This window comes from Hydra vulgaris, chromosome 02 (assembly GCF_038396675.1).
Source record: "Hydra vulgaris chromosome 02, alternate assembly HydraT2T_AEP".
Lineage (NCBI taxonomy): Eukaryota > Metazoa > Cnidaria > Hydrozoa > Anthoathecata > Hydridae > Hydra > Hydra vulgaris.
In genome coordinates, this window is record NC_088921.1 from 17,868,497 (window position 1) to 17,940,585 (window position 72,089).

Sequence of the window (72,089 nt, forward strand, 5' to 3'; positions counted from 1 at the left end):
TTAGTAGTACATTTATTATTGTGAAAAAAAAAGAAAAAAGAAAATATATATACAAAATTATTACGTATCAGATTGAAAAAAATAGAGAAGATGATAGAAAACATAATACTCCAATCAGAAACGAAAATTGTTTGTCAGAAGAAAAGAAAACCCTAAAACAAACCAAAGAACAAGAGAAACTTATCACAAAAGAATAAAAAAAGGGGAGAATTTAAAAATTACTTGCTTACGATTAAAAAACAATGTCAAGTAAAAGCAGCACAACTTGACTTTGACAAATGATGATAATAAAAAAAGATGATCTTGGAAACTTTTGTTTAAATAAAAGTCTTGTATGAATCTTATATATACGAGGTGTGTTCAAAAAATATTTTCGTTTTTTGAAAAAATATTTATTTATTCGTCTGCATTAATGTTGGCTTCTTTAAAGTAGCCCCTATTTGATACTATGCACTTGTGCCAGCGCTTCCGCCAATCCTTGAAACACTTATCAAACTCAATATTTGGGATAGCCTTTAATTCCTTTAGCAATGCGCTTTTAATGTCATATAGGTTTGTGAAAAGTCAGCCTTTTATAGTTTTCTTCATTTTTGGGAATAAGAAAAAGTCACACGGAGCCAAATCTAGTGAATATGGAGGTTGGTGAATGACTACGGTGTTGTTTTTTGGCCAAGAAATTACGATCAAGTAACGACGAGTGAGCAGGTGCATTATCGTTGTGCAAAAGCCATAAATTGTTTTGCCATAAATATGGGCGTTTTTTTCGGATTGCTTCACGAAAACGTCGCATAACTTCAAGGTAATACTCCTTATTAACCGTATGACCTTGTAATAAGAACTCATGATGAATTACGCCATTATAATTGAAGAAAACAGTAAGCAAAACCTTTAACATTTGATCAAACTTGACGTGGTTTCGGTCTTGGTGATTCAGGGTGCTTCCATTGCAACAATTAAGCTTTGGTTTCGACGTCATAACCGTACACCTATGTTTCATCACCAGTTATGAACCTTTTAGGCAAACTTGGATCGTCGTTGACGTCATTTAGCAGCTCCTTAGCGATGTTCATGCAATTGTTTTTTTGGTCGAAGTTCAACAGTTTTGGAATGAATTTCGCTACCACTCGTTTTATGCCCAAAACATTTGAAAAAATGTTATGAAATGAGCCAATTGATATGCCAACTTCATCAGCAACTTATTGTAACTCGGAAACGCTTATACCACTCGCAAACACGTGTTTTTTTCATAGCAGACTCACCATTGGTTTTTTGTAACATTTCCCACACTTTGTTACCCTTTATTTCATTTTTTACACAAAATTTAATACAAATTCTTTGACTCTTCAATTCTTCCATTTTTTAAAATCGTCGAGTTCATAAAAACTGTCCTACCTACTAACTTCAAGTTTTGTAAAATTATACACATATTTACGTTAATAGTATGTAACAGGCTTATTTTCATAGATAGAATTTTGGTCATTCTTCTAATGAAAATTTATCCTAAAAGAAACTTTATACACTGGTGTGTATTAGGTTGTAATGGTATACTTTTTTTATAATTTTACTTTTTTTTAGATGTATTATATAATATACACTAATACTTTTCAGCAAAGCATTTGTAGCCTTTAGGTATAGCAGCATTAAACATGTAAATAATGTTACTCATGTAAGATCATAGCGCATCAAGTCGGGGATCATAGTACCCCATTGAATGGGGTGCATTGATCTATTGCAAGGATTGTTGTAATGTTGAAATATATCATGTTCATCAATTTTTTTATTAAAACATTTGTTTTTACTTAAGGACAGATTGTTCCAGTTAAGTTTAGTAGTTAATAAGTTTTCATATCTACATCGGGTTGTTTGCAGTTTACAAAATACTGCTACGGCTATCGATGCGCCCGCATCTCTCCAACATTAAAATAATATTGACACATTAATATAATATTGATATAAACTTTAATACATATTTTGGCATAATAACTTTTATATATATTTACTTTTCCAAACTATAATACCTAAAAAAAAAAAAAAATCAAACAAGATTTAGCATTTTCGGGTATAAAACTGCAAAAAAAATCTTTTCGCAGATTCCCTAAATAGCGCCATTAGGCGTATATCTATCTCTGTATAAAAATTTAATTTAAATAAGTTTATTTAAAAAATTTTGCGATTAACTTTGCAATGAAATTTTTCTACTATTATTATTATTTTTTTATTATTATCTTTTTTTTTCTTTTTAATTTATTGCAATCATTTTTACAAACCAAGAATATACAGCTTTGCTTGTCGTTTAAACGGCAATATTCCATTTAAATGAAATATCGTGTAATGGAATAAAAAATAAAAAATTAAGTCTTAAATTTAAGTCTTTTAATTTTTGATTTTTCATGTTTTCCAATGTTTTGGGGCCTTGCGACAGAATTGAAAATTTAGAATACTACAGTATTGTGAAAAAGTTAAGAACCACAAAAAAAAAACAAATCATAATTTATTTTTATTTTTAAATTTTTTTTTAACCGAATATATTTTTCTGGTAAAAAGAATAATAATAAATTTTAGAAAATAGACAAGCAAAATAAAAAATAATAATAGTGATAAAAACTTTTAAACAAATATAAAAAATGTATTTAAAGTTTTATAGGTAATTTTTATTTTAAAAAAATTGTGAAAAAGTTAAGAACCACAGAATAAAAAATGATAATTTTTACCACCTAATACCGCGTAATTCTACCATGAATTTTTAAGCACTCATTTATACGATTTGGCATTGAGTCTATTAAATTCTCAAAAATATGTTTGGGAACATTTCCAAGTATTGCTGGTAAAATATTGCGCAACTCCTCAAGGCTCCTTGGTGCTTTCTTGGCAATCTCTTTATCAAGCCAACTCCAAAGATTTTCAATGCAATTTAGATCTGGGCTATTTGGTGGCCAAGTTAGACGCTCAATATTTTTACTTTCGAACCATTCAGAAACAATTTTAGCCCTGCGACATGGTGCATTGTCTTGCTGAAAAATGAACGGAATGCTTTGCTCAAGTGCATTAATTGACGGTAACAAGTTGTTATTTAAAATATCGACATAATAAGTAGAGTTAAGTCGACCATCAAATAATTTAAACATACCGAGACCATAATATGTCATGCAGCACCATATTCCAACCGACCCGCTACCTTGTTTTGTTCTTTGAACGATACAATCGTGATTATATTTTTCTGAAGGCTGCCTGCGAATCATAATTTGGTTTTTTCGGTTATCAACCTCGATATTCATTTCGTCACTGAACATTACTGTCCTCCATTTTTGTTTAGACCATTCTTTGACGCTTTGGCAAAATTCTTTTCGCTTTTTTATATGTCGTTTGGTAAGTCGCGGTTTTAGAACAGCTTTTTTCCATAACATATTGTTAGCTAATAGTTTCCTACGCACAAGTGATGCCGAGGCTTGACGTCCATTTGAAAGCTTCCATTCCCTTCTTAATTCATGCGACGACATGGTTCGATTTTTCTTTGCCAACCTGATTAAAAGGCGATCATCATTGGGTGTCGTCAAACGCGGTCTTCCAGAACGATAGCGATCAACGTAAGATTTCGTCTCTTTGAATCTTTTGATGATTGTTAGCACCGAACTATGTGATCGCTTTACTATTCTTCCAATTTCGCGAGCGGATTTACCTTCCTGGTGAAAATGCACCACTTTTACACGATCTTCATAGGTAATAGCTTTTCTGCTCATTTTTTCAAAAGAAAACAATTTTTTTTTGTTTGAAATTAAATACTTTTTTTAAAAGTATTTTTAAAAATTAATTTTTTTCAAATGTTTTTATTGGTTCTTTGGTAATATCTCAGGTCATTAAAAGAATATTTAAAAAAAAAGGGAAAAATAAATTTAAAAAGACGTTTCCGCCGCATTTAGCACAAAAAATTCTTTGTGGTTCTTAACTTTTTCACAAAAAAAATATAAAAAAAAATTAACACATAATATTTAATCCTTATTTTTTATAACTAACTTTCAAAAAAAAAAAATTTTTTCTTTTTTCTCATGCTATATTTAATATGTTTGAAAAAAAAAGACTATTTTATTATCTATAGAATAAAAATTAATTAAATTTATTTGAAAAAATTTTTTTTTTTTATTTTGTGGTTCTTAACTTTTTCACAATACTGTAGATTTTTAATTTTTTTAAATATAGTTGTTATGGAAACTATTTAATCGCAAATTTTGAATCGCAAATTGGAAACTATTTAATCGCAAAACTTTAACACAGTGATGACAAAAAAATGTCTGAAAAAAATTCGGTAGAATATTATTTTTATACTTGAACATAAAATATGAATTAAGTTTTTCCAAGTTAATGACTTTTATATTTGTCATCGCATTAAAAGGATTTTCAATTTTACTTAAATAATGAATTGCTCTACAAGTATGGTTTTGCAAGCCTTGTTGTTTGATTAATTATGTTTTATGTGAATTAGCCGACTCTATATTAGCATATGTAAGACGAATGTGAATTAGAATAAAGTAAAGTTTTTTCTTCAGAAGAAATCAAGAAATGGGCAAGATTTATATAAAACACCTTTGCGGATGATATTTTTGACTCAATGTGCCCAATATGATTTCTCCATTATAAATTAAAATAAAATGTTGTCGAAGGGTTGAAGTAATAGCCTTATCATCTTTAAGTTTCTTATTGTTGATAATGTTTATTTTATATTATTTAAAACAAAAAACATAGGCTTTTATTCTTTCAATATTTTTGTATAAAGAGCTTTGCTAAAATTTATTTTATTATATTATCAGGAAAAAAAACTTCTGAGGGTTGGAAAAAGTAAAAAAATTATTTAAAAATTAAATTATTAAATCCGTAAAAATGTTTTTAAATTTAAAGGAACAGGAAATAACTTCTTAAGATAAGTTTCAGGCTTTTTCTCTTTCTTTCTGGAAAAGTCGCTGTAGTATTTATTATATGAGCTACGAGTTTTCGTCTTGATGGCTACAGAATGCAGGATCTTTCACAATATAAACAACTTTTCTTCCTATCATGACTACTTATTTAGAACACAGAGCAAGATCAAATGGGACATAATGATTTACTATTTGTTCAGAGGCTCATTAAGCTTCTGAAGACTACTGTTAGCTTTAGTCTATTTATTTTATTTAATTTCATCACACTAATAAACGTACAGTTAGGTATGACATACATTAAAACATCTAAGCATATAGTATATGTATATACGTGTATGTATAGGCAGTGTTAGTAATGCTTAAGTACTTGGCGCAAAAATTGATCCGATAGCTAATTTTTTCATTAGTTATTTTCATTCGACACATCGGAAAAATACTTGTTGCTATGAAGCCGGAATGCACATTGTCGCAGAAGGAAGCTTTGCTCAATAAGCTGTTTGAGCAACACAGGAAAGCTAGATTTTGTGAGATCTTTGAAACCGTTTTGAATAAAATGTTAGTTTAGGATGCCACGCTATTTATTTTTCACTGCCCTGAATACGCCTACATCAAGCGGCTGTAGCACGCGAGATGCATGAGCCAATTGCTTAGAAATAATAATACTCTTTTTCTTAGTGAGTTAGTTTCAGTTTGCATGGCCGTCTAGAAAAAGGACTTTATTAACTTATTAAAATGATTGTAATGTAAATAGGAAAATAATATTAAAAACTCTAATAAAGTTTTTTTACTATGTATCAACATACATACACTATGTTAGGCAGTTCAACATTTTTTTTTTAAATGTAAAATGAAAACAAAACAAAATCCATAGACTAGAGCTAAACATTAACAGTTAAAAAATAACAAACTTATCGTTATATTACTATTAGTCGAAAACTTATGCAACTTTTAAATCACAAAATTTAAGATTTTTTTCTGTATGACTTTTGAGGTTTTTAGCGATATAATGTTTTTAAGAATCGCATTAACGTTTCCGTTCTTTTACAAAAGTAACAATAAACAAGACTGTTATTATTCGAAACTAAGAATATAATACCCATAAAAACTATAGATAATGGAATTTTAATGATTAGGAAACAACCCACCTTTGACATAATAAAACTGTGACCGTTTTTTTTTTTTAATTTTATTTATTGGTAATACAAAAAGGGCTTTCCAGAACAACAAACCAATTTTAAAAATTAAATTTCAGTCTTGAAAATTGACGAGTTGAGTCTTGAAAATTGACAAGTGCTAAAAAAATTTTTTTTAAGTTAACTTTTTGGTGGGAGGCATATTTTTTGTGTGATCAACGCTAATTATTTAAAAATATGCACACTATTAGGGTAATATAATGGTATAATTGGTTTTGTTATTAATTCAAAATAACGTTACTTTCAAAACATTTAGGATATAAAATGACCTTAATTTTTGAATCAAGTTATCTCTAAAAATAAAAATCTCAAAAAAATATTTATGGTACTGTTGTTAAGCTGTGGTTCTAATTTTTGCAACAAACAAATAAAAAGTTATTGTATTTTAAGTCGTCGATTGAACGATGGAAGAACATACACCTTAAACTATTTTGTCGGCACAAAATCTCAGATCTTTTTTCTTTAGCCGTGTTTTATCGATAATCGATATTGCTCAGATATTGAAGTGCCAAACTATGTATCATTTTTTTAAAAAATTTATTAAGGTGCCCCAAGAAGTCCTTACGGTCTTATTACAGAGCACCTGTGATGAGCATTTAATTAGAAGCTCACTCCTCCTTTCAAATCAAAGTCGTGAAACTTGCCCGGAGGTGGGCTTTGAACCATGGATCCATTGTTTCCGAAGCAAGTGCGCTACGCCTGAGCCACCGCTGCTCTCAACATACAAAATCTTTAAACCATTTCTATAGAAATAGTTAACCCAACCGGCGCAACTCCGAAACTCTGGCTTCTGTTGCCTATTAATAATCTTTTAAAACAAAAAGAATGACACGTGCAAAGAATGGTTTTAAATCCTTGAAGTTAACTTTTACTATTTATCATAAACACCAATTAAAGTTACAAATTAAGTCTCTACGTTACGGAAACGTAGTAATATATTAAATTTCCGTGAGGAATGTGGAAAAAAACACGTGTTAAACTTAAGTAAAATTGCCCGTAACATACACGTGTTTTTGATCTAAACGGTTGTGTCAAGATCACTGATCTCTATAATAACAGGAAAGCGTATCTCCTAATAAAACTCCTAATTTTTTGAAGCCATGCGAAGTCATATTGGGAAGCCCCAGAATTTAAATTTTTGTAAGCTTCAGTTTTACGACTATGTTTGCGCTTTAAATTATCACGTTGTTTCAGATTTCACATATAAGTGCAATTCCACTGTTACTTAGGGGGCATTTTGATTTTTCTAATGTCACATTTTTAGATCTATATTTTTTATTTTAACATATTAGATTTTTATATATTAATGAATCATCCCAAAATCATTTATTTGTTTTCCTGTTTATTGAAATTTCGCTCAATTAAAAAAACATTGCATTAAACCTGCTGTCTTCAGTCGAATATTTCAAGCCAAATATTTAACCTACAAAAATTGGCTTCTTAAATTAAATTAAGTAGTTATTATTCTGCATAAAATTATTCAAAAAATTGTTTTAGCTATTTATTTATATATCTTAAATCAAATTACTTATCGTTACTTACGGGGACAATTTTACGCTTTTATCAAAATGTGGTTTAGCTACCATATGCACAGAAAGTATGACGCATGACATTAATTTGAAATTTAAAACAAAAAAACAAAAACACAAATAACATTATTGATCAAATTTTAAATTTTGAAATATATGGCAATCCAATATTTACTTTGAATTTCTTTATTCATTTTATGGAAATAGCTCGCTTGAGCGTGGAATTGCCCATAAAGACAAAAATATGAGTGGAATAAAAAAAGATCTTCGAGTTTCAGAATTTTCTATATATGTATATATATATATATATATATATATATATATATATATATATATATATATATATATATATATATATATATATATATATATATATATATATATATATATATATATATATATATATATATATATATATATATATATATATATATTGTCATAATTTAAAACGTTTTTTTTAGATTTTGAACATTTTACACATTGTATTTTAATGGCCTCACGAACCTTTCTTGTGTAATTGTTTGAAATAAAAGAAAGGGTTTTAGGGTTCTCTCAGTTTATTTTACCATTACAATGTTGTGAATGTTCTACTATTCCATATGTTTCCCAGTTGGCTTTTGTAACATTATTTTCATGTTCTTGATTTCGTGTGGAAATCTTTTTTTCTTATTTCACCAATATAACATGCAACACATGTGCAATTAAGTTGGTACACTCCTAAATGACTATTCAGAGGTAGTTTAGACTTGTTTTGGCAAAATATATTGATCAAGGGATTACCAAAGCGGAAGACTGTTTTAACACCAACTTTACGAAACTCTCTTCTAAGAACAAGTGGGACCCGTGGTAAAATAACAAGGTTTTTGGTATCAATTTTTCGAGAACAAGACGGATTTATGGAGTATTTATAATTTTTAGCAATACCTGAATACTGTTTATAGTAATGTCCATTTTCAGTAAAAATCTTAATAAGAAAATTAATTTTATCATTCATCTTCCCATAAAAAATAACACTTACTAATACAGAGATCAATTAGTTTATGAAAGTCTACTAAAGATAAATTAGTTCGCTGTATTAGATCATCACTATCATTGTTTAGCATATCAATAATTGACACAAGTTTTAATAGCTATTACAAAAAAGTTATTATTCCACATGGAATATCTTTACCTGAAACTAAATAAGTCTTTATAGGTTGAATGTTAGGTATTATTGCCCCTTTCTAAACGTTTTTAGTTTTTTTTTTGTGTTTCCAATTTAGTTTATAAAGGTTATTCCTTTTGAAAAAAAAGATTTTTTAATCCTGCCCACCTCAAGCATTTGCTTAAGGTATAATTTTGAGCTTTTGCGCATAATTACACGTGGACTATGATGTTATTGTGGTTTATCCTCCGCCAGCTAATCGCTTGTGGAGACCACATTATCAAGGCCCGCAAAGACAAGTTCTGCTCCCGAAAGAGCGTCATTACCTGCTCTACGGACCAAGTGTAAAGTGAGTTTTAGGAAGAACAAAGGTATATTAGAGTGAAAGATAGAAGAAGTTGTGATAGAAAGATAGCATAGAGAAAGCGGAAAGGAATTGAACACGATGTCAGAAGGTGCAATAGTACTTTTATTTGAACCAACAAAGACTTAAAGAATTCATGATATGAACTTTTCCTCAACTTCCTTTGTCATCCTACAAGCGGACTTTGATGGTATTGTGGTTTATCCTCCGCCAGCTAATTGCTCAAAGGAGCGTCATTACCTGCTCTAAGAACCAGTAGTAAAGTGAGTTTGGGAAGAACGAAGGTAAGTTAGAATGAAATATAGAAGAAGTCGTGTTAGAAAGATAGCATAGAGAAAGCGGACAGGAATTGCACACGATGTTAGAAGGTGCAACAGTACTGTTAGACGAACCGACAAAGACATGAAGAGTTCACTTGATATTAGGGTGGTTCTAAAAACAATTTTTTTGAAAAAAATCTGCTCCCACCCTTTAAATGTGTTCTATATAATACAAAAACACTAGGTTTAAAATTTTGTTGAATAAAAAATATTTTTAGAGGTCCCCCAAAACCCTTTAACATTTAACGGGTCCCTAATATTTAAAAAAACAAAGTTTCTCGAAAATAGGTCAACCTGGTACTCAAATGAAGCGAAATTATATAAAAATTTCAAAAATAACATTCATTTTGAAATAATATAGTTATTTTAGGTTTTACTACGTAAAAATCTTGTTTTTTAGCAAAAAATGAAATAAGTGAATTTTTCATGATAATTGTGATAAATAAGTTTAAACTTCAAATTTATTTTTCAAAATGAATGTTATTTTTGAAATTTTTATATAATTTCGCTTCATTTGAGTACCAGGTTGACCTATTTTCGAGAAACTTTTTTTTTTTAAATATTAGGGACCCGTTAAATATTAAAGGGTTTTGGGGGACCTCTAAAAATATTTTTTATTCAAAAAAATTTTAAACCTAGTGTTTTTGTATTATATAGAACACATTTAAAGGGTGGGAGCAGATTTTTTTCAAAAAAATTGTTTTTAGAACCACCCTACTTGATATGAACTCTTCATCAAGTAACTTTGTCGTCCTACATGTGGAATTTGATCGATATCTGAGTGATCGTTTCTTTCGGAAACCTTTTATAAATACATCTTTTCATTTTTAAAATCAGCTAAGATTGCTGAAATATTCACTGAAAAACTAAAAAAGAAAATATAGCAAAAACATTTGCTAAAAAATATAATCTTTTTTTTTACTAAAAAGTAGAAAATAAACTTTTTAATTTAATAGTTCAGTAAACTAAAGATTGACAGGTATATTTCTATATAAACCTTGTGCAGACCTGTCAATCTTTAGTTTACTGAACTATTAAAGTTAAACAAAAAACTTTATTTTCTACTTTTTAGTACAAAAAAGATTATATTAATTTAGCAAATGTTTTTGCTATATTTTGTTTTTTACTTTTTATTTGGTACCTCAAGTAAAAAAAAACTTTCCTTTTATCCTTTGTATAAGAAAGCTCATTTTAATTGTTTATTGAAATTAGAAAAAGATATAGTTACTAAATTTATAAATGTGTTTTATTAAAAATTTCGTATTTAAGTACATATTTCGGTAAACAGTTATTTAATTGAAAATTCAACTTTCGAACAAAATAACTTCAAAGAAACATTCGAATTTTTTTATTACGTTGACAACAAAAATCTTTTAAAGAAACAAATGGCGGAAATTTTAAAATCTAAAAATAGTTTTCATTAACATAAATTTAGATTGTGTAAATCAAAAACGAAAGTTTTAATTTTTCATTACAAATTTATATATCTACAAAATTACATAAAAATAAATACATAAAACATTAAACAAAAAATTTTCAATATAACTTTACAAACATTTTTTTAAGTTTTAAAACCTTAGAAAAATATTTAAAATAATTAAATAAATAAAATATAACAAAAATTAATCTAGTTTTTATTTATATTAATTATAATTATATATTTCACGATCAATGTAATAAACATTATAATTAATATTAATTAAACAATAAACTTAAGAAAAAACTCAAACACCCATTTTGAAAAAATATAATATCAACGTTATTATTATTAATATTATTAAATAAAAACTATAAATATTTATAATATAAAATTATGACTAACAACGATAAAAATAATAATAATAATAATAATAAAAATAGTAATAGTAAATATATTATAATTATAATTGTTTATTATTAATATATTTTAAGACAAATTAATTATTTCATCCTTTAATAATAAAAATTTATTAAACGTTTAAATATTATTAAAATTAATTCGTATATTTCAAAACATATTTAATAATAAAATAATATATTAAATATTTCATTAATTAATTTATAATTATTGTTTATATTTTATTTAAGATATTAATCATTTTTTTCGTGTTATAAAGTTTTTTAATTCATCAAGGTTTTTAAAATATTTTCCACGGTACCCGATCCCAAACACCTTGACATTCGAACAACAAATCCATTCACAAATCTCTTCAATGAAATCGATGTCGTCGTAAAGGAAAAGAAATAATTCTTCACAAAGATTAATCCACGGAAGAAAATTTTCTTCAAAATCTTTTTTCGTTATAAAATAATTTGAGATCCACAACCTTTCAATCTTATCTTTCGGTTTACATCCTTCGAATTTAATTGGACGCCAAAAGCCGATTTCACGAACATTTGTTGAACATTGAATTATAAGATTTTTTTCTTCATCACTTAAAATATTTTTTTTAACACATAACTTCGATAACTTTCTTCCAGATTTAATGTAATGATTTACGAAATAATTTTCACAAGAAGTTTTGTAAGAAGTTTTTCCATCGTCAATCAAAATCCTCCACCACTCTCGTTTATCGACGATTAATTTTATTTCATCAGTAAACGATGATTGACTTTCATAAAAACATTCAATGAATAAATTAACGTAATAAGTTTCAAGTTTATATTTATATGGATCGTTTTCATTTTTACTTTGACGAATTAATTTAAGTAGATGATCTAAAGAAAAAATAAATATTATATATAAATAAACCAATAAATAATAATCGAAATTATAAAACATAAAATACATTAAAATAATCTAGATATTAATACATATATTTATATTAAATTATAATTAACTAAAAAATTATATACAATATATTATTATTAAATACATTACATAATAAAATTATATACATTAATATAAACATTAGAATCATAAATAAAAAAAATTAAACTAAACACATTAATATTTCATTTTACATTAATATTAAATTAGGATCATATATAAAAAAAATTTAAATGATGAAACTTTCAATATAATAATTCTTTATTAAAAATTATAAAAAAACTTTCATTTGTTTGAACATAATTTTTTATCACATTTTTATAACAAAATAATTCCATTTTATCATAAATCTAACATACTAAAAAAAATATAAAACAAAATCATATTTTTATTATTAATGAAAATAAATTTAAAAATTAATGTTCAATCACATAATGTAATAAGACACCAAGAAAACAAATGTTATTTAAACACAGATTTGGAGAAAAATGAATGTTTTTATAAATCGAATTTGTAATTTTAAATTTAGAACTTCGAAAATCTCCTTCGTCAATCATTTAAATTAAGTTGTGTGAATAAATTATACAAAACTCAAAGAGTGAGAGTTTAAATATTTGTTTATTCGAATTCGACGTTGATTGGAAACTTTAAAAAAAAAGCGCTTTAAGAACAGTATATACTTTGTAATTATTGATAAATTTTATAACAAAAACATTTGATATAATATTCATACAATCGCAATAATAAACAATAATTTTATCGTTAAAGCATAGCTACAAAGCTATGGTTACCAAGTATCCGATTTTTACGGATAAGAGCAAAGTGCCAAAGCAAAGTGCCGATATTTACGTAGAAGTGCCAAACTATTTTTATTTTGTTCCTAAAAGCGCTCCAAGAAGCCTATACAGACCGTATAGGTCTTAGCACTATTAAAATCAAGATTTTCACGATGCTACCCTACGTACAAACATTTATATGTTTTATAGTTGCTATAAAACGTAAATGATTTTAGAAATAAAAAAGCAACAAACTTAGATAAGATAAAAATCGATAACATAATCAATCAAATTTAAAATTTCTTTCGTAAAAATATTTTTAAAACAAATATTATAAATATAAGTTTTATCACTGAAAAAAAAAAGTTATTTCACGACACTTACCATTTTATAAATATATTTATAAAATGGTATTTTTATGAACTTTAAATATTTAATATTAATTTGTATTCTTAAGCCACATCTGTTGTAAGCAAAAAAAATTTAATGAACTTTCTGGAATAATGATTGAATTTTGATGAAATTGTACCAACTGTTAAATTAACAGTTGGTACATGTTCATTTAAATGGACAGTTCATACCAATAAAAAATTAATAATATAAAAGAAAAAAGAAAGTCAATCAAAGATGAAAAGAAAATCAGTGAAAAATACAGTCTGTTGAAAATACAATTAACACCCGAGTTATGTTGAAAATTATGTTTTATTTCGATCTATATATATTATATTTATAATCGATATAAAATATAAACTTTATAATAATTAATTTTAATTTTTTTTAATTAATGAATTTCCAAGAAAAGTGAAAAATTTCAGCTTATTCTTTTTAATATATTAAGAATAAGCTGAAGTTGTTTACTTTTTTTTGCACTTTTCTCTTGTTATTTTATAAAAAAAAAAAATTTACTTTATATAAAATTTATTTTTGTTTAAATTTAGTTTCAAAACAAAACTTTTTAAAATAAAAACAAATAATTAAATATATAATGAAATATACTCACGAAGTTTAAGAAGTTTTGTAACCAATGTCAATTAATAAACAATGATAACAAAATGACATTTTAAAACTCGATCATCGAACTTTAAAAATCTTTTGACAAATTCGAACAAAACAAAGGAAATTCGTATTGCTAATAGATATTGAAGTATATTGTAACTACCGCAACCGGTAAAAAAACATTTGTGATATTTCAGGATCAAATTTTTTGATCACATTTTATAAAATGACTGTAAATCACGTTTGAAGTTTGAAAATATGTAGATTAATAATTTAGACATTTTAATTGGAGAACATAAACTAATAATTTTAAAGATTTTCTATGAAATAAAATAATATAAAAACGATAAGAATTAAAAAAAAACTTTCTTTGACAACATTATCGTCATTTTAAAGTCACTAAGAGATAAGTGAAATAAACATTATTTTAAAAGAAAATAAATTCGCACGACTTTTTTACATTGATCAGATCCAAGATTAAAGTGTGTGTTTTTATATTGCCATTTTAACAAAATTAAATGCAATTCGCACATGACCTGTGTGAGATTTTCCAAAACAGGAATTGCCAATTACTAGGTTAAAAAAATAGGGAAAACACACGGAAAAAAGGTTTTATAGAAAATACTTTGTATATGTGACTGCTTAAGACTGGTTTTTTTAGGACACATTATAATTGGTTAAAGCAAATTTTAAATTTAAGAATAATTTAAATTTATTGTTTTATGTTTGCTTAAAGTAAATATTTAAAACAACTTTGGGCGATACTAATTCGTTGATTGAACTTTTTTCGGACGCAGTTTGTCGTTTATTATAATGAAATTCCCAAAATAAGAAAAATAAAAAATGTTAATACTAGCCGTTTATACTTTTAAAAATAATTATTAAACCTCAAATGTTTTAAAATTTTAAAAAATTTTAAAACATTTCATTCTAATACATTTTACCTTTTTTTGTTCATGTTAATTTAAGCTGAGAAGCTTAAATTAACATGTTTTTTTGTGATATTGGGTCAAGTCATTATATATCAACCAATTTGATGAAAACTTTGTGAGTCACCATCTCTGATTTTTCTGATCCTTACATATTGTTATGTGCATTATGTAGATACGTTATATTTGAAACTTGAGACTTCCATGTAAAACGGTTCAGAAATTAAAGATTTAGAAACATGACATGGTGGCACCCCTCGATTTAAAAATAGTCAAAACAGACTACTTTAGAGCTGTATAACTTTTTTCTCACTTTCAACAAGTGTCTTATTTTTTCTAGAACTATTTTCTGGATAGTTCTCTTTCTAAAAAAGTGGTTTTTATTAACCTGTATTTAATTAGTAAAAAAATTATGACCTCCTCAACTTTGGAAAAATTCTTAAATATGTTAAAATATGCCAAAATAAAACTAACTGTAGCATTTTATTATTCATCCACAAGTCTTTACAGATAAGTTTTCTGATTAGGTACTACTGTCTGCAATAAGTGGGCAAAATATAGGTAGCTTGTAGCACTTTAGAATTCAAATATATCTAAAAGCAAAACATCCATTTGCCAAAAAAGTCAAATTTTCTAACACTTTGTTTTAATCGAAGATTAACAGCAAATAAGACCATTAGACCCAACTATCTGAAAATGCAAACATTATAAACTTGTCAAATTCACACTAAAAATGCATTTTTAAATAACTCTTTTTTTCATTTATCAGCGGTTGAATGCGTTACTAGAGACCAGAGCCCCTCTAATCTGCCTGCTGGCCTATTTGAAGAGTGCAACTAATATTAAGCCATTTCTTAATAAAAAGAAAGATATGGTTGGCTGCCCTCTCATTGATCTGGTCTTTGTAGAAGATAGATAGGGGCACAAATAAAGGGGGCAGTAACTTTTTAGAGACCTTCATTATGGTTCAAATGAAAGTCTCTAAATTAATTTAGATATTTAGATACTTAATATCTGAATATCTAAATTAATTTTAAATTGAAATTGTTATTTCTTTAAATTCTATTTTATTATAGGTAATCAGTAGTCTGTATGCGGTATGGACCACATACAGACAACTTTTTAAAAAACTATTTTGTTGTAAAAAACTTAGGCATATATTTATTATTTTAATTAAGTTAATTAAATGTCATTAATGTTATAACATAACGATTGTGGTTTCTCCTTTAATAACTTTATAACTTTGTTTTGTTGAGAAGAAGACAAATCAACCAAATAATTTTTTTAAATTTTTTACAGATAAACATTGTTTTACTTGGTTTCTTTATTTTACTTTTTCTGAATCTAAATTTGAATTTGAAATAAATCTGAATTTAAACTTATTTTGTAATTGACGATGATTGAAGTTTTCATAATGGTTTGTCATTATTATAAAAAAAAACCCATCTGCCTCATATACTTTAAAAGATATTAATTCTAATTTTGCCCACTTAATGCAGACAATAGTAGCTAATCAGAAAATTTATCTGTAAAGTCTTGTGGATGAATAGTAAAATGCTATAGTAAGGGGGCCACTATGTCATGTTTCTAAGGCTATATTTTCTGAACCATTGTACTTGGAAGTCTAAAATTTCGAATTTAAACTAACTACATAATGCACATAACAATATGTAAAAATCAGGAAAATCAAAGATGGTGACTCATAGGACATTGGTTGAAATATAATGATTTGACCCTATCATTTATCATCTATGACTAAAAATTATTCGATGAGTAAAAAAAAACATGTCTTTCTAACCCCACCAACTATTTATTTATTTATCAAACTATTTTTAAAAGTAATAATTATACATAACTCATAAATAAAACTAAAACAGTAGAGAATTAACAAAAAAATTTCACTGCTTTAAAAATATGAAAATCATCCTTTATGAATAAATTATTTACACTTTAAGTATTAAAATGTTGTAAACTGTCTAAATAAAAACAAAATAAGCAATGAATCCAACAACAACACAAGAAAACATATAACAAAAGAATTCTATCGCAATGTCCTTAAAAATCAAAGATAGATAAAATATATTTCTTGAACACGTCACGCTATAAATGTGAATAAAATTTTGTATAGATAATCTCTCTCTCTCTATATATTAATATATATATTTATAGATTATCTATAATAATCTATAATAGATTAGTATAATAGTATAATCATCTATGTATGTATAATCTAAATATATATATTTTTAACATATATATATATATATATATATATATATATATATATATATATATATATACTTAAAAAAAAAAATTTATATGTATACTGATAACATATTATATATTGTCATAACAAGTATTAATCTATATATTTACTGTATAAATTACTTTATTCAGTTTATGTTTGCTTTTTAGCAGATATTTTTGCAGATATTCGGTTACAAAAGAACTTGTATGGTTACTAATTTGCAGGGGAGGATCCAACATTTTTTGGTCTTTGAGATTGCAATGATTGGAGCTTGGGAAAAAAAAAATCAAAATTTTTGCCACACACCCCTGCCGCAAACGTGAGAGCTCACAGGCAAAATCATCGCAGTTTTTTTGCAAAGCATCCTTATTCGACATAAGTATAAACATGTAAATGTTTGGAGTTTGCTCTATGTTTGGAAGTTAGCTATCTTAAAGACCAAAAAATGCTGGATCCGCCCCTGCCAACAAGTTGGCAGGGGTGGATCCAGCATTTTTTGGAAGAAGAAGATTAGCAAAGAAGAAGCTTGGAAACTTAAAAAAATATTGTTTCAGTCATGCAATAAGATAAAACATGATAATATTATTCTTGTTTACACCAAAACAGGGAAAACCAAAAAAACTTAAACAACAAATGAAAAAAGTAGAAAAATTGCTACACAATACTACATCAACCAATACCATTTAAAAATTTGTGTTTGCAAGAAATTTTTCTGACAAATATTTCCTATTTAGGGAAAATGATTTAATGGTGTGTTACCTCACCAATATTTACCAGGTGAATTAGCTAAGAAAACTTGTGATGGAAACAGACGAGAAACAAAAAACTATGTTAAACGAAGCCATAAGAAGTTTTATTTCAAGTCTTTGAGCTACAGAAAGTCATTAGGGTCGCAAGAAATGTGTAAAACTTTATCTTCAAACATGTTCAAAATGTATTAACAAGTTGTACAATATCTTCAAAAAGTCACTTTTGATTGATCTTTCTATTTCTTATAAGAAACATTTTCTATTTTTTATAAGAAACATTTTTTGTTTCTTATGAGAAACATTTTGTATACAAAATCTTTTACAGAGTATTTGTTGGTGAATTTAATTCATTTCTTTTCATTTGAACCGCCTGCTTCTGATACTTGCACATTTGACAATGATTAAAAATTGCATTTGTATAGGAAAGGCTGATTATTTAATTAAGAAAATTCACAAGAGTTACGATACATGAAACACTTTACTCAAGGCAACTTAGCTTCTATAATTTTGGCCTGTACGATTTGAATAGCAAATTAAACTCTTGCACCTGGTTAGAATTCCAATCAAGTAGAGGATCAAATGATGTTGCCAGTGCAGTGTATCATTTTCTAACAATACTTATGCCAAAATATATTTCCAATCAAAACAGGATAAAAAAAAATTGACAAACAAAACCAGATAGAACGTTTTTTAATTTTTCGATTAAAATAAAATAAAAAATAGCATGATTTTTAAATTTTTGTCTGAAACATTCCTTCTACTATATCTTCTGATTTTTATCAGTTTAACCAATTGAAAAACTTTTTTACCAATATATCGGAATTGAAAAGAAGTGAATTATCAGGTTTTGCAAATACACTCCTCAAATGTTCTTAGTTGTTTACTGCAACAACAAAAAAAGTTGTCAAATAAATAACTTTAGTTTTTATCATAAATTAACATAAAAAATGTCAACTTATAGTGTATTAAGAACATTATAACAAATGTTCTTAGTTGTTTACCGCAACAACAAAAAAGTAGGTTGTCAAGCTTTTAGATCTTGATTTTAGGTATCGTATGAAATTGAAAAACCAGTGTCTAGTTAAGATTTTTATGCACTGATTTAGATGTTCTATGGTAACAAAGAGTACGATAGTTTATTATTATTTAGTTTGTGAATTAAAATGGAATCTCATTATGTAAAATTATCATCCAAATGAAATTATTTATCATTAACATACAATTTTAAAAGAAGCACGAACTACGCAAACTAATATTTTCTTTTTAAAGAATTTATGATGTTTTATCCGAAAACATCATTTAAACAAATCCTAACCAAACTGATTTAAACAAATCCTAACCAAACATTACCTTGCTGAAAATAATAACGCTAACATAATTGTGTCTCTTATGCATATTATATATATTTATAAACAGATTTCAATTTTTATCAAAGCATTTTCATCACATTTTATACGTAGATTTCATCAAAATAAATTTTGATACTCAAAAGATACAGCTATATATATTTTAGAACAGATTTCATATAATTTTTACATTTTTTTTTAAAGAAATTTGTCTTTAAATTTGTTTACAAATGTTTCTCTTATGCATTCCTAAAATCAAAAAGGTTAAAAAAAAAGAAACCTAAAATAAATAACTTTAGGGTCATTCCATATCAAATGGCTCCAGGATAGCACCTCAGATTTGCTTCAAACTTCAACTACCCACATATTTTATGAAAAAAACAACAACAGCAAACAAAACATAATCTATAAAATTTGAACTTGATCTGCCTAAAAGTTATGAATGGATGAATAATTTTTTATAACCAAAACTTGAATATCTGAAATTTACAGTAGAATTTGTTGATTTTTGACAAACCATAACTTTATAAATAAAAGAGGTTATCGCTTGAAATTTTGTATAGTTATAGTATTTTACCCAAATAATCCATTTCGGGTAATAACCTTTTTTATTTACAAGATAAAGTCAAAAATCAATAATGAGTTCTAGAAACTTAAATTTCTTGGAAATATAAATTTCTTAGTTAATATTGATTCAAATATAACTTTTGACAGGTTGGTTAATCAAGCTAAAAATTGCAGGATTTATTTTATTACATAATCTGCGATAGTTGAAATATAAAACCATTCTGAGCAGATTTCATATGGAATGACTTTTTATCTAAAAACATCTAAAAGAGTTGGTGATTTTAAAATTATTATTTATTCTTAACTTATGTCATCATACAAAAAACAAAAATGGTTAAAAAAAAAACCTAAAGTAGAAATAACTTTATCTAAAAACACCTTAAGGAGTACATATGATGTGATTTTTAAATCAATCTCATCAATGAAGAACATGGAAATTGAGTAATATTTTATGCAATAAAAAGTGATGCAATCATTATTATTATAACAACAATTAGTATTTACTCATTATTAATCTAAAGGATAAAATAAGTAAGTTATTTCACTTTGTCCAAAGTCACAGAATAATTGTTAGAAAAAAATTTTTCATGTTAGCTTTCAAACTTAGTTTTTTCCTATTTTCTATATGTATATTATCTTTATTTCAAAATAGTCACTCATAGCTTAGATAATTGCACTGGTGGGCTCCAAAAACTCTATTCAATATTATCAATTTTAATTTATCTATTTATTAAACTAAATTCAATCAATCAGACTTTACTTTTTTACTGGAAATTTTATTTAATAAGGTTTTAGTTATATTAATTATGGTTATTCATTCCATGTACCTAAATGCACCAATAGCATACAAGATCACACACACACTAAGGCGTAATGATAGAAATTAAAAAAATAAATTAGGGTTGTAATGACAATTTCTTTTTTTTGAAGTAGGGGGGTTCTCATATTGGGTAAGTTGATCCATTAGCCACGGCACTGGATCAACTTACCCAATATGAGAAAACGATTATGTGAGATGGATGGAGTTGTGTTACTAATGGTCTGATTATTGCTTACAGTGCATATGATGGATTAAAGTCTAAACTTTATGCATAACTGATTGGGCATTAAATAAAAAAACAACTAAGTATTGTAACATACTTTTTGTAATGTCATTAAAGATCTTAAGGAAACCCACAATGAAGTATTCACTGTGGTAACAAATAATGAAAATAAGATGAAAATAAGATGAAAATAAAAAGAGATTTTTACAAAGAAATTTATACAAATCTTTTATTATAGGGGTGTTTTGAACATTATTTAAATCTTTTAGAAAAGGAAGTAACACACCCAGATGCCATTAAACATGTGGTTGAAGTGCATAATTATTTTCACAATACACATCAACCACAACCACAGTAAATAATATTTTGTATTTGTGGATTATTAACTGCAAGTATAAAAAATATATAAAAATTTAAGATTAACTATTAAAAAACAAGAAGCACACATGCACATACAAAAGAAGCACGCACGTTACATAGTTATTAGACATGTTTTAACTATTCAAATAAAAATCTGGAAACTTATATATTGTATTAAGTTGGTTCAAAAAATACTTTTGAAATTGCTGAGCTAATGAAACAAGTCGAAGAGAAATTGCAAGAAGATCAAAGAACATCAAGAGAAGATTAAAATTTTGGAGATTCAATTAAGTTTAGTTAAAGTTGAAAACAATGCATTAAAGAAAAAATGTCAAGAATTTAGAAAAAAATGTCAGAAGAAAATCCAATATAAAGTTTTAGTACCTTTTTAAAATGGCAAACAAACCTAATGTTACTGCAGTTAATGTTATTAGTGCAATGACAGTTGAGCGAAATGATATAAAACATAAAGAAAAAAATGTAGTTATATTTGGCATAAGAGTCAAACAAACTTGATTATTAAAGAAAAAGAATTGGATAATAAAGGGGCTGTTTTAATGGTATTTGAGGAGATTGGCACTGGTAGCCAAGTTTTACATAGTAGATTAGCACTAAAACTTGAAGCATTTGGCTTTACATCTGTCACTGAAGTGGATAATTTCTTTTTTAACTGATAAGAAGCAAAGAGTTGTACTGGAGAAAGTGTATCATCATGCGTGGACATAGTAAGCTGTGTACCACAAGGTTCTGTGCTTGGTCCAATTTTATTTTTAATATACATTAATGATCTTTCAAGTCAACTTAAAAACTAACTGTTGTTGTATGCAGATGATTTTAAAGTAATAGCTGAAGTTAATAATGAAACGGATGCACAGGCGTATTAATTTCAAATGACTTAAAATAGGATTACAAATTGAAATTGCATCATCTATTGCAAAATAAAAATTTGGTATAATATGTAAATCATTTTAGTATAAAGATAGTGAATTAATAAAATTGCGGTATTGTAGTCAAATATGCCCACATTTAGAATTTGCAATACAGGTATGGAGTCCTTCTCTTGAAAAAGATATAAACATATTAGAAAAAAATCAAAAACATGTAATGAAATCTGTACCTGAGCTATATCATCTATAATGCAATGAAAGACTAGAAAGTATTGAAATTGACATCTTTAAAATAATGAAGAATACAAGGAGATCTCATACAAATGTACAACTGGTTTTATCTTATTGGCAAACTTAATAGTAGTAGTGTCCCTTTAAGCATGTTTGATACGAAACCCTTGGCAGCCATTGCAACCGAGGTAATGGCAAGAAAGAGTTGCAGCACTTGGTTTTATAAGAAAACGTGAACAAACGTTTTAAACTTCAAGAGAATTTTGTATTTGAAAATATTGCATATTTTCAAATCAAAATACTCTTGAAGTTTTATAGAGATTTTATACAAAGATATATAACGATATTATAATCTTTAATAAATAAATTTTTTTTTAAAAAAGCTAAAAATTCTGAAAATATCAAAAAATGGGGGGAAGTTTGTTGCATATGTGTCATGATTGAGATACTTATGTCATTTTAGTTCTACATTTCACGTTTTCTACAACTAAGTTGAGTTTGTGCAAGGAAAATAAGTATATAACATATAATATAAAATCTATAGAACTATAAAGTTGTCTTGTTTTGCTTTTTAAGTAACAAGAATTAAAAAGTAAGCTGATGATTTGAACTTGCCACGCAGTGACCTTTACGTTTTTTAAACAGTAATGGGGGTTTAAAAATAATATTTTTTATTAAGAACATAATTGAAAATTTGAATTTTATATTTACAATACACCATTTTATTTAAATCAAAATTTTTAAAAATAATAAAAAGTCAACTCGGACGTTTTTAATTGATAATGCACGAGACACTGCAAATGAAATATCGTTCAATCTTCTATTATCATTACCATAAATAATACAATTTTTGAATATACTTTTATTTATAAATAGTATGCGCTTTTTAATATTTTAATCTGCTTTTAAAGTTTCTAAAATTTAATTTTTTAATGTTTTAATGAAGCATGTTTTGTAAGTAATGTATTAAAATTGTATCTTGACAGGCTGTTAATTATATAAAAGTATTACCATGTTTTAAAAGTTAGCAAGTTGCTTTTAATTTTTTATTGGTTTTAAATAATTTTATGTTGGATATTCAATCATGTTTTATATGAATCTAATTACTTACAATGTTATTGTCTGATGGTGATAGTTAGATTTTATAAAGTTAAATTTACCTATAAAGAATCTTTTGAATTTACTTCTTAAAAAATTTACATGTTTTTTTTTTAGTTTCTAATTCAACATTTTGTATAAAATGTTTAAAATGGAATAACAATATTTAATTGTTATTTTAATTTTAGTAACACAGTTTATTACATATTGTTGGTTTTAATTTCTAATTTATCTTCATCTTTAAAATTAATTTTGAAAAAATTTAATATTTTCTAATGTTATTCTGTTTTATGAGATATTTTACTAATGGTTTGATTGCTTTAAATTGTATTTAATTTTTGATTACCTGTATTTTTTTTAATATTTATTTTAGCCAATTATGTTGTAACAATCTCAGCAACAATCGTTGGTGCACCACCCTTATCTGTAACTGTAAATAAATGATTTGAAGTATTTATGGTTAAGTATGCAACTAAAATATCATTCAGCTATTTCAGCAATCATATATAGAAATTAACCCTTATCTATATATCTATCCCACATCCTATAGTGCACACAGAGTGTGGGCCCATAGTGGGGGAAAAAATTTACTTTATTTCATTAAAGAGAAAGGGATTATCTTTACTAAGAGTAAATTGGGTGGATTTAGAGTGGGCAGGGTAAAATAGAAATATCTACAAATAGAAGATGTAGGTAATGTTTTTAGTTTAATATGTATATTTTTATTATTCTTTTTTGTTAAATTTTGGTTGCAAATATATGAATTTGTAAAATAACTACCAATTTTGTTTCTTTTTTTTTTAATATTAAGTTATGTTTATAAAAAAATTTTGTTAAAAAAATATACCTTCTGTTTCTACACTAACACCATCAAAATTTTAACAGAACATGCAAAATATTATAACGATTTGCTGCTGTGACGGTGTTGGTGATTCTCCATGTCAAAATAACATTTTATTTTCAGTTAAGATTTTGTGAATACTTCAAATTGCAGTTAATAATTTTCGTAATAATTAATAATTATTACTGAAATAGGGGTATCTAATAAGTACTTTTAATGAAAATTTTTTTTTACAGTGTATGTACTTTATGATGTGTCTTTATCTGTTCATGAAAATATTAATGTTTTTAATTAAAAAGATCCTATTTCTAATAAAAATAAACATTTTACTATATGCTTTTTTTATTTATTTTTTTGTTTATATAATTTTACCTTTATTACTTTGTTACCTCTATTATCTCATCTTTATTATCTTTTTTATTTCTTAAGTTCTCCTAATAACATTGCGCTAATAACTATAATCATAATTCTAGTAATTATCATTAATTTACTTTGTTAAAATGCTACTGTTAAAGTATGGTTTTAACTTAGTAAACATGAATTTTTTTTTAAATTTACTATGTTGATCATTAGCTAATAGTTATATTAACTATAAAAATTAATATATTATTTTATAGCTAATATATTATATTAATATATTAGCTATAAAAGTTAAAAAGAAATTAGTTTGTCGCAATCAAAGTAAAAATAATTTTATTTTTTGATTAAATTACAAAATTTGTTTGCATTGATTGCTTTTAAGTGTTTGTTCTTTTGTGTCTTTGCAATAAATGTCTTTTGTTTTAGATTTTGACTATTTTTAACAATGCGCTAGAAAAAAACACTGGCAAAAGGAAATTAGTTTGTAGTGATATGTTATGCTTTTACTTTTTTGAATCATAATTTTTTATTTATTTTAGATATCCTTTGGTGCGCTAATAATTATCATAAATTTACTTTGTTTACTGTATGTTTGTTTACTGTTTGTTTGTTTACTGTTTGTTTGTTTACTGTTTGTTTGTCTACTGTTTGTTTGTTTACTGTTTGTTTGTTTACTGTTTGTTTGTTTACTGTTAAAGTATGGTTTTCACTTAGTAAACTTTAATTTTTTTTTTAATTTACCATGTTGATCATTAGCTAATAGTTATATTTAATAGTTAAAAAGAAATTAGTTTGTCGCAATCAAAGTAAAAATAATTTTTTTTTGGTCGAATTACAAAATTTGTTTGCACTGATTGTTTATAAGAGTTTGTTATTTTGTGTAACTGTCTTTGCAATAAATGTCTTTTGTTTTAGAAGTTGACTATTTTTAACAATGCTCTAGAAAAAATCATTGCAAGTTTGTAGTTTGTAGTGATGATATGTTATGTTTTTACTTTTTTTAATTTTAATTTAATTTTTTTTTTCATTTTAGATAAATATTACAATGCTTTTTTAGCATATTGCAGAACAAATAAAAAGGAGCCTATTGCTGAACAGATAAAACTATCTCATAAGGTGTGGACTAAAATTTAAGGCAAAAGCTCAACCCTTTTTTTTTTTTAATAGGGAGTGTGGATCCTGTAGAATGTACAATATTAGGAGAGAGAGCTGTGAGAAAATAAGTATTTTTGTATTTGGTTAATCTAAACTGTCAATTTATGATGCAGCTGTTGTTGAATTTTTTTTGTAAACTTTTTTTATATTTTTTTCGTTTTGTTATTATGAATAAATAAATTGATTTCCAGGTAATGTGGTGTATTTTTTCCTTTTTTTAACTTGATTACTTTTTTTAGATTTATCAGATGACATATTTGTTCAATATTAACTTGAATAGAATTAAAAACTATTGAAAATTGCTGTGTTTTGTTTATAAATGTGTAAATAAAACTATTTTTTGTTTTACAAAGCTCTTAGGCATTTCTTTTGATACCACAATCCGTAATGACTTATATTTTATTTATGTGAACGAAAGTCTAATATTTAACATTTAAACTTCAAGTTAAAATAATTAAAGATTATATCAAATTTTACAGAATTAACAAATTTTACTTAAAAATTTAGAAATGAGATTTTAAATTTTTCGGAAAAATTCCATATATTGAAAATATATAGAATAATTTTAAAGGGATATATTCTGAAAAAGAATAAATATAGTAATTACTATATTAATTCTTTAAAACTATTTATATATTGCTTTTGTAGTAAATAAAAATAATTATCCAGGAAATAATGTATCTGTAACAGTTGTATATCTTTTTGTGCACTTGTGAGCACCATAACTAAAATTAATCAAAAAATGTAAGATAATTGCAAAAGCGAACTTGACGTATTAAAGTTTATTTGCTACGAACTGACTTCACTGTGCTAAATTTTTGTGGCATAACTTTTAAATAGGTGTTTTAAGGTCATAGTTTTTAATGGTTTATGATTATAGTTCTATATTATAGTACAGTGTCTGGAACAATCATGAATTAATCTATAAAAGAAAACTTTTGAATTTTAACAACTAGAAAACTATTGCTTTAATATTACTTTTTTGCTATAAATATATAAGCAACATAAATACATAAGCAACATAAATATATAAGCAACATAAATACATAAGCAACATAAATATATAAGCAACATAAATATATAAGCAACATTAAATACATAAGCAACATAATTATATAAGCAACATAAATTTATAAGCAACATTAAATATATAAGCAACATAAACATATAAGCAACATAAATATATAAGCAACTTTAAATATATAAGCAACATAAATATATAAGCAACATAAATATATAAGCAACATAAATATATAAGCAACATTAAATATATAAGCAACATAAATATATAAGCAACATAAATATATAAGCAACATAAATATATAAGCAACATAAATATATAAGCAACATAAATATATAAGCAACAGTGAAAAAAATATAAAATTTATTACAATAAGGAGAGGTCTCAAACCTACAAAAACAACACTGATGACAACGCACTATACCAATGAGCTATTAATAATATGCGTTAAGAAAAACAACTTTTAAATTTTTTATAGGCTCTATGTATGCGGAAAAGGTAACAAAGAATAGATATAGAAATAATCGGTGTGGAATAAAAAAGTATTAAAATGGTTGATTTTATAAAGAACCGTATTTTGTGGGTCCTGAAACCTAGGAAAAAGGAAAAAGGTCAATGAGCAATAGACTTACAAAGACCCATATTTTTATCGTCCGATCAGCTAGTGATATAGAAAAAATAACTTGTAAAATACCCCCTCAACATCCATGCTCTTTTAAATTTTCAGGTCCATTTTTATACATTCAAGGTAACAAACATCATTTATTTACATATAAGAAATATTTAAATCGAAATCGTGAGTTTTTTTTACAAATCAAACAGTCAAATTCTGGAACAAATTACCAATTGAAACAGCGGATGTTAAGAATCTCATCTTATTTAAAGCTAATTTTCTTGTTTTATCTGTAAAAGATTGAATGGTGTTAAATCTCAACAGTATTGTATATATATATATATATATATATATATATATATATATATATATATATATATATATATATATATATACGTATATAAACAAATATTGCTTTATTATTTAATAGTATTGAGCACTCTTAAACGCACAAGAGTATTTGCATTATTATTTTTATACCACAATAATACATTATCTATTCTGTATATATATATATATATATATATATATATATATATATATATATATATATATCTATATATATATATATATATATATATATATATATATAATATATATATATATATATATATATATATATATATATATATATAAATATATATATATATATATATATATATATATATATATATATGTATATATATATATGTATATATATATATATGTATATATATATATATATGCATCTATACATATATATATATATATATATATATATATATATATATATATATATATATATATATATATATATGTATATATATATATATATATATATACACATAACTTTTCTTTTAAGGGAGGGTTGCGTGAGAAAGGAAGGCATATGCCTCAACTACCAAACAATACCCGATAAAACTCTCAAATTGACTGTATAGAAACATACATAAAAAACTAATTTATGTAGAAATAGTAGATAATCATGATATACCTATCAAAGTTAAAACAATTATTGGAAATCGAGCAATATTTAGATAAGCTAACAGTCTTTAAACCCAACTCAAAATATTTGGTGTTGTTTAAGACCAAGTATTTAATTTATTTTTATTAAAGATTTTAATAATATATAAGACTTTATAAGTGTAAAGAAAAAAAAATAAAAAAATTATGTTGATTAAATAATTAAAAAATATATTTTTTTTAGATGCAAAGTGACAGCTGTCAGCTATTCAAATGCATTGAGTTGTGGCTCTCACTTCTGATCAACCCTGAACTAAGTCATTACCACACAGCTATCAAGAAAAGATGTAGTGATGCTATGACGAATATCTATTTTCTTGCATACATGACCATTACTCGCTTTTTGGGTAAAAATAAGTTTTGCATTAAAAATCAAATCGTATATATCAAAATCTTGCAACTATAATATGCTTATGTTTTCAAAAATCTCAAGAAAAAACCAAATTGCCCAGGTTTAATTGGGCTTTTCTTGGCGGGGTCTATTGGGTTTTATTGCGCAGGTTTTTTAATGCCAACCCAGGTTCAAACTAAAATTTTGGCTCAAACCAATACTGAATTAGAATTTCACTAGCCTTGATGTATGATGACTAAAGATAGAAGGTCATCAAAGACTAATAAATAGTATTATTCTATTGGATCTTCAAGGCTTTTTGTATCTATTTACCCTTTTCATTGCCTCTCGGACAGAAGTGACACTAAAGCCCACTACCACAGAAAGAGCTGACTGCAACCGACCATGTAACTGACAACAGACTGAGTTTCTGTGGGCAAGTGCAGAGGGAAGTGGGAGCTGCTGATAGAACCTCAGAAAGTGCTGCCACCATTGCACATCAAGCTAGGCTTCACCAAGATCTTTTTCAGAAGCTATCTGAAGCTATGATTAGAGCTACTGTCTGAGACAAACCACAGATCATGAAGATCAAAGAATATGATGCCCTGAACATAACCATAATCACAAAGCTGAAAACTATGTGGAGTTGGTGCAAATTTTTATAAAGATTAAGGTAAAATGAAAAGCAAAATAACTTTTCAGCAGCTGAAATTTAAACATGCATGCATTAAATTTTAAACTCTTTAATATTATTCAAAATGTCCGGTTTTTACAAAGGAGAACACAGTAAAAAAATTTATTTATACAGATTTGGGGCTGTATTCTTGACGATAAAAGTCTGGCAACCCCAACTGCACAAGATTACCATTTATGTGAAGTAACATTGGAGTGTCTGTCTGATAGAGCATCAGAAATGGTTCAAACATGTCTGAAAGAGCCTTAGAAATGATTCGCCCGGTAGCTATAGAACTGAAATCTTACAAGGGAAAAACAGTATTTACAACAAACTTATATGATTTGCAAGATGGCTGTTTACTTTGAAGCAGAGCTTCCCAATAAAAAGTAATTTTTATAATAGAAGGCCAAACACTAATTAATCTTTCTGCTACCTTTTTGTCTTTAACCCATCTGGTTGCACAAAATCAAAACGGGAACACAGAGCCTTTAATGATCCTGATAAAGTCACTTCTTCTTGGAGGAGAATCATGAAATAAGGTTAAGTAGCATTTGAAAGTTATTTCAATATTAAATCAGTTGATTCTTCTCCTGTTTTAAAAGCACCATGAATTATTTGTAGGGAACAACAGCCTATGTCAATAAGTTTAGATTCTATGGATTGACACTTGGTGGTCAATCCATAGAAGCCTGAATAATCTTGTTGATATTAAGATCACTTACCTTTTCATTAAAATGATTCAGCAAATCAAGACTGGTACACTTAAACTTGCATTTTTTCATCATTACAATATCGGATGAGTAAATCCATTTGACAAGTTTGAGTTTTCTTGTTGAGAGATTCATCGAAGCACACAACAAGCCAAGGAGACAGGCTCAGTTGTTTAAGTAAGACAGGCTCAGTTGTTTCCCATCTGGAAACATTTAGCAATCTCACTGTCAGGAAACAAATTGGAACAAATTAGTTGCATCTTTGTTTGAAATTTGTATCCCTCCAGCTTCTGCATCAAAAGGGATTTGCTGCTTTGACTCTTCTACAGCTTGTGTACAGTCTTGCAGATGTGTTTTCTGGAGATGTCATCCATAATTTCAAAAATATTTAACAAGTGCTTATCGGAATCTTGTTTTCCGGCATGCTGGAAAGCAACATTTGTTATCCCTATTTTTAAAAATTCTGGAGAGCGATCTGTCTTGTCTAACAACTGTCCCATTAGTCTTTTTCTTATCATAAGCAAGGTTTTTGAATCTTTAATTAACAAAGACTTAATCTCTCATCTTGATTCTATAACTTACTTTCTGATCATCAATATGGATTTCGATCTTCTCGTTCTACAGCTGATTTGCTAATATTAATAACCGATAGGTTTTATTGTGCATTAGATAGAGGTGGAAAGGGTATTGCTCTTGACATTTCTAAAGCTTTTGATAACTTTTAGCATGCTAGTCTGCTCCATAAGCTTTCTTCTTACGGTTTATCAGGTAACATATTTAAGATTATTGAATCCTTCCTTACCAATCGTAGTATAAAAGTTGTCCTCAATGGACAGCACTCTTCTTCATATCATGTAACTTCAAGAGTTCCTCAAGGTTCAATCCTTGGCCCTGTACTTTTTTTAATTTACATTACTAACCTTCCAGATAATCACACATCTAAGGTGGCTTTGTTTGCTGATGATACTACCAGTTATTCTTGTCATGATAAGAAGCCAACACTCACTGATTGCTTGGAGAGGGTATGAGCTTGAAAATCTCAGTTCTGCTACAGCATGGGGCTCACAGTGGCTGGTGAACTTTAATTCAGATAAAACCCAATATTTTTCAGCCAACCGTTATCGCAATAATTTAGATCTTCATCTATCATCATCTACCCTTCACCTTCTAGGATTAACTCTTACTGCCGATCTTTGCTTGGAAACCGTATATCAAATCCATTGCAAAATTAGCATCTGCTAAGGTTGCATCTCTTTATCATGCTCGACACTTTCTTACACCAGATTCTATTTATCTCTATAAATCTTAAATCCACCCTTGTATGGAATACTGTTACAATATCTGGGGCTGATCTTCTAATGATGCCCTTTCTCTTTTAGACAAGGTGCAAAACTGCATTGTAAACATAGTTAAACCTGCTCTTGTAGCCAACCTCTGACCATTATCACATCATCCTAATGTTGCTTCTCTTTCAATCTTCTACAAATACTATAATAGGCACTGCTCTAAACAGCTAGCATCTCTTGTGCCATCTTGTAAAATATATTCTCATGTTACTTGTCTTTCAATTCTCTTATCTTTTTTCTGTGACTGTTCCTATGTGCTCCAAAAACTCTTATTTGTGTAGCTTTTTTCCTCAAACATCAGTTCTTTGGAATTCGCTTCTTTCATCTTGCTTTCCTGACTCATAACTTGCCATCTTTTAAGTTGTCTGTCAATCGTTATCTTGCTCTACAATCTTTATTTCTTCATCTTTTCTCTTCCAGTTTTCAACTTCCAACTCCTAAAGTGGTTGCTTGCAACCTTGTTGGAAGCGAAAATGTAAAAAAAAAAAAAAAAATGTTATAAACTTTATTTAGGCAACAATTTAACACCCTCATAATTCTTTTCTCATAATTTCTTAGCATTTGATACAATGAGTTCTAAAGATTGTTGTTTTATAATGTGTCCTGTTGAGAAACTATCAATTATTTTTAAATTAGACTCACCTACTGAATTAGGTGAATTATTATTTCTATTAGCTGACAATTTAAAAAAAAACAGAAGAACTTGCTTACAACTTAAATATGTTTTTTGCCTTTCTTATGACTTTTTAGTGCTTGAATACCCATTCAAAAGTTTAATTATTTTATGGCTTAATTTGCATTTTGCCTGATATTATCTTTCCCTTTCACTAGCCAAGAGTCAAAATGAGGGTAAATGTCTTAGTTTAACCATTCTTTTTTTTAAAAAAAAGCCCTTTTTTTGCTTTTTAATTCATTATTCTAATTCTACAAAAAAACAGCAACAAAATATTATAAAATAAATAATATTTATGATGTCAGGCAGTGTGGCAAATTTTATTGTTTTAGTTTTTAAAAGTCATAAAGATTTTTAGAGTCATTAAAAGTCATTAGGATTTTGAAAAGGATTCTAATCTAATAGTTATTGTAATGATTACAAAAAACTTTTTTTTCATAAAAAGTTTCAAAAGTTTTCAAAATTAGTTGAAAACTTTTATATCTAGATGAAATCTAGAAATTGCATTTAATTTTTATATATATATATATATACATATATATATATATATATATATATATATATATATATATATATATATATATATATATATATATATATATATATATGTATATATATATATATATATATATATATATATATATATATATATATATATATATATATATATATATATATATATATTTATATAAAAAAAAGAAACATTTATTATTGATATAATTTATATTTGAAATAATTAATCAATTTAAAAGTACTACATTAGTGCCCTCACGTTTGGGCAAGGAAAGGGGGGGGGACAAGCGAATATACTTAAGGTGGTAGTACCCTTTAAGAGGAAAAAAATTTAAAACTTGATATCATATGGGAACATTTATATTTTTCTGAAGTTTTTCTGAAATGTTAGATTAAATCATTTCAAAAAGTAACAAAATTAATTTTTTTTACCCCCCTGCTCAATAATAATGTGCATAAATTAGCAAAATTCAGGCAAAAAAATGGACCTTTTTTAACAAGAATATCTTGAGAACCATACATGTTCTACAAACCAAACTTTATAAGCAGTTTTATATATGTTCAAAAAATGTGCTGAATTAAAAATTATACAACAAACAACATTTAATAACTTTAAAATCATTAAATTTTATCAATAAAAAGAAAAAAGTATAAGTACAGCTGGCTAAAATTCAAATTTTAATACTTTATTTATACAAAAAGTTAATTTTCTTTGGTTCAGCATATCACAAATACACTTAAGAATAATTGCTGAAAATTTGAAAAAATTCTAATGAGCGGTTAAAAAGTGGTGTTGTTGCTCTAAGTTATAGCAATACACTTTCCATGAGATATTGCTGTGACTATACTATTCATTGAGGAGTATCCTCTGCGCTGCCATGAACCATCTAAACTAACAGCAATATTGGCAATTGACGATTTATCATTATTTTTACCAAGTTTTCCCTGCATATGTCCTCTGAGGCTTTTTTTGTACTCTCTCAAAAGGGTTCAATGTAAGCGAGATGAAGTTTGTTATTAATGTTAAGGTAACCATGTTTAGTCATACCAGGAGGCATATTCATTAAACGACAAAAAGTATTAATTGCTGTGTATCCTTGCCCCTTGTCCCTTTTCACGAAAAGCTAAAACAGTACATAAGCTTTTTCATTTTTTTTATTTTATAAGTTTTTTCATATCTTTCATTTTTTTTACCTTTGATTACTTCATTTTTATTTTCTATTGATTTTGAAGTTAAAAAGTTTATCGCTTAGGTACAAATACAATCAAGACAAGAAATTAGGATTAAGTGTGAAAAAGACCCTCTTTTTTATTAATGTCGTGTACACTATTGATTGACAAATAACATTCTGTGCATCTTCCAATCGTTTTCAACAAATTTGAAAATAAATTTGAGTTCATAAATATATTACACTTTTTTTCTATATAATCAAAGTTTCTACATCTAAAAGAGACAAGATTTTTTTTTTCCAGATGCCAATACAGTTACATTGCTTGGTGAATGTGGAGACAAAACAGTTTGTTGTAAAGCATTGGAATTATTTAGAGAATCTTTTTCTAATTTATAAAACTTTCTTTTCTTTGCCCTTGTTTTAGCATACCTTTTTTTGAACCCATTTATCAGACAACTAATCAAGAACTTCCATCAATCGAAGAAAATTTAAAAGGGTAATTATCTATATCTTACAGAAACAAATATGAGGTTTCAATTTATGGATATTAGATCAAAAACCAACCAGAAGTTCTTAAGGAACAATTTAGTCATAAGCACACAAAAAAAGTATATAAATTGGACTTTTCAAGATATAGCAGGAAATGTATCTCTAAGTTTTTTGGGGTACTACCACCTTAAGTTTGGAGTTTGCACAATGTGTAAAAGTGTCGTATCTAGAACATCATTTTTTGAGTCAACAAAAAATAGGTTTTAGCAGTGGCGTGGCTAATGGGTTGGAGACCCCCCCAAAAAAAGGTGTCATTAGGGTCTTAAAATCTTCCAAATTTTACTGCTAGTTTTTGCTAAAATAAAAAGCTCCTTAAATTTGCAAAAGGGCACAAAATTTGCTGCCCCCTCCCTCCAATTAAGGGGTATGGGTAGCCTACCCTTGGCACTGAGTTTTAGGCTTTGTTTTCAATATTAATGATCTCGCATAAAAATTGTTTTTTACAGACTTACTAAAGAGGGGTGCCTGAAAAAAATGTCCACCTTAAGTATGGTTTATTTTTATTTGATTCGTTATTAAAACAAAAAAAAGTATAACAGGACATTACCAGAAATCAGTCTCCGCCGACTAAGTACATAACATTAACCTCTCGGCCAAGCAAACATATTGATAAATTTGTATATATTTGAAGGCAATTTTTAAATTGGGATCCTGTGCCGCAAAAAAAAGGGCTTTGGGGTCGTATAAAGTATCTAAAGTAACTTAACCACCTTTTTTTTTCAATAAACTTTTTATTTAAAAAAAAAAGTTAGGGGGAAAGGTATTTGAAAAATGTATGTACTTTTTAAGAGGGGCGGGGACTTAAAAGTATGCATGGCAACAGGGCAGAGAAGGGGGTGTCAAATTTCAAAATTTTTGGCGTATGTACTTTATGGACGACCCCTAAGTTTACAGAAGGTGCACTCAGCATAACTACCCAGAACAAACATTCAGTGAGAGGCAATATCAGCAGAAAAAAATTACAAAAGAAATGCTTCTGAAAAACAAACAACTAGGACATTTGCTTAAAACATACATCCTTACTGTATTTTTTTTAGCTGTTTAAATTTTAATGACTTTTAAAGACATAATAGTTGTTAAAGGAACGCCTTAAACTTGGCTTTCGAGGCAATTGGTTACTTTATTTAAAATTATTTCATATTATGATGAAAATCGATATTTTATTCATGAGATATAAAAGCATTTTATTCATGCCTCATTTTATACTCCAAACTTTATGAAAAATATTTAAAGAATCAGGATATGCAGATACAGACTTGTGCCAAACAACTTATGTATTTTTAAACGCTTTATTTCCTAAAAAAAAATCTTCTAAAAAACTATAAATTATGAAAAACTAATTATATTTGATTATACCAAAAAAAAGAATAGTCTATTATTTTGAGAAATCAAAATATTGTTAAACATAAATATAAAAGAGTCAATCATTTAGAGAAATAAAAATAAAACAAATTATGTCAAAACTTATCTGAATAATGTTAGATGAACTTTTGATTTAAATAAATTCAACCTTTTAATGAAATTTTAAATTTATTAAACTAGGAAAAACAAATTTTATTAACAGAAAATACTTTTAATATAATTTTTTTATTATTTATATTATTTATATCTTTATTTAAAATGACTTAAAATAATGTATCAAAGCATTAAGGACTTACCTAAAATAGAAAACAAACATAAAGATTCTTTAGAAGATTGCTTTGAAGTAATCAGATTAACAAGAAATTTTAATAAACTATTTTGGTTTTTATTGGTTAATCCACAAATCATTGATAAACAACTCTTCAACCTTTTATCAGCCAGAATCTCTTCACTACTTAAACAGTTATATGCATATACAGATGCACAAAACTCCATTATTGTTAGATGTGCAAATTGATAGTAATAACCTAGATTCGTTTCAATCCTTTCTATAAATCCAAAAAAATTGTCGTTATTTTCATCAAAATCAATAATAAAAGTTTGAATGTCTTCTTTAGAAAAAATTACTTTATTTTCAACAAACAATTGATATGCAATTTTACAAATATTTAAAATATATTTTTTATTGGAATCGTTTTCCATTATCTGATAAATCAATTCATTGTTTTTGAAGATGTGTTTTTGCAAAAAGAATAAAAAAATATTTGCATACATATCTGTCATTGTTAAAAAAGAATTTTTATTTACATTTTTTGAGTCACTAATAATCTTACACATAGAAGATAAATAAAATGGAACAGATGACATGGACTTTGCGATTGCAGATTCCTTAAATGTTGCTTTCACAACATCTTTTTTTTCTTCTGAAACATTATTTTCTATATAATTATTTATTCCATTTTCATTAAATCCCATTATTTGAATGGTTAGTTTATCACTATGCTCTGTAGATATACTTTGGTATTGATCAATTGCGTAAACTCTACCAGCAAGTACATATTTGTATTTTTGAACTTCTTTTAAAGCATTAACAATTGGATAGTTACAACTTAAACTTGGATTTATTAATTCATTCAAATAATTAAACTCATCTAATCCATCAATTATAAACAGTGCAGGATGATTACTAATATTAAAATCATTTATAATATCTTTGTAGAAAACATTTAGTAATTCATTAATATTAGAAATACTTTGATATTGATTAAGCCTTCTGCATTCCAAATAAAACACAAGTTTGACATTTTTCCAAATTCGATTATTTGACCAATCAAGTAAACATTTTCTAAGCAACCATGTTTTCCCAATACCAGCTATTCCAGATATTAAAATTAAAGATCTTTCTTTCATAAATATTTCACTATATGGAATTGTTGTGTAAAGCATTTGCTTTTCAAGAAATTTTTTTCGCTCAACACTATAAACTGCATCTATTTCAGTATTAACTGTATCAACAATACATAGATCAACAAATTTATGCATCAGATCAACATTTGCAGGTGATTTTAATGGTGGTTGAACTTCATTAATTTTCCCATAATTTGTAAGATAACAACTTTTGAGTGCTGTACATATCTCAGATATATCTAAAAACAATAATTTAAATCATCATCACCATCATCATTTAATAACTCTTAGTTTTATTAAGTTTTTTGCATTGTTTTCTTTTTTAGTTAGTAAACTTTATTTTTTTTGCTGTTAAATCTAACATATTTATTTTTAAATAATGTAGTTATAATTTTTAAAATTTTCATATAATTTGAGACCAAATCTGATCAAAAACACTTTTAAAAAAATTTTATTTTGATAATATTTTTTTAATTATTAATATCTCTTTATTATTATTTAAAAGGCCCCGTTTATGTAAATTAATAATCTTTAGTAAAAATTAAATGAACAGAATTGTTAATATTTAAATCAAAATAAAAATTAAAATAATAGTAAATACCCTTATTAAATGCTTATGTTGTGTACTTATATAGTGATTGTATATATAGAATATATTTAATATATTTATTAAAGTTATTATCTATTTACAATATAATATTATTATATTGTAAATAGACAAAAACTATTTTTCTACAAGACAAAAAAATAGACAAAAAAATGTAAGCATTTAATAAGCGTAATTACTATTATTTTATTTATGCAAACACTGCGCTATATAGTCTATTATTTGCAACTTGGAAGTTTATTAAAATAAAAGGTTTTACCATAAAACATAAAAACCAAGTCAGTAATTTTTGCTGACTTCAAACATTTCTAGGTCAACAATTGGCATTGGTCGAATGCTGACCCTTTGATGATGATGATGATGATGATGATGATGATGATGATGATGATGATGATGATGATCATCATCATCATTATCATCATCATAATTAACAATTACATCATCATCATTAATATAATATAATATTAACTATAATTTAATAATTACCTTTCTTGACATTAGGTCTGATATCTGATGAATTTAAAGAATCTAAATGATAGTTGTGTAAATTTGAATTTAATACTTCTAATAAACTTAATAAAGTTAATTATAGTTATCAATTCTATATAAACCATAGTTATTAGTTATACCTATCGCGAGAATTTTTACTTTAACTATTTAACATTATTTCAAAAAAATAACTTTATTTATTAACTAACGGTTAAAAAATAATGCAATTGAGAGGGTCAAAAACAAAATGTATGGGGCTAAGCAGTAGGAAATTATTCATTGCTTGACCACTATGTAGAAAAATGTTAAGCAAGGTACTTTCAAGTGGAAATGAGATTTATTATTTTTGTTGTTTCTTTAAGTTGTTATTTTAATTTCCATGTTTACAAAGCTAAAGCACCACTATACCATTTAATTGCATATAATAAGACAAAAAAAACATTAATTTTTAGCCCTTTTTTATAAAGTTAAAGACTTTTGAAATCTTTGATTAAATGCAATTAGATAAAAGGTTCAATTAAACAATAAAAAAAGAATTAAAAGGTTCTACAATTTATTTTTATAAAGATCAAAACATTCATCATACAAAAAAGTTGTAAAATTATATTTTAAAATGTTGAAGCATAACTTCTTTAATGAAATTTATCAAAACTCATGTCATGGAAATACAATAACACACATTCTTTTGCTAAATTACAGCTGTATAAAAACTTTTTTGTGACAAGAAAATATTAATTTTTCACAGTTGCACAGTTTTGGGAGGAATGAACCATTTCTTCATAGATAAAAGTGAAACTCAGCTCTCTCTTAAAGCATGAAATTGAAAAAAAAAATGAGAAAAGAAAAATCTTTTTAAAAAGATTTAAAATATCTGTTTTTTACAAATTTCATTAATTTTTGTATAAAGTTAAGAAATTAATGAGTATTAAAATAAGTATCAAAAAACTTTTATTTTTATTTTTAAAATATAATTATAAATTATACATTACTGGTGATGGTGCCCATCTATTTCTGCACAACTGTTATTGTCATTTTTTGCTTGGTTAACCCTACCTCAGCAATTCTTGTACTGAATTAATAGTTAATTAATAGCCTGTTTTAGGCAAATACCCTTTGCCGATACCCCAAGTTGCTTTTGAAGGCACTCTTGAATATAAATTTTGAACATCAAAGTTGATGACATCACATAAGCTCTACTCCTTTTTTCGACAACTACAAATGCTTGCCATAAGCGCAATTTTTTGCCATATTTGTCCACAACTTTGTATTTATACTTGTTGCTTATATTTCCACCAACATTTGAAGTATAATACTTGTCACCAGGAAGTTGACTAAAGTCACATTTGATGTAAGTCTTGTTGTCCATTAAAATGAAGCCATTCATTTTTGCCAATCTACCAGCCAATCTTACTGCCGACCTAAAAGTGTTCGAGGTCGACCAAAACCTGTGGACCTCAATTCCAGATATTATGGTATTTTCTTTGTGTCAAATTTTTTTGCCGAAATGATGCTAACCTCTAACAGAAATTTAACTTTAAGTTTTTTTTTTACTTATTCATTTGAATTAATTAAAAACTTAATTGGCTTTAAACTGATTTTAATTTAATGGAGTAATCTTTTAGAGTTGAAAACTTAAGGCCATTTAAAAGTAACAACCCCCTCACTTTGAGGAATGTGAAAACTAAGGGGGCCAAATATTGGGGTATTTTTGTTTGCAGGCTCTAATTACAGCAATTATTTGCAAAACATTTTCATTTGACATAATCAAAAATATACTTGTATTTAGCAATAGCACAACACCTGAAAGTGTCTGCGACACCAAAAAATCCATTTGCACCACTATATAGTGTGCCAATAAAAGTGGTCAAAACTCAACTTTGATGTCAGAAATATATTCCCTGATCCCAAAAATATGAAAATACATGATTAATATGACTATATGTAGAGCTTTTGATAACATTTGGTTCCAACCCATTGCGCATTGTTTTAGCTCAGAAGTATATTACTTAACAAAGTATTATTTACATCATTCATAAAGAACCATTACTATTTAAAAAAATATCACAAAAAGTTTTCAAGCAGATTTTTTCTGTGTTAAATTATTTAAGCTATTTTTAAGTAAATTGAATAAACTTTTGTACTTGTTAAATGTTAAGCATTTTTATTAGTTAAATAGGTCAAGAAAACAGCACATATATCAAACAGTACATATATCAAATATTTTCAAAATAATAAATTTTTTCATTTGTTACATGGGTCAAAGATATTGCAAATTTATAAAACTACTTTAATCATTTAATGATTCAAGAAATAGTTGACTAATTAAAATATTTAATTATTATATGGTTGAGAAAATAATAAATTTATTAAATTATATTACTTGTTAAATAGGTCAAGAAAATAACACTTTATATAAATTATATTCACTTGTTAAATGAGTCAAGGAAATTACAAACTAATTAAAATTTTTACTTTTTAAATGGGCCAAAATAATAGCAAATTGAATATTTTTTAATCTTTTTCATTTTAATTTTAAATTTAGTCTTTTTCTTGTAAAATAAGTCAAGAAAACAGCAAATTAAAAAAATAATTTTATTTGTTAAATTGGTCAAGAAAACAGCAAATTTAATAAATTTATTAACTTGTCAAACATGCTAAGAATATAAAAACATAATAATTTTTTATTTGTTAAATAGTTTTGAAAAAAGAGCAAACTTAATAAATTTTTTATTTTGTTTAATGGGTCTGCAAAATAATAAATTAAAATTTTTTTTTAATTTATTATTTTGCAGAGTCAAGGAAATGAGAATTTATTAAATCTTTGCATTGTTAAATGGGTCAACAAAATTGCAAATTTAATAAATTTTGTTTTTTGTTAATTGCAAACTTATTAAATTTCTTTTCTAGTTAAAAAGATAACAAAAATAGCCAAGTTACATTGATTCTTTTTTTGTTAAATGGGCAATAATAATAATAGAAAACCTAATAAATTTCATTACTTGTTTAATATTTGTCAACAAAATTATTAAACTTTTAATCTGACTAAATAAATCAACAAAATAGCAAACTTGTTTCTTAGATAAACGAGTAAAGAAAATAGCAAGCTATATTTATATATTTAAATATTTTTGTATTGTTAAACGAGTAAAAAAAATAAGAAATTTAATAAATTTTAGCATTGTTAAACAAATGAAATAATTTTTGCATTGTTAAACAAATGACAAAATAGCAAACTTAATAAATCTTTTGATTTTTATTGAGTCAAAAAGTTAGCAAACATAACAAATTTTTGAATTATAAAATGTGTCAAAAATATAGCAAACTTAATAAACTTCTGCACTGTTAAATGAGTCAAAAAATTAGCAAACAAATTAAATCTTTGCATTGTTAAAACGAGTTAAAAAAAAAATTAATAAATTTTTGCATTGTTAAATGAGTCAAAAAATAGAAAACTTAATAAATTTTTGAATTGTTAAATGAATCAAAAAAAAAAGTAAACTTAATAAATTTTTGAATTGTAAAATGGGTCAAAAAAATAGCTAACTTACAAAATTTTTGCGTTGTTAAATGAGGCAAAGAAATATTAAACTTAATAAATTTTTACATTGTTAAATAAATCAAAAAATTATAAAAATTTTTTTATTTAACTCGCTACCAGCCATTTAAACAAAAATCTTTTCGCTGTGACTACACTTTTTTGGAACAAAATTTGGATGGCATAACATTGATAACAAGTTAAAATTCGAATTGTAAGTCTCTTTAAAAGTATAACAAACTATATATCAATAGAAAGCTAAACAAATGATTTTTTTAATAGGGTGCCGTTTGGTATTTGTCACGCATATATTGAATAAATTAAAACTAAGGATTTTGGGATTGAAATGCGACTAAACAACTCAAAAAAGTATAACAGCAACAATACAAATTAACTCTCAATAACCTTTTGAATTCTTGTTTAGTGTTTGTGAATTTTTTAGGAGCTGATTAAAATGCAAGTTTTCATTTTGATTATTTAGTTTAAAGTTGACACTTTAAAGCCTTATTACTTTAAATTTTTATTTTAATCAGTAGATAGTTTTCTTGTACAATAAGTGAAATTTAATAAACAAATGAATACAATCAATTTTAATACACTCAGGGTGGGTATATTTTCCAAAAGTTAACTAATTACCCTTCCTTTGTATTAGGCACCTAAGAGTAAACACCTAAAAAGTTTTCAATTTAATATTTTTCTGAACTTGTCGAAAAAAATTTGACAAGTTCAGAAAAATATTAACCAGCTCTCTAAACATCGACTGTTAAAATTATATTTTTAAAATATAAAATATCAAAAATATATTTACTTAATAAAATATATAAATTTCTATATAAAAGTTGCATCAAATAAAATAAGTACATATTTACAAAAATGTTTATGAATAAGTTTAAATCCATAATTTTTAAGAAACTTTAAACTTCAACTCTGAAAAATTTGTTTTAAATGGTTTTTAATCTTTTTAAATTTACTTTTTTTGTGTATTTTTTTACATGTATAATGATTACACAAAGGAATCTTTATATACATATTGAAAAAAAAGTGATAAAACTGCAATTAGCAAAAAAATAAATAAATAAACAATTAAATTTATAAAAATAAAATTTAAATTTTACAAAGATATTCGAGCACACAAGTATTGTTAAAAGTTTACCAATTATGAAGTAACAACTAATTAAGATGCTAGTGTCAATAAAAAAAGCATTACTCCATCAAATAATCTGAACTTTTGATTGAATCGTTTATTTTAATTTGAATCTAAATAAATATGTTCATTGAATCATTCAAAATAAAATTGTGCTTTTTACAATTCTTTTTGATTGCATCATCTTTTGTAAACTTTTCACACACGCGAAAAAAGGTAAATATTAATAGTTGCTTGTTTGTGTAAAAGCAAGTCTTTTTATAGACAAGAAAGCAATCTTGAAAATTAATAAACTCCATAATTCCGCACTTTCAAAATAAAGCCGAATGCTAATGCTGCACGGATATAAATTTGATACATGCTTATGATATTTTTAAAGATAACTAATAAGACTGTGTTTTAACTCTCACATTCTTTAAGCTGAAGTATGAAAGTTGATAATTTGCTGGTCTAAGAAAGTTATAAAAGTAGAAAATTGAAATTCATTAAAGCCATAAAATTATAAATTTATATAAAAATATAAATTTATATAATTTTATATTTTTTCTGTTTATATAATCAAGGACTAAATGATACAAAATATCAACAATAAAATCATGGCTATTTTTTGTATTAAAATCAATAATGCTGCATTCTGTATTTATGTTAGAACTAATAAAGAGTTTACAAATTTCTTTGTTATAATGATAATACATTTTATTTGCATCTTTTGTTAATATTATTTTTATTCTTTTCAACAAGAAAATCTACAAGATGTAAACTTTTTGTTTAAATATATAATTTTGAAAGCTTTATTTTTCTTTTATCCTATTTTTCAAGTTTGTCATCGAATCTTAAGTTATTTCTATTTTTTTTTCTAAATACACCAGCTTAAATGTTCAAGGTAGCAAGAATCTAATGAGAATAAATCCAAATAACATTTTTATATCGTACTTTTATACACATTAAGTTTCTTTTCATTTTGTTTTGTTTGTCCACATTCTGATCTCAGAAAGCTTTGCTAAAAGTTTATCAAATCTATTTTCAGAACCTCAATGATTTCAAAAGCCACAACCAGTGGCTTATGGTCAAAATAAAAAAAAAAATCAAAAGCCGCTGTCACCTGCTTGCGGTAGTCAAAGAGTTAATGAGTACAAATATAATTATAAAATTTATTAGTTAAATGGGACAAGAAAACTAAAAATTTATTAAATTTTTTTCTCTTTAAATGGATCAAAAAAGTAGGAAATTTTATAAATTTATTATATTTGTTTTTATTATTTTTACTTATATTAAATTATATTTTAACTTGTTAAATAGGTTAAGAAAAAAGCACATTTAATAAACGTTTTTACTTGTTAAATGGGTCTAGAAAAATGCTAATTTATTAAACTTTTTTACTTGTTAAATGGGTCATGAAAATAACAAATTAAATTAAATTTTTTACTTGTTGTAGCAAAGCAAATTTTACTTGTAATAGCAAAGCAAATTTAATAGTTTTTTATTTCTTATTAAAAGGGTAATGAAAACAGAAAAATTAATAAACTATTTTACTAGTAAAATGTATAGAGAAAAAAGCAAATTTAATAAATTTTTTAACTCTTCAAATAAGTCAAGAAAACAGTAAATTTAATAAAAAATTTTAATTGAAAAAATGGTTCAACAAAAATGTCAATTTATAAAGTATTTTTACTTGTTAAACGGATCAAGAAAACACCAAATTTAATATTTTTTTTTTTTTCTTGTTAAATAGGTCATTTTTTTTTTCACTAAATGGGTCAAAAAAATACACAAATTAATAAATTATTTTACTTGTTAAATGGGTAAAGAAAATAGCAAATTTAATAAATTTTTCAATTGTTTATTAGGCAAAAAAATGAATAAATGATAAATAAATGGAGTCAACATCTCCAAAAGGATAAATTATTCTGTAGACAGTTAGTTGAAGAGAATTGAATGGTTTGTCGATTAACTAAAAAACCATGTTTGACATAAACCATGAAAAAAAAGCAACTGCCATGTGCTAAAAAATAACTATTTATAAATGGAGTTGAGTAAATATAACTAGGGATGAACCAGAATTGCGGCCATAATTTGTGACTTTTAGGTCATTCTGATTCTGGCAAAAATGCCAGAATTTAATTTTTACCATATTTTTCAAGACATGTGACTGTGTAAATTAAATTAAAAAATTATTGTTCTAAAGGGCAATGAAGAACTATAAGTAAACCTAGTTAAAAAATACAAAATTCTTAACAAACACAATATAATTTTATTTGCAGTAATCAATTATGTAAGGATTTCTAGAAGTTTAGAAATATTGTGGTGCAAAAAGAGCTGCTATCTCTTTTTTCATCAAAAATGTTACCTGCCTTTGAGAATAGTCTCATTTTAAATGTTACTTAAATTTTAAATAATCAAAAAGTCTAGGATACCTAAAACTGTAAATATTTCAATTTTAATCTAAATGGAAAATTTAGGTTAAAATTGAAAAAATATTTCTTTCCAAAAATTGGGCTCTCGTGACTTCTGGAGAACCTTTAACAGTATCAATAATAAGGGCAAATCTGTTATTCCACCTCTCTTGCATGGTTCAGACTTTGTCATCTCACCTAAAGACAAAGCTGAATAGTTTGCAAATAACTTTTCATCAATATCATCACTTGATTTCACTAGTTGCATTTTATCTGATATAGCTGACAAACAGGTTGATCTATTGCTCAACATTCGTATTACTCCAGCTTCTGTATCTAAAGTGATTACCTGCTGAAACCATTTTACAGCTTGTGATCCAGACAACATACATGTTGTAGTCTTGTACAAGTGTTTTCCAGAGCTGTTGGCTATACTTTCAAAACTATTTAAAAAGTGCTTATTGGAGTCTTGTTTTAAGGCTCGCTGGAAAGCGGCATTAAATCAGATCTCATCTTTTTTCTGTGACTTCTCCTAAGTGGTCCAAAAACTCTTACTTGTCCAGTTTTTCTCTTTGAACATCAGTTCATTAGAATTCACTTCTTTTATATTGCTTTCCTAATTCATATAATTTGCAATCTTTAAAGTTACCCATCAGTCATTATTTTGCTCTAAAAACTTCATCTTTTCTGTTACAGTAACTTTCAACTCTAATAGTATTTGCTTACAGCCTTGTTGGAAGCAAAAATGTTGAAAAAACAACAACAAATTTTTGTACTAATTTTTAAAATTAAAATCATTTTTAAGCTGAAAAAGATATTGTTTGGGTGAAAATAAAAAGAAGAAATTCTTATCACTAAAACTTATCTTTTACAAAACAAAATGTAATCTGTTTTGTTAATACAACCCTCTCTAAAAGCTATTGCTCCAAAACACAAACTCAAGGAGCTCAAAAAATGGCCTCTGGATGGATAAACAAGTTGAACAAGATACTAACAAGGATGCAGTGGGGTCTCGGTCCAAATATTTAGTTTTAAACATGATTCAAACAACATAAAATTTTTGTTTTATATTACGCTTATAAAAATAATAAAAATTATGAAACATTGATAAATATTTATATGAGAAATCAAAATAAGTTATCACTCAATGAATATTACAGATTTGTGTTATTAACAGTAATGTATTAAGTAAAGATCACTGACATTACTCTGAGTGTCATTTATAAACCCTTCATCAAATTCATGCTCAAGTACTGGCACCTTTGATTTGCTCGAGCATGTGCAATTTACTGCTTTTGCTAGACAAAAAAAAATCATAAAACTGTCTCTCAAATGCTTTGGCTAATATATTCCTTATCTAAAGTACCAACAACCATATTTCTTTGATTTCTTTAGTCCATTGAAAATTCATGCTCAAGTACTGGCACCTTTGACTTGCTCGAGCATGTGCAATTACTTAAATTAAGACAATGACATGTCAAACAAAACTTTTTATCTTAGCAACTGATACTGCTGAAGTCTTTGATTCACCTTTTATTTTAAGAATCTATAAAGATAAATTATTTGATATTTATATTGGATATTGGTAATCTTTAAAATATTATTTATATTATTTCTTTACAGGGTTGATAAAAATCATGATTTTTTTGAAAAAAATCAAAAAAATCAATTTTTTTGATTTAATTCGGATTTTTTTGATTTAAATCGGATTTTTTTGATTAAAATTACATTTTGGAAAAATAAAATAAGTTTTTTATGAAATTATAACTAAAGTAATTTAAAATATCGAAAAATCTTTTTTAATGTTGATTATTTACAAATTTTCAAAGATTCAATCAATTAAACTCATTGATTCTTATGCTTTTTGATTAAATAGTCTGAATAAGAAAACCAATTTGCTTTCTTTCTCAATGTCGAATTTATTTCTAATGTTTGAATGTGCAAGACCAAATGATGAAAATGTTCTTTCAACTCCTGCAGATGAAGCAACAGCAGTAAGCAACTGTTCAACAACTTTCAGTAATTCTTGATTCACGCAATCATTATGATATTTCCATCAATCACATGGCTTAATAGTTTGAACAATGTTATCATAGAACATAAAATTTTAGAATGGTGCTGCTTCTGCTTTAAAGTTAACCAGAAGTGGAAGAAAATCTGGATTCTTTGAAGCTGCAAAGTCCATTCCAATCTCTATTTCTTTATCAGTTAATTCTTTACCTCTGTATTTAGGATTAACAACTATAGCCAAGAAATGAGCTGGGTAATTGCCTGTTGTATTCTTTTGGGTAAATTCATCTTAGCTAAGCTTAGGACTTAATTCCCTCTGAAGATTTTTCCATATCACTACACTGTCATCAATAGTACTACTGTCTTGCTGTTGGTTTAAGCATTTGTAACAGTTCTTCTGCTTTTAACTTTACACCAAGGTTATTTATAATATTTGTAATAATCTTATCAATTATTGTTCTGTTTTCTTCACAAATTTTTAACAGAATCGGCCAGTGTTTTAGATAGGATTCAAGATAATTAGCCAATGTGTTCCATCTGACATCTTGGGGCATTATAAGTCGTAGCCCCTTTTTCGCTTTGTATGTAGCAGCAGCAAAATAGTTGTTTTTAAAATATTTAAAAACTTGAACAATCTGCTCCTTGATGTTTAGAATTGCTAAATCTTTGGCCAACAGATTGAGAATATGAATTTTAATAAATAATAATTAATAAGAAATTGAGAGCTGAACATCCATATGTAATAAGATTAACATTATTTCGAGTTTCCTATTGTTGTCTCATTTTAGACACATTTGCTGCGTTATCAGTTACTACACTGCAAACTTTACATCCAAATTGTTTTTCGCATTTGTTGATAGAATTAACAGCAACATCAACTAAATAGTCAGAAGTATGTGAATGGCCGGAGGTATCAATTGTATCTGCAAGATAGATATCTGAATTCATTGTTGTTACTGTTGCACAAACTATTGGTTCATTATGAACATTGCTCCACCCATCAATACTCATGGTTAGACTGATCATGTAGCAAACCTGAACAGATAGTTAAACTGTTCTTGTGAACAGTATCTAGTAGTTTTCCACCAATATCGATTCTATTAGGAGGGTTATATCCTGGGCATAAAAAATGGGTCATCTTGATAAACTCTGGATGGTCAACCATTCTGAAAGATGAGTTAGTAGCATAAATCATTCTTGCTATCTGCTCATCAATAGCTTCTTTTTCAGATTTAGTGGTTTTAATAAGGTATGAATCCAATTTAGTCATCACTGTCTTGCCACTGCTTTGTCTTGTCACTGTCTTTTTATTTTAACACAAAAAACTTGTTTTATCTACAGCAGATTAACTAGATTCAGTTTTCTTAACAGAACATTGACTAGTTTGTGGTTCTTCAGTTGTCTGGTTGATATAAAAATCTTACAATAAATTTAAAAATTTAATGATTTATATGACTAATATATATTTTATAATGTATTATCTGACTATTAAAACTAATACTAGTTTATGCAGTAGTTATATTTAGCTAGTGCAATTTACTTTAATTTGATTAGTCAATAAATAATTGTTAAAAATAATTAAAATCAAAAAACTCAATTAAAATCATGATTTTTATTCGTCTGATTTAAATCATGATTTAAATCAACTGATTTAAATCAATCGATTTAAATCAAAACAACCCTGTTTCTTTATAATATTAATTATATTATTAGTTCTTTATTTTTGTTTTGACAACTGTCGAAATATGCTTTGTTCGAAAAATAATTCTCCTTAATTCTAATGTATTTCATTTCTTCCCTCAGGTGTTCATAGCTGGTGTGAGACCATTCGGCAAATTTTATATTTTCACATTACACCTATACATCCTTAGCCTGTTTACATCGTTTGCATGCTTTTTGTTCTTTTATTACATAAATTATCTTTGTTTAAACTCATTCTTATTTAGGTAATAATTTCTTTTAATAAATAGTATGAGGTTGGAATGAAGATGCAGATTTGTATGTTATATATATGTGGTTATCGTGTGTGATTGAGCTTTGATTTTAGGGTTCATATAAATATATATAAGAGTGATTCTTTTCAAATAGCGACTTTTGACATGTTTTATTGATGTATGACTTTTCGTTGTTGTTTTGTTGTGGTCTCAAAATAACATTTAATTCGAGCCATAGAGAAAACTTTACTTTTTGGAAATTTCAATTTAGATATGGTCTCAAAGTTACTTATATATAATGATTATTATACTAATAGTATAATAATCATTACTAATAACTTACTTTAAAATGAATAATATTTTTATAAAGTGCTAGTTAAAAACACTACAATTTTTATACTAATAAATAGTAAATTACTAAGTAATATAATAAGCATTAAAAAAGCTTAAAGTGTCTAAAATAAACAGAAAATAAGTTTTGCTTGACAGAATTACTAGAAAAAAATTGCAACTAGAAAAATAGTTAGAATCTGCATCTTAATTACTTGTTCACTAAATAGATAATTAGAAATTGGATTATAAAATCATAGTTATTTTTCAGAAAAAAATTTAAAAATATATGACCAAATTAATAATTAAATACTGATAAAATAATCTAAACATACACAATGTAAGTTCACCTAGCAGATCATCCAACACTGGCAACAATTTATCATAATTCATAATAAAATAATAATTCATAATAATTTTACAACTAAAATTACAAGCAATTTAATAAACATAAAAAAAACCTAAAAATGCACAAATATGGTAAAATAAGGTCCTTTAACCAACAAATGAACACAAAAAAAAGTTTAAAATTTTTTTTAAAACTTATTTTACTGAGGAGCAACAACCTACACTATTCTAAATTAAATTTTATAACCAAATTACTAAGTAATTAATAATGATAAAAAAAAAAAATTTTTTTTTAATGATCTACCCTAGTACTTATATCTTTCTTTAGCTTATATATAGCTTTATTTTTCAAATCATTTAGCCCCAACAAGACATATGTTATATATATCGCGGTTGTTTCTAAAACTAAGCAAACAAGTACACAACTTGAGAAGAATCAAATTAATGACAACGCTCAGCATTCAGAAAAGCCACCAATCATGATTTCAATTTGACATGACAATAGAAACTATAATAAATTGCCAACTACAAAATATTGACAAAAATAGCCTTTCATGTAAATTCCTGCACCCCTCTTTACCTAGCACATTGTATGTAGGGGAGACCATGAATTATAGCCATGACTGGGAGAGGGGGCCCAGGAGGGTGCATGTGCCCCTGGTCCCCCAGTGGCAATGACTATGAATAAAAAAAAAATTAAATTTACTTCGATGAAGTTTTTTTTAAAACTAAGTACACACTAACACATGTATGGTAAATTAAATATATTGTATTATGCATATTTTTGCATGTCTAAAACTATAAATATAATTATATAAGTATATGATAAACTATAAATATATTTTTACTATAAGTATATTATAAAATATAAATATATTTTTACTATAAGTAAAAATGTAAACTTTTACATAGATAAAATTATGTGCAAAGCTATTTGCAAAATTAAAATAATTTATTCAAACATAGAAGTCTAACTGTTTAAATGGAAAATTTAATTTCGAAGAACTATATGCAAATATTGTTTAATTTTCAAAATAAAAACCAGGCTTCTCATATATAGAACAATCTACATAAAAATGACACAAAAAAATATTTTTGCAAAAAAATAATTTAGTCATATACCATACATATATAGTTTATAGTCATTTAATATTTGATGAGGATGGAAGGAAAGGAAGGAAAAAAACTTTTGAATATTTGCTTATGTAAAAAATTTTATGAAAAAATAATTCAATAATTCTCACAACTCCAAGACCACAGATATGTTGGATATGAGACTAAAAATATTAAAAAATATATATAAAGTATTCTTAAATTAAATAAAACATCATCGAAACACATTTGAAGATTTGGAGAGGTAATTGTAAAAATTAGTAAAAAGTTTCTGAAGAGATTTTTATGTTAAAACTAAGGCTTCTTATACCAGTTTTCTATAAAAATAAAAAAAGTGTTTTCTTTTTCTTAAATGATTTCCAAGAAAACCACTTTTAGGTATGATTATATCGATATGGCAAAACCATATGCAAAAATTAAAAATATTTAAAGATGTTTACATAGCTATTCAAAATTAAATACTTTGATAAAAAACATCTTTAATTAAATTTTAACCTGAGTTATTTTTTTAACACCAAATGTTATAAGATGATGGGAATGAAGGTAGAGCAATCAAAAATTACCATCTATTAACAGTTTTTCTAATTATTTAAAAGTTGCTTTATAATTATTCATAAATTTATCATTTTATTTTAAAAAGAAACTTTAAAACTTTTTTATTGTTAATTATTTAAACAAAATTGTGGTATCGCTACATATATGAAAGTTAATCTACTTAGTGGATTCAAAAATTTTTTTTTTTGTATTTACCAATCCAATCACTAACTCCTTCTCCACCCAACTACCACCATCACCTCAAGATCAAGGTGGCTACTACGGTAAAGAACAATCACTCTAAGAACACTGCTTTTTATTATTGATGAACAATTCAATATTAATACATCCAATTTTTTTATGATATAATATATATATGATATATATAATATATATGATATATATATATATATATATATATATATATATATATACATATATGATATATATATATATATATATATATATATATATATATATATATATATATATATATATATATATATATATATATATATATATAAATAACAAACATAATATCACATGATATATGATTATAACAAATTTTATTTAAATTTCTTTAGAGAAACCAATAATATTGTATTAAAAGATTTGTAAAAATGATAAAAAATTAAACCTAACTAAGCATTCAAAAATGTATATATTATGAAAAAAGAAAATTATTTTTTTAATGAAACTAAATTTACATAAAAATAGATACATAATGAAAAAAGTAGAACTTGAAGTTTTAAAGTGCATTTCTATTTAAAAGAACATGAAAAAAAATACCCTTAATCATTTATCTAAACCTTTTAAAAGATTAAGTTACCCATGGTTTATATTTATTTAAAAGAGCATGAAAAAAATTGTAAATCTGAGGTATAGTATTTTACATCGTAGTAAAAGTCATAATAACAATGAATAATCACTGAGATAAATCTGACACCATTTTTACTTTTTAAGCAAACAAAGCACACTGAAACTCAATTGTTAACAATTATTTTGGAAATTAGTTAATGTTAAGTTTTTTAAATAAGATAAACATTACAATTACCTTTGTTGACAGAAAAACTGGTAGAACTTTCTGGTAAAATTGAAACTTCTAAATGATAAATTTAAGTAATTACGTAACAAATAAAAGCTTTCACAAAGTAAAAAATATATAAAAAACAGAGACTGTTAGCGGTGCTTATAGGGCACTGTGCTCTCCTGAGACCGACAGGGCAAATTTTGGTTTACTCTAATTTTTTTTTGTTTAATTATTAATATTGGGTTTAAGTAAGTGTTTTAAAATAATTTTTAAAATCTAAACTAACTTTTAAACATACTTTTTTTTGTAATATGCGGAGGGTGGGAATTTTTTTCAAAACTAATAGGGTATAACACCTCTAAAGCAATTTTTGTTAAAAGAATACAACTTTGAAATGAGATCTTTTATGATTAAACTGAGATAAATTCCAGAGTTAACAATATAACGTCAATGCAATAAATGTAACATGAAATATTAAAATTCTTTATAAAATAATTCAATCGTTTCAAAGTTCACAATAATTAAAAATTTTAAAAAAGGAGAGAAAAGGACTATTTGAAACTGTTTTTACCAAACTCAATCACACTTTTCTTAAATTGTTTTGCATAATCATTGTGTTCCAAGCAACCCTTGTATCATTTCCATCCTTGATAGTGTGAGCACTTTCTCCTGCCTGCTTGGCATATACACTAAGCGCAAACTGACTATGCTGAAGAAAAGGAACAAGATGACATTCTAAAATATGAACTTTCCAGCTAATATGGTTGCGGTTAAACTTTTCCAGAAGATAAAGCTGCAGATTTTTGAAAGCTTTTTAAAATCTAAAACTGATTCAGCAATAGATACTCCAATAAACATGCTAAAACTTTTTGTTTTAATAATTGAAAACTTTTTAAGACAGCTAACTACAGGTTGGAGAAATATCATATTTGGTAATATAGAGGCTGCACTTAGAAGGTTAACTTCTAAATTATCTAATTTATCTAAAAGTCTCTGTGAATTGTTACCATCCAAACCAGTTCCGTGGTAACCTCTGAAGATTATATAATTCGAATTTAGCCACAAATCAAAATCAGACCACAGTGTAATTAATATTTTTACAGACATGGAAGTAATACCAATAAGAATGTATAACTCTGGTGGAGGAATGAGATGTTCTACTAAAGTTTCTAGAGGTTCATCAAGATATACAACTCTAGGAGAAATACAGTTTTTAAATTCCATCGTTTTTTTTTGCATCTTCAACAAACTTGTTGTAGTTGATATAGAGAGCTACTTATTGTAGTTAATCTTGAGAGAGGAAAAAAAAGAACAAAAGGCTCTTTTTTTTTCTCTCTCAAGAGTATTTTCCCTTTCACACTAGAGACATGCATACTTGCTGCTGTGACTGCATAAACCAAATAATTTACCACATTTTAGATAAAATGCTATTGAATATTTTACATCACTCGAAGCTAGTTGTTTCAATAGTTTGCTAAGATTACCATTATGTTCTGAAACATCTTCAACTAAAGCTAATATCAATGATCGTTTTACACCTGAATCATCAAGACTTTTTGAAATTGTATGTTAACATAGTGGATCAAAAACATTTAAAACGCATTTAAGAAAACCTGTCCATTATCAATGGAAATCCTAGCAATAGTGCAATAAGTATTCAAACCTCTTTCATTAATCATACAAAGAATTAAATCAGAAGTATCTTTTATAAATACCAAACTGTGACTTATCTCTTCATCCCCTGAAATAAATGATTCAGTTTTAACATCATAAAAATCTGAAAAAACCTTATCCAGCTCCTCTTTCTGAGTTGATATATTAGGTTCTAACATTTTCTTCAGTAAGTTTTGTCGCATGTGTTTACAAAGTAGCTTAGTCTTTCTTTTACTTAGGTTTAGAGTATTAGAGATTTCCATTATAGTTTCTAGAGATAACTTTAAACGGATGCTCTGCTACATTTATTATCAGGTGTTCCAACAACAACAACAAGGTTGTTTCCAAAGGTTTTTAAATGAAACTTGTCTCCAGATTTAATATTGTCTCTTTTCATTTTTATTTTGAGAATCCCAGAAGCAACTTGCTCACTGGATAAATTTCCAAGACCTTCAGCTATCATAATTATGTTTTTAACAACTTCACTATTATAGCGAAAATGAGAAATAACTTTGCCTATATTGAAATTTAAAGTAGGAATATTTTAAATTTGTTTAAAGAAATCATACATATTGTAGAAAAGCAAGAAGGCAATATCTTTTTAATAACTTTATCAATGATATCTTGATTATTTGTTGTGATCTGTTCAGATATTTCACTAATATCAGATGATCTTCTGAGTTTTTGTATGTAAATTTGAGATATTTTCTTAATCTAATCATTTAATTTTGATGTTTCACCCCTGTTCAATGAATATAAATATGTTTTGCAAGAATAACAAATGCTTTTTGGACAAAACTCTTTTTCTACATCATATTCTCTCTAAAATAAATTTTGAATATGAAGTTGTACTGCAGTAGTTATTTAAATAAGATTATGTGATTCTTTTCCAAAGGAAATAAAGAAACATGCCTAAATTAGACATTTTTGTCAGCCATTTTGACAAAAAATTATTTTATATGATCCCTTTTAACCATAATAATAATTATTTTTATCTGTATTGCAACACTTTGTACCAACTTGAATAGATGATGTAATCATAAAATGACACAATTTATTTTAAACATTTTAATTAATTAAAATGTTTATCTTAAATTTCTATGATTAAAAGTTAGTTTAGATTTTTAAAATTATTTTAAAATACTTTATTTAATCAATAATAGTGAATAAACAAAAAAATTTAGAGTAAACCAAAATTTACCCTAGCGGTCTCGGGAGAGCACAGTGAGGTGTCCATGTAAAATGATAAGGTCAAGTTTTAGATAACGAAGGCATTAAAAGAAAAGGAAGGTATCAACTAAAAACATCATTAAGACATTTTAAAGTCAGTAAATATAGTTCTCTTATAGATCCATCAGAGTCCACAAGAGAATTATTCCCGACACAAAACTTAACCCACAGACTTTGAGAAAAAAAATTCTTTTTGAAGCAAAGGAACACAAACATTTTACAAAAGAGCAATGATAATACAAAGAATCCTTAGTTTGAATTTAAATTGTTTGAATGCAAAAGAACCTTCATAATTTTCTTATTAGTATTTTAGGCGGTATGAAATGGCTTACAAAGTTGTTCGACAAATAAATACTTTGTTGTTAAGGTTGTTTACTTTAAACCTCCCTATAATGTTCAAAATAAACAGACAAAAACAATTTAATTTACACATTAAAAGATATCTTGATAACTTGTCTCGGTCATACTTTGTTAACTGATTTCAAACATGCATGAACATCTTATGGTCATCTGCATGTCCTCTGTGTCATTTCAACCAATTCTTAGCATTTTCTATTTTGCTTTAAAAACTCAACTGCTGATTACTTTAAGTGCAATTTGCATTTCTTTTATCAAGAACCTTTCAACCATGTAACTCTGCAAACTCACTTTATACTATTTTTTAAAAAGAAATTTTAAAATATTGAGGATATTTTTAAAAAATCTGATAAGTTTGTAAAAAATAAAACCAAAGCCTGCTTAAGCGGAGTAAAACAAATTTTTAAGTAACTAAAACTTATTTTGACAATATGCAACTTATCTTCATTTTAATTTAAATTTAAATTGTACAATGACTGTTTATGTAAGTGCGTATGCGTGAGTCGGTATATGTATGCGTGTGTGTATATAGTGTATATGTGCGTGAATGTATGTGTGTATTAGTATGTGTGTATGTGAATGTATGTGTGTATTAGTATGTGTATATGTATATTATATACATGGGCGCGTATGAATATGTATATGTGTATGTGTATATATATATATATATATATATATATATATATATATATATATATATATATATATAGATGTGTGTGTGTATATTGTATATGTGTATATGTATATATATATGTATATTTGTGTGTGTATCTGTATTTATATATGTGTATAGGTGTATATGTAAGTGTGTATATATATATATGTATGTATGTGCAGCCCTCGGAATTAAAAATATAAGGTCAGTAATATTTTGCCTACATTAATCTGTTAGAGGTCGGCATCAGATTAGCAAAAGTAATATGAATATATGTGTGTATTTGTCATAAAAATGTTTGAATGTGTATATAGATATATTTAAATATATCATCGTTATTATTATCATTATTATTATTGTTATAGCCCTTAATTTTATTAATATCATTATTTTTAGTAATATCACTATTTTTAATAATATCATTCTTTTTATTAATACCATTACTTTTATTGTTATTAATACCATTTTTATTATTATAGTTATTATTAATGTTATCATTATTGCTAACGTTGTGATTTTAATAATAAATAAATAAAAGATAATAATAAAATAAAAATACGTAAATAAAAGTATAACAGAATAAACAAAAGAAAACAAATATAAAAATAGGAAAAATAAATAAAAGTAAAAAATGAAAAACAGTTTATAATTACAGAGAATAGCTAAAGTAAAATATTTTAACAATATAACCTTAAAAGTTAAATTTTTAAAACATAAAAACATTAGATAAAACCTTATAATTCTCAGGTGACAATTTATTGGCTGTTTTAGTATGACATTGTCAGTGACATTTTAGAGTAGCTAAATCTGATAGATGTAACCTTTATTATACTCACCAGAAAAATAGTTTATCAGATCATTCCTTCCAATTATTTTAAGTATTTCAACAAAAGCTTCATTGTTGTCAAACCCTAGAAGCATACGTTGTTCTAAAGTTTGAATTAATTCAATAGGAGATTCAATCTTTTCTAGATGATTATAGCCAATTTGTTGTGAATAATAGAATTTAATTTCTTTAACATCATTATCCAACAAATTTTTTGCAATCTTAAGCAAAACTTCTTTATATTTTTTATTATCCATATCTTCAAAAAACTAAATAAAAATTTTATACATTACTTTAAATATTTGAACATTTTACAAACTTAAAAAAATATTGTTATTAATAATTGTTTAACAAAATAAATAAACTATATATTGTTATAACAACAGTATGTAATATATAAAATATATAGCATAGTATAGTTATAAATATTAATTTAATTATATGAATAAACTTTAAGATTTTAAAATTTATTTTTACATTAAGAAAGGAGTACACTTAACATACACTTAACACATGTACCTCTTTTAAATGGTTATAACACTCTCTCTGTTATATCTTCATGAGAGTATAGCTAATATTTCTTAAGGTAGTAGGTAGTATAATTTTTCAAACTCTGTGTTGGAGACACTGATTCTAACAACAGCTTTAAAATATCATAGTACAACAGGATATGTTAAATACTAATATTGCTTTGTTAGTGCATTGATGGTACTAATATTAATTTTTGAGGCTACTTAGCTATCTTGTACTATAACTTTTGGTTTATTAACAAGATAAAGCAACTGCTTATCTAAACTTATACAAAATAAAGTAACTGCATAGCTAAAGAAGTACAAATAACATATACTTAATATCATAGTACAACAAGATCAGTAAAATATCAAGATGCTGCGCTTGTACATTGAATGTGATAATGTATTCTGTTAATGGATTTATTAACAGGATAAAGCAACTACTTACTTATACTAATACAGGAGGAAGCAACTACATAGCTTATACTTATATATTCAGCCCGCAAAACTTGTTCTTGGAAACTGTACTTAGCCGATGCCAAGTTGGCAAAAAAATAGCTTTTGATTTTTTGCATCATATTACAAAAGAATTAATGATTTAAAAATGGTAAAAAATATTGCTTTATAATAACATTGTTTTGAACAATAACTATTTTTAAAATGTAGCAATTAAACTTTATGTAAGTATATAGCAAGTTTATGAATTGGCTATAAAATGTGTTTAATGTGTTGATAATGTGCACCATTATCACTACAATAAATTTAGCTGCCTTACATAGGGTTTAAGATGTTGAAAGCATTAGGAGTTTTTTTAGCTTCTTTCACTCTTAAGGCAGTTGCGCATGCATATGAGAATGTAAAATATAGTCTGAAAAAATATTCTTTTTTAAGAATAGTGTTTCACTTATAAATGTTCATGTTGTTAATTTAGCGAAGTCTTTATTTTTATTCTGACAATTTTTAAAAGCTCTGAGTAGTTTCTGCAAGTTTTACACCTGTTAAAAGTAACTTTTAAACAATTTGTTTAAAAACTCAGTCTTAAAACCTCCATTTTTCGAAAACTGTTCCGTTCAGGCATATTACAACTTCTCTAGAGTTTTTTTTAAGCAAATAACAACTTTTTAAAATATAAAATAGTAAAACTAATTTTAGAAAACAAAATTGAATAATTTTTTTACAACTTAATTGTGACCTAATTTTTAACACTTCAAAAATAAACCACATAATAGCAATTACTTATTGTTAATAGTGAAAAATTTCAATCAAGCTTGTTAAGAAAGATGATTTAACTATCAGAAATATCAACAATGATATTGTGACAAACATGCACACACAAGAGACAAAAGTCTTTTGTCTCATTTTATTTAAAATCTTTAGCATATATATAATTCTGATATATATAAAATTCGCCAAATGGTCACATACGAGCAGTGAACGCCTGAGGGAAGAAATGAAGTACATTAGAATAAAGGAGAATTATTTTTCAAACAAAGCATATTTTGACAGTTGTCAAGACAAAAATAAAGATTAATAGAGAAATATTTAAAATATAAATAAGACAGACAATGCACCTAAACAGTACTAACAATAATAATAAAAAATAAATTGTTATATAAATACTAATATGAATGAAGACAAAACATATATCACCAAACAAAAAATAAATAAAACAAAAAATAGATTAAAAAATAAAAAGTATGCATACAACAATGAAAGGCCTAAGAATGGAAAAAAAACATTTATGCCAATGTGTAAACATAATTTGTGTAGTAATTAAGTAATAAACATCTCCTCAGAGTCGCATCTATTATTACTGGCGTTTCAATGAGGATCAGCACTTATAACTAGTTTATCCCGTCAGACAAACGTTATCGCCACTTATGCTTTACCCGACGACTTATGCCTATTCCATACTGCAGTAAAAAAGGATTCACTACAAATAGCTAAAACCCAACCATACCCAAATTTGTAAAGCACTAATATTTTTTTGATGATATGATATAAAAAGTGTCGATCTACTGCACAATATAAATTAAAAAAATTAAATAAATCACTTACCATACCACCGGTAGAAAAAACTAAGCACAATAAATTAAAATTAAAATAAAAACGCCAGAAACAAAACTAAAACAACTAAAGTGTGTAAACAGGAAATACTAATAAATTTTCCCCCAAGACCAGTAAAAGTTCAGCAACACTTTCGATCGCTGAAGGTGTTTATAAATCTATATTAAAAAGCTTAGATCTATTACAAACAAGTTTAAGTAAAAACTTATAGTAATGTAAAAAATGTGAATGAAGGTTGAAATAAAATCTTTATGACATTAAAAATTATGAAAATAAAATGAAATTAAAAACAAGCAAAATATTCCATATTCTAAATTTAAAAATAAAATTTTCACAATCTAAATATAATAAATATTTTGATTATACTTCAAAATCTACCATCATTGCCTTAGCAGTAAAAATATTCTTAAAGGGTTCATACATCTAGTAGTAACAGTAACATTACTAAATAAAACGAGATCAAGGAAGTTGTAAAAGAAAAGGCAAGAGAAAGTGTGTTTGAAAGTCAATGTGCTAATAATTTTCTGCAGCAATAACTGAACGCAGTGATTTTCTCAATAACCATGTTAAAGTTAAGACCATCATTATTACTACACTACTGAAAAAGATTTTATGCTTTTAAAAAACATAAAAACAATAAATAAATTGAATATATTGTTCGACGCACTTCTAACAATAAAATCAATATTTACAGCAACAAAGTTTTTTAATTGCAGATCCAACTAGGACAAAAATTTTAGAACTCGCTTGAAACTTTATTTATTCAACAAGCATTTTTCAAAATATGCATTTTTCAAAAAAATTAAATAAATTTAAATAGTATAATTGCTTTATAACTTTTTAGATTTGGATTTTTTATGTATATAACTAAAATGCGTAAGTTAAATTTAATTATTGCATTAAAAACACCATGAGTATTAAATTCAAATTACCATCTTCTTTTTTTTTTAAATTGGTTTCCAGATATCAGGATATATCGGAATAATTTCAACTTTGACTATTTGATATCCTGATAGTCATCACTATCAGATCATTGGAAACCCAAGTTGCACCATTGTTGGTAGTGAATAAGCTTTAAAAATATATATTTTTTATATTTATATATATTTTATATTTATAAATATGTATATTTACATTTTATATATATATATATATATATATATATATTTATATATATATATATATATATATATATATATATATATATATATATATATATATATATATATATATATATATATATAATAAAACCAGACTGTCGACTTTTTTATATAGATGAGAAGATTATTATTTTTGAACTATGTATGTTATGTGTGTATATATATATATATATATATATATATATATATATATATATATATATATATATATATATATATATATATATATATACATATATGTATATATATATATATGTATATATATATATATATGTATATACAAAATATATATATATGTATATATATATATATATACATATATGTATATATATATATATGTATATACAAAATATATATATATGTATATATATACATATATATATATATATATATATATATATATATATACATATATATATATATATATATATATATATATATATATGTATATATATACATATATATATATATATATATATATATATATATATATATATATATATATATATCAACTATTAATAATTCAATAATATTCTCAGATTAGTATATTATTGTTGCATAAAGACATCAAGAGGTCTTCATAAGAGTTCATTATAAATACCATTCTAAAAGATTTTTTATTTGGATCTTTATTATTAAAATAATTTATATATATATTAGAGTGTTTTTTGTTTTTTATTGCAGCTTTTTTTGTTACCTTGCCCTATTTGCGCATGCTACATTTAGCAAACAATTAAAACTTGTAAATATAATTCAGCTGCGCTGTTTTGCAGAATATCAGATTTTTTTGAGTCTCAATAATTTTAAAACCAACAACAAGTTTTGGTCTATTGATGGCTAGCTTATTGATGGTCAGCTTATTGATATCAGCTTATTGATGGCCAGCTTATTGATGTTCAGGTTATTGATGGTTAGCTTATTAAGATAACTCCTACTAGTCTTATTGAAGTGAAATCTTTAATTGTCAATACAATATTTTGCCCTTTTAACTTTCTTTTTTTTATTATTATTCACCTTCGCAAGTCTGAGAAAGCCACTACAATTTAGGAGGCTACTTTTGTGGTTAGAACCCTCTCGTAACTCTATAACTCTGAAGTACAAACCTCAACGAACAAGGCCGCTGCGTGGAGAAAAAAGTTGACTACCAAAATTCTCAAAGAGTAGTCAGCAAGTTCAAAGTTTTACAATATAGATAATGAAAAATTAATGAGAATTACTAACCATACCAAAAAAAGATAATCTAATGCATCAATTTGTTATATTTTATACAAACAAAAATAATAGAATGCTGAAGTGTCTTGATAGTTAAAATATTATATCGAAAGAAAATATAACTTTATAGTCTATTCAAATGAACGATAAAAAAGGATATATTGACTGATAAATACTGATTTACAGGCAGAGCTTACAAGTAGACAGTTAAGTAAATGCTTACAAGTAGACAAGCTTACAAGTAGACAGTTAAGTAAATGACAAAAAAAGGAATGAAAAATAAATATAAAAGTGAGAGTGAGTATTTTTTCAACAAGATTCTTATTTTGTTGGCTTTTCATTCAGAAATTAAAGTTTTTTGTATTTTAACATTTTTTTTAATTTGAAATCTTTTTTTTTCAATTTTAGAATGAGGGAGGGGACAAGAAGGGATTAAACATGCCCTCCCATAAGTTGATGTTACATTACTTATACATAGAAATTCATGAAAAACATAATTTTGATTTTATGCATTTTAAATTGTAAACTAACATCGCTTGATTTGATAAACATAAATTTATTTATAAGAATTAAACATTTTTAATACTCAAGTGAGTTCAGCCATTACACACCCTCCTCAATTTCTAAAATACTTTTCATATGTTTTTAATTTGGAATAAAACTTTGGTAATTTTTATTTTATTTCTACCAAATTAAAAAAACTTTGTGGGGCACCATTTGTGATTTTCCTAATTTTTACATATTATTCTGCGCATTATAAATTTTTTACTTCCAAGTGCATTGGTTTAGAAATTATAACCTTATAAACACAACAAGGTGGCCACCCTTAATTTACAAATGGTCAAAATAGACTACTTTAAAACCTTATAACTTTTTTCTCACTTTCAACGAGTTGTCGCGTTGGTTTGATGCAATGAAGTGTCTTATTTTTTCTAGAACTATTTTCTGGATAGTAATCTCTTTATATTTGATATAACCTCCTTAACTTTGAAAAAAATCAAAATGGAAATAACAGTGGTTTTTTTCTATTTATCCACAAGATTTTATAGGTAACTTTCTGATTTGCTACTACTGCTGTAGTTTAGAACACAAATTTATTTAAAAGTATATTGTCCATTCGCCTAAAAATTTCAATTTTCAGCAATTCATGTCAAAACAATTTACAAACAGCTTATTATACTATATAGTATAATTTCTAATAGATAATTAGTTGAAAATAAAAAGCAACATATGATAATTTATTTAAGTTTTTTTAATGAGATAAAATAAAACCCTCTTGTGTTTTTGAGTTAAAGTTTATATAATGTGGCAATAATATCACTACTGAATATTAATAGATATCAGGTGTTATTGAATATTTGAAATAATCGCCAGCATTTTGTACACAGCTGACACAAAGAATCACATTTAAGAACTGTTATCTTTCTATAAAAAATACACCAAAATAATACAAAATATATATACCTTATTATTTTTTTTTTCATTATAAAAATTATTTTAGACTTCATAATTTACAAATAATTGCATGACTTCTTTGCAAATATATTAGACTCATTAGTTTTAATTATTTTTAATAAGATTAAATTCTTTAATGTGTTAGTTGATAATAGCCTTTTTGTTATATATGACTTCCTTTTTAAACTTTTATTCAAAGGTCAACATTAAAAATTAAGTTATATTTTAAATTTTATATACAGCTGAAGTTTTTAATTTTCAAATTCAAACTCGATTACATTTTTTTAAATAACTATTCAAACAAAATATGAAAACATTTTTATTATGGTTTAATTAATTTGTTCTACTTTACATAACTATTCATGACTGAAGCCATTTTCCCTTTAATTTCCTACTTCAAGCAGGGAAGTGACTTAAATTTAGTTGCACCCTTCAAATCGACCTATGAGCAGATTAAAGGGGCACAGGTTTCCAAAAAAGGATTGAACCATTAGTAATTGAAAAAAAAGGTTATTTAAAAATGCTGGCATTTTTGGTGTGAACATGACAGGTTTATAATGTTTTCATTTTTATATAGTTGGGTCTTATGGTCTTATATGCTGTTAATCTTAGATTAAAACAAAGTGTTAGAAGAATTTACAAGAATCTCAAAATGGCTGAAAATTTGACTTTTTTGGCAAATGGGCAATTAGAAAACTTACATGTAAAGACTTGTGGATAAGTAGAAAAATAAACACCTAACTTCACTTTGGCACATTTTAGCAACTTTCAGGTTTTTTCTAAAGTTAAGGAGGTTATAATTTTTCTCTTATATAATATAAATTAATAAAAACCAATTATTTAGTTCTAGAAAAAACGAGACACTTTTTATAAGGCTTTGAAGAAGTCTATTTTGACCATTCACAAATTGATGGAGGTCATTTTGTTGTGTTTATAAGGCTATAATTTCTAAACCACTGGAAGTCTGAAATTTAAAATTTGATCTATCTACATAATGCACATAAAAATATGAAAAAGTCAGGAAAACCAGGGATGATACACAACAGACTATTGGTTGAAATATAATAAACTAAGCTTTTTTTTTCATTTTAAACTTTTATTTTTTAATATTTCATATTTATTTTTTATACACCACTACTGCATCTAAATTTTCGTAAAACATAATTTCATTCATTTTAATACAAATAAACTTATAAATAAATATTTTTGATATTAGGGCATGTTAAAACCAGGGATATAACAGGAATTATTGATATAACATTAAAAAAATCTTTCAAAGGTTATTAAATTTTAAAAAAATAATGTATATCTTTTATGAGGTGAATATATCCTATATCCTTCTTATGTAGTGACTTTGGTAATACTATTACATAAGTTACTACACTATTTTTTGACTCTATTGATGACCTTTATAATTAATACTATTAGTTATAGTATGACTAATAGAGATCACTAATAAAGTCAAAAAAGAATGTATTGTGTAAATGCATTAATTATGTAAAAATAATAGTATTACTAAAAGAGTTTACCAATAAAGTCTATTAAATCTAGTTCAACTTGTAGATTTACATATACAGTTTTTTATTGTTATAAAATAGCTCCTATGTTAATAATATTAATATTATTCTATATTTATAATATGGTATCAAATGAAAATGGTATGGAGAAGTTTTCTTTGCCAGAATAAGACAAAGCCACTAATACTTTTTTAACATCAGTTAGTTAATTTCTTTGGTAGTTTCTATAGCTTTTTCATAGCATATAGCTAAAAAATAAATTTATTACATTGTTTTTTTTTATTCTTTAAATCAAGATACAATAGAAAAAATTATCAGTTAGTATTCTTGTTTTTAGTTATTTCTTTCAGTACTTTTTTCTGGTGTTTTTATATTGAATCAGTTTAATTTGTAAACAAAAGTTTTATAGATTGTCCTTCACATGCATTTTTTATGCTGTTCATGTGTTATGTTGATTTACTTTTATTATTTATGTTGTTTTATTTACTATTGCTGTATTTCTCTATATATCATTTAGAAGATCAATCAGAAAAGATGTGTAAGAAAAATTAAATTTTAGTTATATTACTTGTTTAACTGACCAAAGTTTTGTGACTTGTCACCGATAATGATTTTTTTAATTTGTAATAAATTCTAGATTCAAATTCTAGATAAATTTAGAATTTAAACTCTGGATTTAGTTTAATTGAATTCATTATTATTTTTTAGAGACAATTTTTACTTTTTCTTACTGGAAAATCAAAGAAAACAACTCAGAAATTGTTGACTATTGCATGAAAAAGTTCCAACTTGCAGCTGATGTTATATCAGGACAGTTGATATTTTCATAAATTGACTATGTAGTTATAAATGTGCACATTTGATGAACTGTAATAATATTAGTTTTATGATATAAATATTTATTATATATATTTAAAGCTAAATGTTTTGTAAATATATATTATTTGCATAACAAATAATGTACCGCAATGGTGTGACTTGAAAAATAGGTTCAGCAAGTGGTGTGACTTGCAAAATAGGTACAGCAAGTGGTGTGACATGCAAAAAAGTACCTGCAAGTGGTGTGACTTGCAAATTAGGTACCACAAGCAGTGACTTACAAATTTGGTGCTGAAAGCGGTGTGACTTACAAAAAGTCATTACCAGATTAGCCTGCGTATGTCAACTTTTTTATTCCTTAGTTAGGTTTCACATGTACTACACTGTTTAAAAAGTTATTTTTTTTTGTTTTTAAGGTTTTTAAGTTTAATTAACAAAAAAAAAAAAATAATAATATGAAAATTTACAGAACCAAAATTTTATGATAGATGGCTCTGGCTTATGTTCTCGTTGTGTCTATCATTAACAATGATTATTATTAAATTTCATTATGGAAATTTAAATTTTTAATCATTTACTAGAAGCCAAGACAAACTAATTACAATTTTGTTTCAAAACAATATTTAATTTTTCTTTTTCTTTTAGATTAAAGTGGGAGGTGGTTACAATGCTCTATTTACTAAAAATATGGATACTTTGATGCAACTTGTAGTATGGTAAAAGAATTTTTTTATTATTATTATTATTTTGAATAATATTAATTTAAATTTATTAATATTGAATTTAAAAATTTTTTTTTTTTAGATTAGAGAGGCAAGGGGGGAGGGTTATACGCCCTTCACCCTAAATCAATTAACCATGTTGTAAAGAAGTGAAATAAAACTTTTGTACTAAATTTTATACTAAATTTACTGGTTTTAATAAAAATAAAACATTTATATTAATTAGTTATTTTTTATAATAAGCTGTGTTAAACACCATCACACCACCATCCACCTTCAGCGCAAAACTAATTAAAATTAGTTTAGTGCTGTGTTCTTCTATTCTAAAAACTAAAAGACAAAAGTCACCCTATCCACCTTTAACTCCAAAAATACACCTGGTCTGGTAGCAAATTATAACAATTTTTTAAACATAAAAATAACAAATTTCATTTAAATAAGCTCATTTCATTAAAACAAATAAATTTTTTAACAGTATAAAAAATAGTTTGGTTCCCCCTCTAGCCCTCTTACGCACTTTGGTAAAAACTATTAAAAATTTGTATCCTATTCTTTTGAAACCCAGTTATAGACGTTTTGATAAGAATTGTCAAAGTTAAACAATTTATGTAAAGAAAAACTTAATTTTGACAACAGTTTCTTCAACAAATCTATATATCAAAAATTTGCTACTTAAAACCTTATAACTTTTGGTAGAATTGTTGGATTTCATTATTTTTTCACAATTAAAATACTGTGCTAAAGCTCTTTCAAATGATATATAACACTATAGTAATTAATCAATTTGAAATTTTTATGTTACATACCTAATATATATATATATATATATATATATATATATATATATATATATATATATATATATACATATATATATATATATATATATATATATATATATATATATATATATATATATATATATATATATATATATATATATATATATATAATAAATATGTATATATAATATATATATATATATTCTTTTTTTTTTTGACAGATGCTTATTTTGATTGGTTATTTACTGAGTTATTTTGTAATAAATATATTGGTTTATTATGTATAATTTTTTGTCTGTTAATATTTCTCTGTAAAGACTTCTATTTTTTAATATTTATTTTAGAGTTTTTTATTATTGTAAAATAATCGTTTGAAAATGTAAATAAAAATTTACGAAATATTTCAAGAATAAAAAGCATCGTGTTATTTTTAAAAGTAATTAATTATTTTAAAATAAAATAAAAATAATTAATTATTCATTACAACGTTCAAGAAATATATATATATTTATATATATATAAATTGTATATATATATAAATATATATATATATATTTCTTGAACGTCGTAATAAATAATTAATTATTTTTATTTATATATATATATATATATATATATATATATATTATATTATAATATATATATATATATATATATATATATATATATATTATATTATAATATATATATATATATATATATATATATATATATATATATATATATATATATATATATATATATATATATATATATACGTATATACATATATATATATATATATATATATATATATATATATATATATATATATATTATATATATATATATATATATATATATATATATATATATATATATATATATATATATATATATATATATATATATATATATATACATATATTAACATGTATTGAAAACATAAAACATCCAAAATTTACAATCTTTAAATATTAAAGAAAACGCATATTTATTTAATTCAACTTTCTGTTAATAGCAAATGCAAAAGACAAAATCATAAATAAGGCTGAAAGTCTATTATACTTTATTTTCATTCACAACAGTTACTTGTCTTCAAAACAATGCCACACACCCATTTATTGACTAATTTATTTTGAATTTTTCTCATATTACACATTTGCTGCAATTTATGTCCGGAAATCTTTCCAGTCGATTACCCTGAACTTAACTAGGAGATTTCCGAGTTGGTTAGAAATAGCCGTGGTTATGGTTCTGATACCGGATCCCAAAAAAAAAATTGCTATTCTTCCGACATACATGCGCAGCATTTATACGCATGATTGCTAATAAAACTTTTAAGCGAAAATTATAAAATAAAATTATTTTTGCTTTTTAAAACCTTTTTTTGTTTTTTTTTACTTTATTACAAAATAATAAATATTTACAAATTTTATATACTATTTCTGCATAATAAATAAACATATATTGTGTACAATAAGTTTTACATTTTATCCTCTTTGTATAATTCTTATAACTCTATATTTTTTTGTATTTTTAATTTTACACTTTTTTGAACTTTTTGTTTATTATTTGAATTTTTTGTTTATAATTGTGCGGAAAAAAATCGAGAATATGGAAAGAAATCGAGAATATGGAAAGAAATCGAGAATACGAAAAGAAATCGAGAATACGGAAAGAAATCGTGAATTAGGAAAAAATCGAGAATAAGGAAAAAAGTCGAGAATATAGAAAGAAATCGAGAATATGGAAAGAAATCGAGAATATGGAAAAGGTTTTAAAATAGGATGACTAAGATTAATTAAATATTTTTTGTAAAAAAAGATTTTATTAAGCAAAATATAAAAAAATAGGAATTTTACACAAACACCACGTTACGAAATCTACAGAAAACATGCAAATAATAAATTATATATCATAAACTAAGGGCTGGCAGTAACTGTCTAAACATAAATAACAATATTTTTGTTGCGAAAAAGAAAATAAATTTGCAGGGAGCAGGAATTCTTAACTAAACACTTTGTTCTTGCTATAAGCCAATGTATTAATTTAGCTCATATGTTTAGTTTCAGATTCCTTTCTCTATTTGACAAAAAAAGTTTTTAATACAAAAAGTTTGACAGAAAATGTCCGCAGTGTTTCTACGAACATGATAATTATATTTAAATATAATAATATTTGTGATGTTTTTGATAATTATCCTGATCTCTGCCATTGGGTCAATTTTCGAATTGTGAAACATATGGTGGCATCTGCCACTCCATATTTCACTCATAATGGTTTAAATGACTGTCAACAGCAGCTGCGAGGTAGGGTTTTTCTCTGATAAATTCGCAGTTTTAATCGAGAATATCAAGTTTATTGGGGAAAAGTTGTTTTGGGATGTCAAGGAGTTATATACATGTTTAAAGTATTCCCATATTATAACAGAAGAAAGACAGTTGGCAAAGATGTGCAAATTGTCCTCAATTTTACAGTAAGTTTTACATTTGTTGTTTTTAACGATTTTTTGCCTTTGAAGAAATCGGAAGAGGATGTTTTGTGTCGGTCCATATGCGTTGGAGGTAAAATTTCTTCTCCAAATCTGGATCCACGGCATTGTTGTTTTTGTTGAACTGTTCCAGAAAAGTTTGGCTGGTACGACTGTCTTTTTGTGTTTTGCCACTTCTAAATAAAAGTTTTTTTGTTGATTTAAGGGGGATGTTAAACAGGGACCTTATTTGCCTAAGATTTCAATTGTAGTTTTGTATTACTGAGCCATTTTGTTGTCCCAGTGTTTTGGAAAAGTGTTTCGTCTTAAAAAATTCCAGCTTTGGTTTTGTTTAATAAATTTTACAAGTGAACTTGCCACCCAATACCATAAAAAGTAGTAATAATTGTGAGTTTTGTCCATTTCACATTCTTTTATTTGAAAGAGCGTTTTGAGGCGGGACACAAGACTTTGATCCTTTGGTAATAATATTCCAAGACCCCTGCTTTTGACGGGTAAGAAAAGTGTCTCTCGTTTGACCGGTTTAAAATTGGTCTTTTGCCACAGGTTTTCAAAAATGGCTCTATGCAAACGATTTATTACGCAATTGGGAGTGGGCAATACGTTTGCTAGAAAACACAATTTTGACATTGCTAACGTATTTATCAAAATAGTGTTTCCTCTAAGTGACAAAGTTCGTAGTCCCAGAAACTTGAGATTAACTCTATTTTGTTAAGAGCTACTTGCCAGATGAAATTGGTAGTATTGCTCAGTCTGATATAAAAGATAACACCTAAAATTTTGATTTGGGGTTATTTTTTCACTCTATATTATCTAATTCTCTGTAAATTATGGGATCAAAATCCCCAAAAGCAAAACCCTTGATTATTGAGGCGTTGATCACTGAACCAGTTCCTTTTTCAATTAATTTTACGTTTTTAAAGAAATAGCGGACACATTTAACTTCCTTAGCAAAAAAATTGGAATTGTCTGCGTACTGCTGTAGCTTTAGAGGTTCCGGTGTTCCTTGTAGAGGAAAATCTTCTATTCTGCGGTCCGCTCTGATCACCAAAGCCAAAGCTTCAGCAATAAAAACATACATCAAAAGAGAGAAAGGGCTGCCTTGTCTAACTCCCCTTTCCATAAGAAAAAAAGTCGTTGACAGGAAGCCGCAATTCAGAACAGTTGCTGAAATCTTCTGAATATAAGGTGTTAATAAAATTGTCTTCGAGATTGAATTTTCGGAGAATTTGGAGTAAAAACGCACGATCAACTTTGTGAAACCTCATTTCTTGAACTATTGTCAAAATTAAACGAGGTAGTTTTTTAAATTCAGCGTAATCTATTAGATCACGTACTAGTAAATTCGAAAAAATGTTTTTACCTGGAGTTCCTCAAGTTTGATTTAGTTCTATAATTTTCCCCATTACTTTTGCAAGTTTTAGGGCAAGCTCTTTTTTGAGTATTTTGTAAGCAGCGTCGATAAATTTTTTCATCGAGTGGCTGGTATTTTTTTTTACAAAAACAATTTCGTAGGCAAGTTTTCCAAAATTTTTTTCTAAAATGTGCAAAAAAGTTTTGTAAAACTCAGCTGAAAATCCGTCATATCCTGGAGATTTTCCGTTTTCAAATGTAAAAAGGGCATCTTTTAGTTCCGCGCCGATTAGGCGGGTATTTAAAAATTGTTTTTCATCATCACTCAAATGTGTAGTAATGTGTGACAAGACATAGTTTTGGCTGATTTGGCATAAACTTGTTTGGTATAAATGTTCTTATAATATGTTGATACTGAGTTGAGTACTTCACCAGGTTCACTCCTCAATGTGCCAGAATTCTTGCGAATTTCCGTAATTGACTTGTTACGCTGTTGAGTTTTTTCCAAATTATAGAAAAATTTTAAAGGTTCTTCTTTTTCTTCGATTAGTTTTTGTTTAGTGCGAACAAACGCTTCTGAAAACTGGAACAAGAAAAGAGCATTGCGTTTTTCTTTGATGCTATCTTAATTCGGGTTGGCGTTTTGTCGCTCCCGTTGGATT

At 25.8% G+C, this 72,089-nt stretch overlaps 1 protein-coding gene across 1 annotated transcript; it reads right to left on the reverse strand.

The window, feature by feature from the left end:
• Positions 1–10,791: 10,791 nt before the first annotated feature.
• Positions 10,792–57,627, reverse strand: LOC136076792 (NACHT, LRR and PYD domains-containing protein 3-like). The gene is made up of 5 exons (XM_065790244.1): positions 57,366–57,627; positions 52,659–52,706; positions 38,261–38,302; positions 36,057–37,406; positions 10,792–12,154 (listed from the first exon to the last, which is right to left on the reverse strand). Exons 1-5 carry the CDS (start codon positions 57,610–57,612, stop codon positions 11,532–11,534), a joined length of 2,310 nt encoding a protein of 769 aa, XP_065646316.1. The 5' UTR covers positions 57,613–57,627; the 3' UTR covers positions 10,792–11,531.
• Between the last annotated feature and the right edge of the window lie 14,462 nt (positions 57,628–72,089).

Excerpts from the sequence above, each read along its gene's own strand:
- LOC136076792 (XM_065790244.1), bottom strand. The coding sequence starts at position 57,612 with ATGGATAATAAAAAATATAAAGAAGTTTTGCTTAAGATTGCAAAAAAT. Across the intron at positions 38,303-52,658 it reads CAGTTTTTCTGTCAACAAAG|ATTCTTTAAATTCATCAGAT; the intron begins GTAATTGTAATG and ends ACTATCATTTAG. Across the intron at positions 12,155-36,056 it reads ATGTTTGTTTTCTATTTTAG|ATCATCTACTTAAATTAATT; the intron begins GTAAGTCCTTAA and ends TTTTTTCTTTAG.